General features: G+C 40.3%; 1 protein-coding gene across 1 annotated transcript; it reads left to right on the top strand.

Annotated features, from left to right (window-relative positions):
- Nucleotides 1-1,854: 1,854 nt before the first annotated feature.
- Nucleotides 1,855-34,525, top strand: ankrd50 (ankyrin repeat domain 50). Its single transcript, XM_010747322.3, has 5 exons — nt 1,855-2,220; nt 3,485-4,643; nt 15,689-15,921; nt 30,218-33,762; nt 34,064-34,525. The coding sequence occupies exons 2-4, from the start codon at nt 4,138-4,140 to the stop codon at nt 33,757-33,759; spliced, it is 4,281 nt and encodes a 1,426-aa protein (XP_010745624.2). The 5' UTR covers nt 1,855-2,220; nt 3,485-4,137; the 3' UTR covers nt 33,760-33,762; nt 34,064-34,525.
- The last annotated feature ends 37,564 nt before the right edge of the window (nt 34,526-72,089 follow it).

Here is a 72,089-nt window from a genome sequence, read left to right on the forward strand (position 1 = left end):
TCTGGTGATTTGATTGACGTGGTGTTCAAAGGAGGAGTCAAAAAAAGACTCTGACGTTGGGACTGTGTGGGGAGGGAGATAGAAAGTAATTGAAGTTGTGAGTGGTTTTGGGGAGGGATTTCACTATTATCATCATATCTGATTTATCGTAGTTTTAGGATGTTGGCTCGCTTGTTTTGTACTTTCAAATCAAGTGTTGCATCACAGCCTCTTTCCACATCAATTTGTGTCTGTCTGTCTAAATCAAGCTTTAGCACTAACCCCAACCAATCATCTCTAGAACCCCAAACACGGAGCACAGCGCTATAAAGTGGAAACTGACTCCTGGGTTATCTTCATGCTTGAATAGACTGCATCAGCCTGTAACACTGTCAGTTATTACAACCTACTGCACATACACCTCAAAGAAAAAAGTCCCTGAAGTAATTCTTTGGGGAGTGATAAATAAGTTGTAAGATCAGCAGCCTCAAGATCAGAACACGCCAACCTGCAGGCCCCATGTGCACTCATGCTGGCGGGAAGAAGAACAAACTTGACAAAAATCTCACATTTCTGCTCTGACTTGCTCGCTCGTACATTTCATTTCTAAAGTGTGTCATGTAACAAATATGATTTTTTTGAGCTGCTGAAACCCAGCAAACCACAAGTGTTTTCACTTCTAAATAAATCAGTGCCAATCTTCAAACGTTACTCAGCGATTGCCAAATAGAAACAAGATTACCAGCCTTCGTATTCAGGCTGCAAGATAGTGGAAAGCCTCCTCAAATTATAGTCAAAAGTAGAACCCAAAACACGCACCTGCCTGCTGCTCGCTAACAATGACAACATTTGGTGTATCAGCTGTGATGAAACATGTCACATTTAACAGCTGGAGCATGGAAGGAACAAACTGGGAATGTCTCATTTCCAAATAATGTTTCATTCATTATTTTCCATCACATCCACAAACATACATAGCCAAGTATAAACAATGTAATTGTAAAGTAATTAAGTGACAAATCAATAGTTAAACAACGTGGCAGAGCTTAAATGACAACTTCCTGTAAGCAATTCTGTCGAGTACACAGCATCTAGATTAAGAGTAGGGTCTTGCTCAGCTGTTAAGTGTTGTTGTCTGAACCCATTCATCAACAGCCTTTGGCAGATGCTACAAATACGCAGGATCTCCTAAAATGAAAAGCCCTGAGCTGAATGAAAACAGAGCCAATAACTTTTACAACTTGTTTTAAAAGACCAAACTAGACATATTCCAGTGTACTGACAATCAACCCGGGAGTGTTTCTTCTGACAGATGATGAAGGTTTTCAAAACACAACTTCAACATTTCTTCAACTTCAACAACTACTTTAATGCTTTATTAATGTACAGTAGCCCAGAACAGAAAAACTAAACATGTTTTTGTGTTTTTCTTTTTTATTAATAAAAGACTAAAACAAAAATGTTTCATATTACTACATTCTTGAAAACTGCAAGTCAAACCTGAATGTTCCTTTTTGATATAAAATGTAACAGTTAAGGGGGAAAAAATGTATAGCATATATTGTATATGTTATATGTTTATACATGTGTTTAGTACTTAACCTGCTTCTATGGTGGCTTCATTTTACATATACAACTGGATTTTTGATTATTTCACTGATAAACCTTTAAATATTTTAATTAATTATGAGAAGAGAGTATTAGTTTAGTATAATATTAAAATATGTGACATAAGTTATATATGCATGAATGTATCCTAAAGTCAAGAGTTGTGGTGTGTTTCTGTTTTCTGTGTGTTTCTATCGGCAATTATCTTCACACTTTCTTACTGGACAGCCTCATTAAATTTCACTAATGGCGACGAGAGGGTAGAACTCAAAGTCCCAGAAGGCCCTGCGCCGCTCCTCGGCGTGTGTGCTCTGCATGCAGTGGAGAGAAATGTAGAGTGTTTGGAGGCGGAGAGAGTCAGTCGGCTCACTGTGTGGAGCTGTGTCGGGCAGCAGGAGGAGCCGACACCGACACCGACAGAAAAAGAGACCGATTCAAAGAAAAGATAGGAGCGTTGTTCAAATGCACGGATTCGGGCTTTGAATTGCGGGCGGAGGAGGAAACGGTCTTATGGTTTAAAGTGGAGGTTTTTAACGCGGACTGAAAGGGGGGTGTTGACTCTACGGACACAGCAGCAACCCCCATCCTAAAAAAAAAAAAAAAAAAAAAAACACTAAGAGGAATCGGCAAGAGGTGAGGAGATGAGGGGGGAGAGCGTTTGGGAGATGTGAGGCGTTTGAAACTGTAGCGAAAATAGTGAAAGCCTGTGCTAAAGGCTAAATATAAGTTTTAGGAACAGTTTTTGGTACAGTGCGATAACACGACAGGTTTCTCCTAATGTCTGTTTAAATTGTTTTATTTTGGAGGGGGCAAAGCATGCAACTGTTAGCTAGTCTGAACGGCTTTTCTTTTTTTTTTTTTTACAGTCCCCCCTCCTCTCTCTCTTCATAGGTGTAAATTGTATCCCATCTGAAATGGGTGAGGTTTGTCTGCTCATACAAAAGACTTGTGCTGCCCTTTTTTTTTCAGTCACTGGAGTGAATAAGCGTCGTTTGCTCTGAATATTTTTGTCGCTTTCCGCCTCCAAAACACACCAGACCCTTTTTTTGGATAATATTTCACGTGAATTTGTTCAGGCTTTGTCCTAGAGGCGCCTCAGGGAAACAGAAAGGTGGAAATGTATCACAACCCGGGTAAAAGCTTGTTATCTGGCAGGGTTACAAAGTAACCACCAAGACTGTGTTTGACTGTGTGTGTGTGTGTGTGTGTGTGTGTGTTTTCATGGGTGTAGAGGCTGGGTAATATTTGCATTTGCTCCAGTATAGTAGGCATTGATGAAAGGCTCAATAAAAACGAGAGAGAAGCTGACATTAGATGCTGTTTTTAAACCTCCACCATCATCATCATCACCATCATCATCATGGGCACTTTCCTAATCAGACACTCTGGATTAAACTCTTTATGAAAAAGCTGCTAATCCCTTAAAGGTGAGGTTACCTTGCATATTCACCTCTGCAAGTGCAGGAAAAAGGGGGGGTCCTTACATTTGGACCTACCCCACCCCTCCACAGTTGAGTACGGATGTGGACTGTTTGCGATTTAAAGCCACATAGGAAGGAAGGAGGGGAGAGGGGGGGGGGATCAGGGACTAGAAGAGAAACTGGACGAACCCCTGCCAAGAATTTAGTTGCAGGGCAGGCAGGCAGTGATGTGGGTTGTGCAGGATAAAAGCACCTAAAAAGCCACCCTTTGTAGCTGCGGGAATAGAGTTAAACCTTCGGTGTAGGCTGGAGCATATGTAACAGTAATGTGCATCATGAGTAGATCCGGTAGTTGGCCCACTTCTCTCTCTCTTAGACAAACATCTCCGTGTGCAGCATGGTTAACTGTGCATAAGCATGAAGTTGTATTTTAAAGTGTCCTAATTTAGCCTTTTATTTCTGTGTCTGTTTTCCAGAGAAAGAGCCAGGCTTAGTATGTTATTGGAGAAACTGACTCGGCACTGGCAGCCTCCATCGTGTTAATGTAATGGAAACACGCCTTGGTCACCCCCGGTAGCATCTGAAATGCATCAGCGGAAATATATCTGCAACTCCCATGGCTAATTGTATGAAGCGGTGGTGGTGGCTCGAGTTTGCCAGTGGATGCACTCAAGAGCCGGGTGCCCTGTCATGCCCAGCGCCATGCTAAAGCAACACACTCATAATAACAAGGAGCACTCAGTTCAACCAGTGGGAAAGCTGTGGAAAAAGTTGGTGGAAAATCTATGGTTTGAGCCTCAAATTTGATTTCCTTTTTTTTTTTTTTTTTTTTTTTTTTTTTTTTTGACCTAGTTATTCTGTAACGCACCACAGCTCTGCTGCTTTTTCCTGCAGCTCTGCTTTTTTTTCTCTACTTTCACTCAACTTGCATTCACTCTGGCTTCTTCATAACATCAACACCAAGGACGGGGGCAAGACTGCAAACTGCTTTCTGAGAGGCACGTTTTCAGCCGACGGAATGGATGTTCGAATTTACTGCCGGCCTTTGTTGGAGTTGAAAATGTGAGGGTCAGAATGAAGAGACTCCTATGAAGAGGAGGAATAGGTGGAACAGCAGCACTATATCAAAATGGCCCAAACCAGTTTGCTGCAGGGGAAGCGCTTTTATTGCCGGGAGTGGGTCTTTCATAAGATCCAGCATTGCCTCCAGGAGAAAACCAACAACCTCAGTGGAGTGACCAGCACTCCCAGTAAACAGCCCCCGTTGGCGCCCAGCGGAGTTGCGTCCAACCCTGGCACCCTGACATCAGGATCCGGAAAGTCGGGTAGCTCCTGGGGGGTTTTGCTGGTGGGCGGACCAGGAAGCGGGAAAACTGCAGTGTGCACGGAGCTGTTATGGCCCACATCTGCCCAGGGAACGCACCGGGGTCTGCACCAGCAGAGCCTGGCTTTCCACTTCTGCCGGGCGGACGACTCAGACACGCTGTGCGTCGGTGGCTTCATCCGAAGTCTGGTGGCTCAGATCTGCCGTAGCGGGCTGGTGCCAGGATACGAGGAGAAGGTGCGCGACCCAGCTGTGCAGAGCACTTTGCAGCCTGGAGAGTGTGAGAGGAACCCCACCGAGGCTTTCAAGAGGTAAGGATGAACACACACAAAAACATGCTCCCTCCCTCCTCCTTTTTTTTTTTTTCTTTCTTGCTCTTACTGTCAGTGTAGATTATTTCACCGATTATCACACCTTCAGACAGAAGAGGAACTAATGCAAGTTAGTGCTGACTGTGTCACAAGTAATTAATAACTATTCTGGCAATCCATTGTTTAAGTCTAATGAAGCATAATTGCCAAAATTGTTTCCCAAATATGATTTGCTGTAGTTTTATATCACAATTAACTGAATATATTTGAGTTTTAGTCACTTGGTTGGACAAAACAAGCTTTTTGCAGACACTATCTGATATTTCACTGATGATTAATTCCAAAAATAATGAGTGGGCTCATTTCTAATAAAGACAACAAAATATTGCAGCCCTGCATGAAACCACCTGCACTCCAGCGACTCTTGTCTCGTGATTCCAGATCGTGTTTGAAATCTAGGAATTTGCTTTGCCTAGAAATGTAAAATGCAAAGCCAAACCCTTCCCCCGCCCTTCCCTCTCCACCTCCTGACCCCGATGCACCCCTCCCCCCTCCTTTTTTTTTTTTTTTTTTTTTTTTTTTTTGACTGCTCACACTCATCGCATAGCTCCGCCTCAGCAGCCCCTCTACTTATTTGATGTCATGGTTTTGTTGGTTTTCCCCCCTGGTGTGGCATGTTGGGTGGGACTGTCCCTGCTTGGCTTCTGATTCAAGAAGAGGTCAGATATTTTTAAGTCTGCTGTCGAGCTCAGGTGGCCAGAAGACTGTTGAGAGAGAAGCTTTGAACTGTGACTGACTCACTGACTGACTGACTGACCTGAGTGACTGCGCTGCAGAAAGATGAAGTGCACATGTGAAACAGAAGTACAGTAAGCTTGTGGACTTCCGGCGCCCTGCCCGGGCATGTAACACGATCAAGATGGACTGTTATTGTAGACAGAGGCTTTAAAAGGAGCTGCACGTGAGCGTGTGTGTATGTCGGTTACTTGCGCGACTTGTCTACACAGTATAGGTCAGGCACACTAAGCAACACAGGCTGGAATGCAGCACTGAACACACACACTCACGTTTCTTGTCTGGCCATCTGGTGATGCTTATTGCACCATCTCAACATCACACACACATGGGGGGGAAAAGTAGGTCAAACGTTCAGCAAGGTAAATCATTTTTAAAACGCTCACCAGAGTCAACATTTCCACCCACACTCTTTTTTTTTTTTTTTTTTTAAACATTCCCAAGGAAGTGAACGCTCCTCTTGTCATCTGCTCGTAATCATGCGGCCTCTACCGATGACTCTGACTTCAGTTTGACCCTCTCAGATTAAAGGCAGGTTATCGTGGGGACATAAACAGAGACCGTACCCAGCAGGGACGGACTTCTCACTTCAGCTCTGCTCTGTGTCATGCTGGGATGCCTTTTTTTTATTTTTTAAACAAGACACTCACATTCGCTCAGCTTTCGTCTCTTGAAGCAAATATCGTGTAGCACTTTAAACCTCAGGCCTTTAAATTTGTGGAAAACAAAGGCACAAAGGCTTATCACCAGCTCCCTGTTTTGTTTGTGAGCCAAATAAGCACTTCGGTGACTGCCTTATCGCCATCTCAGGTGTAAAAGCGTTCCAGGCACCGTTGTACACAAATAATGTGAGCGGCTCCCCTGGTGTTCTAGATCCTATCTGGTTTCAGGAAGCCAAGATTGTCGGCTGTGTTTGGCAGTGACATAAAGCGAGAAATGGAAGGGTGTAAAACTTTATTATTAGCCCAACATTATGACCACTAATTCACATCAGGGATAAAAATTCACAGAGGGGTGCGTGCCTGGTTTTAAATGATTCGAGCCACTGCCACCAACCCCCCCGCCCAGCTGTGATTTTAAATGTTAGCCAGCCGGTGAATGCAAGAGGCCCTGTCAAATTCTTTAGGCCGGTCAAAGACAAACAAACCTGTTTGTTGATAGTAATCACCAGCCTCGTGTTAATACATTGAAACTGGTTCAGACACAGGTTTTACGTCCACTCTGCGCAACCTGATCATTGCTCGTCCCATCTGTGCATCCGCAACCACAGACAAGCATGAGAAAGTTTTCACAACACTTTTTCCAACTTAGTTACTATTTTTGTTAGTTACTAGAAAAATATGAGATTCTTATGCTTACCTGATACAATACTGGTCTGATTCAAGTGCTTATTACACATATGAGCAGTTAGTAACAGGGTTGGCGAGCGGATGAATGCCCTTTTTTGTGTGATTTTTAAACACACCTGTATGATATTATATAGAATATATTGGCAATTGGCAGTTGTTGTCAGTGGCCAGTGGGAAAATTTCAACATATTACCTCAAACCTAGTATGAAACACAATTTTATAGACATACTAGTGAGACATACTTCAATTAATATGTGACCATAACGTTACATGTTACGTTTCCTGCTTGCAGCAAATAAGGATATTTCTTTTTGTGGTCGTCTATGATAGTATTGTGAATTTATATTAGTCTGGAATTGTATATTGATTTCAGTATTATTACAGAGCCTCACTAGAATGCATTTTTATGTAGTGCTTTACTAGAAGTAATGCGATGCAGCAGGGCAGATGCCTGCAAGCAAAGGTCATGAGCTGCAGTCCTCCAAACAAAAGGCAGTTTCACCTTTCAGTTTGGCTTTCTTCTCCTTCAGGTCTCCCAGTACAAGCCGATGACTTGTTCAGACAATAAACTTGATACTTGTGGCACATCGACTGCCTGTGTGGGTCAAATTCATTCCCATTAGTACTATCTAAAGGGTTTGACACTTGGGTTGTAGTGTGTCATCAAGGGTTTTATTTGTAGACGGAGCCAAAGCACATTCCTCTGTCTAATCAGTCTTTGTCTTTGCTTTATCAAAGGCCACTGCCATGTTTTGACTGGAGTCCTCCAGTTTGAATGAATCTGAATCAGCCTCCTGCCATCCAACATGCCTCACTTTCTCCCTTCTGGACAAAAGAGCTGGCTTCAAATAGGTGGAGTTAACCCAGTCATGTGGGTCAAACTAAAGGCAGCAGGGTTTTTTGTGCTGATGGGACAAAGCTGCCTTTTAGTTTAGGTGTGACCTTATGTGGAACTGTTGTCGGGCTGTTCTCCACCAAACATGAGTTTGACTTGAATTGTAGCTGGACAAGTTTCTATTTCTTTGTAAAGGGCACACACTTCAGAAATGATGAATGACCATGACTTCAATTTGTGAACAAGAAGTTTCTTGGCAGTGTTTTATTCCCTCAGCGTGTCCACAGAAGAAATTGATGCTGCAGTTCAGATATTTTCTACAAGACATTTAGAAATTTTGATTTCCTGGCAGCTACTTGAAACATTTTCTTTGTAAAACACCGCATGTTGCTTTGTTCCAAATAACTGTTCAGATAAGTGGCGACAATCAGAACAGAAGCATGATTAGATCTCGTCTGGTGGCCTCCAGTGAACATGAATATTGTTTGGAGCTTTTTTAAGTTGTCATTTTACAAGACAGCATGGTATTACCGGCTCACAGCAAACTCTTTTTTTGGTACATTGTGACAAGTGAATTCCAGTTATTGGCTCTTGGAAATGTAGAAAATTAAAAGGGTGCAAAGCCAGAGATATAAATAAATGGGTAGAGATGTTTGTCTTGTCTTGTCATCTAACTGTTACGTAAATGACCCTCAAATGTGTCTGTAGCGTCTCTTTGGCTGATTTTGAACATAGTTCAACTTGTGGCACATTTCAGTTTCAAGCTAAACCGACCAAGACATTTTTTTTATGAAGTCAGTGAGGGAGCTTTTGTGGTTTTTCTTCTTCTTTTGTGTTGACTTTTTGACTGTTGCACATTGGGCGGCCCTGCTTATTAGGGTTAAGGGACGCTAAATGAAAACGGCCCCGTGGCTTTCATGTGGTGCATGGCTGTGGAAAACTCTCTGCAGATTAGGGCCACGTTTTAGAACCACCCCCCCCCCCCCCCCCTCAAAAAAAAAAGGCTCCCAGTGTGACGCATCAACTCCAGTTGAGCAGATGAGGAGAAACAGCAGCACTGGTGCGGCTGCAATGATGACTCAGCAATCTGAGGCCAGCCTCTGTCTCCACACCACCGGCGGATGGTGTGTGTTTATGTGTGGGTTTTATTTGTGTGTGTGTGTGTGTGTGTGTGTGTGTGCCTACGTGCTTGTGTGGGCATACATAACTCATTCAGATTATTGTCATCCCACTCAATAAATAAAGCTCATATACTGTGGTGCTCAAGCTTGTATAATAGCTCATAGAGAAAGAGTTGAAGCAAGTTAAGACTCATTCATGAGGCCAAAAGAGGGCTGTAACCTTAGTCTGTAACTAAGTGTAACAATAGTTTAGTCTATAAGATATGAGGAAGGAAAGAACACCCATCATATGTTCCTAGGAGCCAAGGTTAAGTCTTTTAAATTGCTTGTCTGGTCTGACCAATAGTCAGTAAATTAGAAAGGATTCAGTCGTATGATGAAAGTCTTGAAAGGTGAGGTTGGGAATATGTTTTAATCAATATAATTCAGATATACTCCTTGAAAAATTCTAGATTTTCAGAGCTTTTATTTTCACATAATCATTCACAATAAACTGTTTTAATTTTTGAAATGAATCCGGCCGTCGTATTTGTTTGTCGTCTCCTGGTGCGTTCACTCGTCGTTCAAAGCTGGATAACTCCTCCGTTGATCGCTTAGTCTGGAAATTAGTGAGCATTAATCATGATCAAAACATGCCGGTAAAATAAACAAAGTCACAGTATACGTTGATGCTGTGTGTACAAAGGAATGACATTTATAGTAACAGTGTAGACGTGATGCTAAAAGCTTCAATAGTCTGGAAATGTTTGGTTTTCTGTTACGTTAAATGTTCACTAAATAACAGTTAGAGCTTAAAAAACCTCCTCAGGTGTTATTTGTTCAGAGTTTAATATCTTTTTAAAATCCAGCTAATCTGCTTCACCAAGACCGCGTAGGTGTGGTCTGATCTCATTAGATTGACAAGTGGTTTGGCAGCGTGAGCAAGCAGTGGCACAGCTGTCGTCACATCACTCTGATCGGTGGGCGTAAATGTGTGATAGAGGGGGGAAAGCAGAAATTCAGAAATTCCTGCGACGCATCCAGACTGTTGTAACTTTGGCAGAATTGTTTGTGTATGTTGGATCCCTCAAAGCTCATAGTAAGAAGCTGATTGAGAAAAGATGTTTTCCAGGCTTTCAGTCAAATATCAAAGATTGTTTTCCGAGTTTTGAGTCGTTTCAGTGTGTTCATCTCCGTCCATGCCAGACAGCTCGCTCTGCTGCCCTGTGTTACCACACAGCTGTGGAGTTGAGGTAAAGCTGTGTTACCTGTCTTGGTTGGCACTGGACGGCGTATAGGTTTACATGTCCTTTTGAAATCCAGGTGAACTGTGTGTATTCATGATCAGACAGTTGTGTTTCCATGTGTGAGGAGAGCAGAGAGTGTTTTGGAGGCAAACCGTGGCAGGAGTGTTGGCGGGGGGAAGAAGGGAGGGGGTTGAAAAGGATGAAATTTCAGATTCCTTTGACAGTATTGGATAGCTGGCCAGGAATGCACACCTCGTCTGGGTTGGGAAGAGCTCGGGGATTTGAAATAGTTATCTGAGGTATGTGTGCTGGCCAGAAAAAAAAAAAACGTGTGCAGCCTGTTTACTTTTGCAAATCATTAATAGGCTGTGCTATAGGGGTTAAAGGAGTTTGACTAATGATTGAAGAGGCTGAATTGAAATGTTTTTAATTACAAAAAAAAATTCTGCAGTCTTTTTTTTTGTGTGTTTTGATTATTCCCAAAACATCCCGGGGTGACGTAGTTAAAGGGTGGGGAATGAGTTAGATTTCACTCCCAGATGCAGTCCACGCCATCACAAAACCAATGTGATCACTGTGTGTGACCAGTCCCATGACAATGTGTTTGGAATCAAAAACATCATAAGATCTTTGTCTCAAAGATCACCAGATATCAGCTTAAGTCATTTGAAAGACCATAGTAAGGGTTGATTATGGGGAAACAATTTTGGGCTCATTTTTTAAAAGAATCAGTTGTTTCTGCATGTGTAAGTTTGGCTCTCGTGGTCCTCATTTCACCCCCGACTGAACAGTCTCCAGGACATTGTTTCTCAGGCAGCTGGAGGCATTTGTCTGCTCGGAATCCAGCACAGAATTGATTGTGTGAATGCATTAAACCGAGATCAAATTCACACATTGTCCAGCATGTCTAAAGAACAGCAGATACAAGCAGTTTTTAAATACTTACAGAAGCATTTATTGTATGAGGTCATCTGCTGACAGTTTATGGAAACACCTGCTTTGACATCACTGAGTGTTTCAGCTTTCAGGGTGGTGCTGGATATATTTTTCCTTTATGATATTCAAGTTTTTCTTGGAAATTGCATTCTTTCTTATTCAACACAATAAGACTTATTAAGTGCATCAGTTTTTATGTTTTCCTCATACACGCAGCAGTACAAGAATAAATAAATATCTATAATTATCTGAAATTGGCAAAGTCAGGAAATCTGTTTTCAGAGAATAAAGAAACAAGACTGATCAAGATCTGACAATGCCAAGCTTTGGTATGTGATCTGGCACTTTGGTACTTGTCTTTGTTGGGTGGTACTCAAAAAGTATTTAAGTATATAAGTTGGTGTTGGAAAACATCGTATTAAATTTGAATCCTTATTAAGTTTGTTGGCTATCCGTTAGCTTCATTGCAATCCATTCAGTAGTTGTTGAGATATTTAACTATATCAAATATTTAACCCAGAGATATGAAATGTGGGTAGAGTAGCTTCGTGTTAGGGGAGATGTTGTGCACTTTATTTGTCCTGATAGGATACAGGCGTTTGAGCTTAATAAGAAGGTCGTACAATTCTTCACTCAGCAGTTTTGAACAAATATTATAATGGCCATTTCTGTATTTTTGAAAAATAACTAATTTACTGCCCCAAGGTCTACATCCTCAGTCTAATATCAGTCTAATAAAAGGCTCGCAGCACATAATAATGTAAATCTGCAGCTCTGCTTCAGTCTGTATCAAACCCCTGATTTGTTAAAAGCTTAAAAAAAAACAAGCTCTTCAGTGCATATATAAAAGAAGTGTAATGAAGCCTTACATTTGGAATTTATATCCAATCAGATTAAACTGGAGTGAGATGATAACAGATGGAGGAGGAAACAAGGGCATATGGCCTACGTAACGGGAAGAATCCAGCTGAAGTGTCTGAGCCTGGCTGTTGAGAACATTTGCTCTCACTGCCAGTCACTCTTATTGTTCTCATCAGTGTGATTACTTTGAACACGATGATTGCAGTAACGTTATGCATAATGTAAGAATCGCATAAGAAAGCACGAGGGAAGAATCTGCAAGATGGTTGTCTCTTTTACTTTGCATGAGCCGGTGCATGAGTCAGCTGTTGTTGTTAGGCTCGGTGGCACTATGCTCTCCTGACTTTGCAAAGATGCTGAGCAGGCTTCCTCCAAATTGACTCGATAGTAAATGAAGAGACGGGGGGGATCTTCCAATGAAAAGGCAACTCTGGTTTTCTACTGATCACGGTGGAAAGCATTGTCAGTATCTCTCTGCGTGGCGATCTGTCTGAAGCTGAGAGCTCCACTCACCAGTTGTCCTTTCATCCATTAATAGAACAGTGTCAAGGCTGGACATGGACGGTATATATTACCCAGTGTTTTCTTGAGCATTTGCTCAGTCCTGGTCAGTGTTTATGTGTGTGAGTGTGTGGGTGTTTGGATATGTGGCATGGATTTCAGGCTCTGCGCCTGCCCTATAAAATGAGCTGTGTAAATTTGTAAGGCGTTGGCTCGGTGCCCGGTGCTGCCTCGGTCGGCCCAGACATCTTCACTAAACATCACACTGAAAGCTTCACTTTACACATTGTGGTGGGAGCGACGGTCGCTGGAGTCGCGAACACAAGGCAACAGATGGTGAGTGCATTAGATGCATTTTACATCCCTACTTTCCCCCCCTTTTTTTTGTAGTCTTAAATAGCAATTGGCATCAACCTGGACATATGTTGAGGACTTGAGCGAGAACCAAAATAGTTGGTACAAATGTCCAAGACCATGGTGTGTGGGCTGAATTACTTTGAAATTTCTTGGCTCAGGTATGCTGCAGGTTTGTCTGGCAAACTAAATGAGATTTTCCTGAGCTTATTTTCTCTCTATCCCCAGTGTCCTGTGGAGTTTTCTTTGTCTGCAGCCTCCGTCTTTTGACTCTTTGACAGGTCAAAAGTAGCTGAATTGTGAGAGAATGACTCTTTGTTTTGCCCACTTGCTGTCACTGTGGATTTGATTGTCTCAGTAGGCAACATGGCCTCACACACAACCATTCACTCACAGTCACCCCTGTGGATGGACATTCCTTTTGGCAAGGCTCCCAGATGGCACTGCAGGTTCTCTGTGGGCTGCAGCCATCAGAAGGAGTGATTGACTGTGTTTCTGAAAGGCTGAGCAGCATGACGACAAAGAGCAAAAGTTGTAGGCCATTTGCACATTTTCTTTCCTGTTGAGAGTTCAAACTGTTGGGAAAAATGTTTTAAATACAAGCTAAAGTTTGTAAGAGCTTTGCAAAAACAGTTTTAACTGTCCAGTGTCCACCATGTTTAAGGACATCAATCAGCAACTTTAACTTCAGTGATGTTTGCTACAACTGAGAACAAAAGGATTTCTGATTTGAAATGGGACAACGTAATTATTATTTTTTTTAACTCATATGAAATGTATAATTAAAAGCGTCTAGAATTTGTTGCTTTTCTCAATTTAAAGTGAATATTCTTGGGTTTTTCATTGTACATTACTTTGGGCTATTGGTATATTTACCGTTTTATTTCAAATGTGTTTTAATTTAGGTCATTTCCAGTGTTGCATGTTTGTATGATGTGGAAGGCACTGGTCATAGTAAAGTGTTATTTCAGTAAACCTAAAAGTGAGCTGTACTCCTGCAATATGCATGTAAAGAAGCAGTATAAAGTACAAACTGTCAGCACCAACCTTTTCCAATTCACTCGGACATATTTTACATTGTTGCAATGAGGTGCTTTCACTTTTCTGTAGGGAAGTATCCTGAGGTTATTGTAAAAATGGCATCTTCTGGACTTCCCAGTTCTTTGGAATGAAAACACACAGACCTTCACCCCAGTCATCTCTGCTCCCATGTGTTTAAGGATAATGAACTTGGGCTAAAATGGTAGATGCTTAAAAGGAAATGACTTCGGAGCCACAGGCTTAGTGACAGGCTGTCGAGCATTCAGAGGAAGTCTCATTAAAACAGTATTTTAACGTTTTATGACGAAGCTTACAACCGATGTCAGTTCCATTAAAGAGGAGTGGCACTTGAAGAGTCCCATCATGTGCAAGGTGACCGATTTTTATCTGCGAGACAGCTACCCATGAAAAAGCCTCAGAAGCCCTGAAGCCATCTCTGCTCTGGAATCAAGCTTTCACATTGATTAATTGATTTGTCCAACCCTCTTTTTAAATGTTTAATTAGACTCCGATTAAAATGTCACTAATATGAAATCCTCGCATTGTTTATCACAGCCAGTCGAGCTGGAAGTCATTTTATGAGTTTTAGGGAATGACATTTTCCCAAACGAACGTCTTATTGCCGACATTGAACTGTTGGTAGCGGTCGCAGTGGAACAAAGGTGTTGCCAACACAAATATAACACGGAACAAAAAAATGCATTTGTTTGGTCATCTCGCTCCAGTGTGTGAAATTACACAATAGCGCTGGAGCAAGTGCATTCAATGTCTGGTGTTCAGTTAAACAAAAGGTTAATGTAGCATTCGGCATGTGCGTTGATCTGATTCTAGCTTCCAGAATGTTACACATCACGTTTGTTTTATCGCTGGATGCCACAGGGCTTATTTAATGGGTGTTCTTATCGAAACATCAATATTTAAGTTGCAGGGAGATTTGTTGAAGTTTGCCTTGTGAAAAATCCTGCACATTTAGAGTTGTCATGATAGTTGCCGAACACTTTTCTCTCCTCGTCTTTGATATAATCTCAAGGCTGAACATGTAGCTCTTGGGCAAAGTTTTTTTTTTTTTTGGACAAACAAAAAGCCTCACTGAATTATAAATGACTGCTCTGGATGTTTCTGTGAGCTCAAATCATCCGCAGTGGGCCTGTTAATGGATGCAATTTGGTTTGGATGGAGACATATTTAAACGCCTACACTCTCAACCAATTGAGACTGATGAACTGAGAATTATGATGATCAAGAAAATCACTCTCTCGTTTGCCATGACTGTGCATGTTGTGTTGCGTCATGGATAGAACAAATGTGATTGAATCAACAGTGAAATGTTCTCAGGCATAAGTGTTGAATCTATAAAGATGCCTCAATCATGACTGACACAGAAACAGCACTAATTCACCCATATTTAAGTTGAGTTTGCTATATTGAACGCTCATGAAAATGTTTGCTTTCATTAGGAAATAAAAAAGAGTTTAACACATAGAAATGATATTGCACTACTGAAGTAAACCCAACAAACTCAAAGGCAGAATATAACATTGATGGATTGTTTCATCCTCTAATTATATATGAACTAAGATGATCTGTTATACGTCATCATCCGCCTGTTTCCATTTTCAAGGTTTTGTTTGGAGTGACTAAGGGAGTGGACAGAAAGTAACATCTGCTCAATATGTAATGCATTTAGGTTGCATTTATTGTAATGCACACTATGTTTATGGATAAAAAACACTGTAACTCAGGCAGACTAGTGCTTTCCCAGAAGTACACTTCATATAAAGAAGAACTGATTATTTATATTTTATTTTAACTGCAGTTTACTGCTCGCTAGTTAAGTAATAAGTTTTTCTGAAATATTTTTTTTTTACCATCAATATGGAATTTATCTCAGCCAGTGCAATTATGTTCTGCCTCTCAGAAATGTTTGTACAACAAAAACTGAAATCTCATTTCTTGTTTTATGAGTCAAACTCAATCAAACAGATGAAAGCCTAACAGTTCTCTCTCTCCTCCTTCTGTCCTCAGATGTGTCCTCCTGCCTCTCCTCAGTGTTAAGCCTCCTCAGCAGTCTCTCTTCCTGCTGGTGGACTCCATCGACGAAGGCTGTCAGCTGGGCGAAGGGGAGCAGAGGTCCTCCCCCGGGTCCCCCAGGACCATCGCAGAGCTCCTGGCCAGTCACCACGAGTTCCTGCCTCCCTGGCTGCTTCTCATCTGCTCGGCGCGGCGACAGAACAAGGCCATCACTAAACTGTTCACAGGTATGCATGATTGAATTACACGGTGTGAAGGTTATATCCAAAATGATTTAAGGTTTCATATGTGGCATGATTATCATAACGGTGATACCTCAATCACAGCTGAACTGAGCTGATGTGAAAACAGAGTTTGATAGATGAGACAATATTTGCGCCTGTCAGTACTGCTCCCCGCTTATTTCCTTTCAATGGCAGCTATTTTTGTGATACATTTCACCTGATAATGCGATTTACAAACAAAGCCTACAGCGTGTCCCCTTTTCTGTTCAACTAGCACAGATGCAAAAGGCTTTCTAACATCACGACATGCCCAAAGTGATTAGGGTCAGCGTTGCAGACCTCTGTAAGAGTTGCAGCACTTCCTTGATGTCCTGTGACACTGTACAATACCAGCTGCTATTATCGCCCTGTCAGTCCATCAGCCTACTCTGTGGTGATGAGCTGGCATAACATTAATCAAGAGCTTGACTGTGTGGGAGGAAGTCTCCTCCGCAGACTCGCACTGCTGTGTGTACTCTCTCTACCTTTCCAAAACCACTGAATGTGGGAGCTTCTCAAGCCCTCGGCTCACCTCTTTAAACCATTATGTAATATCCCAGAAGTCTAGGCAATCGTTGCAGAGCTACTCCCCACTCAGGAGATGCATGAAGTCAGGGTCAAGGCCAAATGAGCTACATGATGTTGTTTTTTTTCCACTTCTTTCACTGGATAAAATAACAGCACGCAGTGTCTATTGGTCTATAATTGGACTATAATTCGGCACTGAGCATATTTCCAGTGTTATGTCAGAATGTGACATACAGACAGGAGTCGTGTCTTTGTTTCTGTGTTGTTGTCTTGGTGCAGTTGCTCGTGTGTGTCATCATGTAGGAATGATGCAAAGTTTCTAGAAAGTTGGAAGCTGCTGTGCTGAATGCAGCAGCACAACAGGCAGCCAATCAGGCACCTGTGTGATACAGGTATGACTAGAGTTGCACGATACCCACGTTACCCACACTTCATGGCGGTGGCAGATCGTAACGGTTCGTACTATACTAGAAATTCTACACGGTGGTACTACCGTGGATTACTATACCACTGGTGTAGTACCAGTTTCCGCTACATAGTGGCCGCCTCTGCGCTGCACCCGGCTTCTCACTGCATGCTACTCCCTTGTAAACAAACCAACATGGCGACTACTGCAACCGAACTACACAGCTGCTGAATTATTGGCTGTTTGCCTGTTACTGGTGACGTCCGGGGATATGATAGGCTGGTTCCACATGCTGGGTCCTCCCGTCTGTTAGCTGATTGGCTGTTCGTGTGTTTCTGCCGGCAAGAACGAACTCCATGAAGACAGCTCTGCTTCGATAGAAATTCACTTCAAAACAAACAACAAGCTAAAGTCATGTTATGATGATTTCCTTTATATCATCTTAAAATGGTTTGACAAATATCTATCTTTCAGTGGGTAATGAATTCAGTCTCAGCTGTATAATCAGAAGAATGCCATGACTGCTACGCTAAATGAGTGAAGGTGTGTGGGTGTATTTTAAACCAGCTGGCTTTCAACAAGTGCTACAACAAAGTATACTCCGTATATAATACACATATAATCAGCAACTATTTTGATAAGATAAGATTTAAAACATGTTCAACACTCAGCTCCTCTCAATGACTGCTGTTTTTCTCTGTGAGTATCTTTTTCATCTGTCCTTAAAGAATTTGAAGGCACCATCTTGGATCTTTCAAATTATTTAGTGCATTTTAACTATTTTACCTAAAAAACGATTAAACAAGATGATTATAGTCGTCAAATGTAACTGCAGACCTGTTTGACATTGAGATTATTCCAAAAGATGGTTTGAGTTTAATTACATTTTGTATTTTTATACTGTTTCTTATATCTGAGCTCTGTGTCATGTATACAGCGGTAAGGAAGGCAGCGTCGATCAGTCCAGAGCAGAAGAGCCACGTGGATCTTGGAGGTCACTTGCAGGGCTTTTCAGACTCAAGCTTTCTGTCATTTGTGTATTGATTGGGTATAATTTCATGATGCAGTTCAGTGTCACCATTATCAGAGCACCCATCTCTCATTAGAATGGTTGTCATGTGTTGTTTACACCTTAACTCAACATTGTAGTTTTGAAAGTAGGTTGTAAATGATTGGGTGTAGTGTTGGGGATTAAGTGAAATCTTAAGTGTAGACGTCAGACGGGCGTAAGTGTAGTTTAGACGAGTGTACATCTGATCGGTGTTGACAATGGCAGCGAGAGGTTTGGTGTGTGCGAAGTTGCGTTTTAGGACACCAGAACTTGCTTTGAGCCTTTTGTGGGTGCTGTGCATCCAATTCAACAAACCAACTGTGATGCAAGCTGCCCACTTCGTAATTTCAAAGACATGCCCACCCACGCTTTCCTTCAACATCAAAGCCTTTACGTAGGTGCCCGTGTTAGATTAGATTCTGGATTGGTATCACTGTGTAGTATAAAGCTTCCTCACAGCATTTTCCTAAACTTTGAGCCCACAGACAACGGAGAGGGAGAATAAGTTTTTTATATTTGATTTCCTTTCAGCAGCAATTTGCATTAAATCGTATTTTCTGGTTTATCCTGTGTGCACACGCATGCTGTGTCTGTGCCGAACCATCGATTTTAAATCGTCTGGGTTTATTTGCAGCTGCACATAAAGTTGACAGTGGAATATATATATATCCGTATAAACCACAGATGTAAATGCTAATGAGAAATTTTTATCTGTAACTTTCTTCAGAGTATCTCAGGGAGTTCTGTGATTGCCTGTTTGCTCCTGCTGTTATGTTGCTGTAGCTGATGAACTGTCTGTTCTTTTTGTTTTTGATATGGTTTAAAGAGAATTTCATCTTGGAACAATCTGATAAACAGCAGTTATCTTCTCCTCTTTCTTTCCTTTCCTTTCCTTTTTTTTCATCTCTTTTCCTTTTGACTGCCTCTTTGATGATGGCCAAGCTTTTATAAAGCTTTTATTCCAATTGCCCAGCAATCAATTTAAAAAAAAGAAAGAAAGAAAAAACAAGACCTCTTTTTGAACTGAGCTAAACTCACACATCACATTTCATGCACCCATCTGAGAGACATTTTTACTGTCACTGTGTTTATGTGAACGTGCTGTACTAGATTTAATACTTTCATTATCTCAGCATTTCATTGCATCCTATTGAGTTTGTGCATTGAGATGCTCCCGCAGGCCGACAATGAGCCTTGGCCTCTCTCCTTTGCTTTTAGCAGCGTCTTTGTTTTGTCTAGATTCAGTCTTCCGCTTTTAGTTCAACACTGGAAATTCTTCTGCTAGACTGACTCTTTTTTCTGTTATATACACAGATGTAGACACAAACAACCACTCACCTCGTCCTCCATTAGCGTGCGCGCCTTAATATGAAAACAGCAGCGTGAATACTTCTTATTCATGCAGCACCGGACTAAAATAGACCAAAGGCCTTGAGAGTATCAAATTGAGGCCAAGTGTCCCCTAAAAATATCCTCTATATTGTTTACAAGTCAGAGATGGCAGTGACCTGCCAAAAGACTCCACTTTCATGCTCTGTGCAAAGCCAACTCCTTTTTTTATACGAGCGGCCCATTTCGTCTGGGGTGGAGGTTGTGTGGGTTTCCCAGTATACTCTGTTCTGCGGTGATGGGAACTTTGTGGTTGTGTGAATATAGTGTGGATAAAGTTTGAGGAATGACCTTTAACCAGAAGGTCATTTTACAGAAAGGTTGCCGGACTTGGAAGTCTTCGCCGATGCTTTCAACATTTCTAAAAGAATTTATGATCCTCTTGTTAAAGACCAGACAGAGTTTCAGTTGTCTTTGATTTGTTTAATTCACCTGATTCTGACACATACTATCTGCATCAGCTGAAGTGTTTATTACTAAAAGAGAAGACTTTTTTTTCCCCCCAGGAGCAAAACTTTTGAATTCCCCTTGCCGTGCTCAACTGTTATTCCTTGGGTCTGTCTCAGAGAGGAATGTGCTTTGGGAAGTTTTCAACACCTCTGAGACCGAGCAGGAAGAAGGAGGCATTCTGACTTCTGCAGCAGAATGCCTCACTCGCATCCGCTCTGCTAAAGCCCTGCAAACAAAGACTGTTCTGTTTGCGTGAGGAGGAGTACAAGAATTTTGCAGAGTGTCCCTCTGGCTGACTCACATATGATCACTCAGTTTTGGTTAAGCCGTAGTCTTCATGTGTTCTTGAGATGTAAAAACAATGTAAAAACTGGAGTCAGTGCTGCTTCTTTATGTCCAAAGTGACAGCAGACCTATGGAGAAAAGCTTCTGCTGTGTATACCCCCTCTGTGTGCTGTGCTACCGTAAGGCCATGATAGGGGTAGCGGAGTGGAAACACTTAGGCAGCGATTTTGGTTGGGAGTCGGGTAGAATCTGTGCCAATTTAACAAGGCCTCCGGCAGAAGGGAGAGAGCAAGGGAAAGGGGAAAGAGAGGGCGGGGTGGAGGTGGCAGACAGGGGGTTGGGCTTTTAAATAGAAACAGCCTCTCAGACATGTATTTTTTTTTTCTCTCATCATTTTCTTACTCCTACGTGACTGATCACGCAGTGATGATGTTTCAAAAATTGCACACAACTTTTTGTGCTGACTCAGAAATGCCTCATAACTTTTCAAATGCCAAATGAGCCATATTCAATATATCCTGAAGCAGAAATGTAATTTATTTGCAGTTTCTGCTTTTGTTTAAAAAAACTAAACAAAAAAATGTCTTTGCTTATGGCCTCTTTAAAAAAATTACAGACTAATTTTAATCCTGATCCCCTCATAGTGTTTGATCCAGCCTAGTGTGTGATCTTTTTATCGTGTGGAGGCATCACTGAACTGTAATGGCTACCATCTGCCCAATATTGTTTATGGTGCATGCTTGTCAAAGTCACTGTTTCTCAAGTAGTAAGTATGTGAAGGCACTCTCCTAGGGGAAACGCGGCGTACTGCACACAGCACAGAAGGGTACATCCCAAAAGTGCTGCGAGTTTCAGCAGACATTCATGAATAATTCTTTGATAAGATGGATAAGATAGGTGTGGATGCTTGTTGAAGCACAGAAAATAGACTTGCTGGCTGGTGCACAGATTGTAGCACATGACTGATCTCACACTGACAAACCTCAACTCTCATATTAATATGATATTGATACGGGCAAACATATACCTGTGGATTTCTTGTGCTATCTTTTATGTGATGCTTGTAACAACTTAAGATGAGCACAGAGGTAGAAACAACCTGCTGTCCAACATTGTAACATCCAGCTAAGATGTCATGTAAGGTCACTGCCCCAGACTACATCACTGTGGCAGAAGTACTAGAAATATATAAAAATATGTTAAATAGTGATGTAGAGTATGAATCAGCGACCTTTAAATATATTAATTAATTTAGCTTTTAAAATAATTAATAAAAGATCCAAGTAACTTTATGTTTAAGAACTAAACCAAACCTCAAGGACTGCCATAAAAAAAACACAAAATGTCCCTCCACAGTATCAAATAAAGACATTAAATGCCTCTTAAATATTTACATATATATATTTTTTTAAAGATCACATGTAGTAGCTAAATATCTACCTAAAAACAGGAGATTTTCAGAATGCAGCCATATAGAGGTAAAGATTATGTGTAATAACCTTGGATATATAACACTCAAAGTACTGGAAGCATGTCGTGGCTAATCTGTGAATACAGGAGGAGGTAGATGACAATCATACAGAGCAGTTCAGAGGAAACGCGTAACAAAACCTGCAAACGGTATTTTTGAGATTTTGAGAGAAAAGCCGACATGAGCGAGGAATGAGGAAAGATGGAGAATGCATGGATTTGTCAACTGCAGTGCCAGTGGTTATAATAATATAGTATCGCCGTGCTGTTGGAGCCGTGAAAGATAATAGCTCCCCTTAAACAACCACATTCCTGCTCTGCAGTGTTACAGCAACTTCAATTAGATTGATTTCCACTATTATAAAATACAATATTATTTTCATCCTTTACTAATTTTGCTCTTAGTCCTTCCAGTTGGTCTCAGAGGGCACTTGGCAGGCGTTGTGCCGGCAAGAAAATTGGAAAAAAGCCACACAAAACCGCACATAAAAGCCCCTCTTAGTTATGAATCACAGCTGTAATTAAGACGGTTATATTCCTGGCTCAGTCTGAGGAATGTTACAGGAGCATGTGGCCACTTTCTGAAGACACTCATCCTGTGAGGTATCCTGATGGAAGGTTTACTCATTTCCTTCCTTAAATGACACATTTGCTCATGCTCTGAGGTTATTTTTTTTGTCTTACCCCAAAATAATCAGCAGGTCTTCTTCTATATGGTGCAGTGTATATATATTAGTCATTACAATTCCACAGCTACTTTCATGAAATTCAGGACTCTGGAGTGTTTTTATTTCCTGTATTTGCCTCTCTTTGGAGAGAGGGTAGCCCACCCTGGCAAGTACTTGAACCACATCTTCCACCTCAACTCTGCCCCGCTGTGAATGGAGCTTTCTTTACCCACCAAGAGACAGAACTGATTTACCACCAGTGATCACAAATGAAAAGAGCAGCCCTGTTTAAAGTATGCACCCTCGTCCACCTCTCTGAGCAGCCCTTTGTCCGGAGGCTCGTGGGTGAATCTGACACAGGGCACGGCTGTTCCTCTACAAAAAAAAAAGGTCAACAAAACTTAACATCTCCCTGGATGTGCGTGCGTGTGTTTCTTCTGCGTGTATAGTTTCTATTTGGTCAAATGTGAGATCTCACTGGAGGGACCACGAGATCTTCTGGCCGGCTGACAACACAAACACAGTCGTAAAGCAGTGAGGATGGTTTATTTCTTTTGGGCTGTGGAATGCTCCCCGAAGAGAGTCAAAGATGGCTCTGCTTACTGACTCTCCAGTAAATGACATTTTGCGGCATCATTTAGATGATTGGATGTGTGTTTGTACAAATGCAACACATGAATTTGAAACTTGACTATGAAATGAAATTGTAAGTTTTACGAGAGATCAGATGCCAAGAACAATTTTTAGTACAGAAGGGTGAAGCAGCTCCAAGGAACTCTTTGAGTTAAAAATGAAAAAGTCTTTATTTAATTCGTAAAAGAACTTTATAACCAATTCCAACACGCTTTGGCCTGAGACTAAATTCCACAACACTAAACCAAAGAGCACATTCAACAAATGTCTCATGCTACCAAAACTTAATAAAAGCCCTCTCTGTCCTCTGTTCTTGGAGTTTTCTATATTGATTGTCTCTTGCCTCGATGCCTGGGTTACAAGAGCAAGGACGACATATTTAATTAGCTTACCTCCTCCTTTCTTGAAATTGGCTTACACAGACAAGCTGATTTATGTCCGTAGTCATGTATAAGTTGTCGTCTGTGAGGCTGCATGTTGAGCCTCACTTTGGATGAGCTGAAGACCATAATCCTTGCTGAATACTGTAATTTACCACCACACAGTCTGACAGCCGGGTAAATTACAGGTCTACCGTGTCTGTATCTATAACACCTTGGGTGCTGCACTGCAGTAACATGACTCTGAACATGGCGGACGAACCTGCTGCCCTCTTTCCACCTGAGGTGATGCCCTTTGGTATGTGGCATGCCCCTGCCAAATTTTTATAGACTTGAGATTTTTTTTTTTTTAATCTTTTCAAGGCTCTAGTACAGAGCACGACTTGTCAGCTTTCGCTTTAATTGAAGGGCATTTAAATTAAGTCTTAATTTAACTTTAGTTTGAATAAATGCAGTGGAATTCCTGGCACGTTTTTTGGCTGGTTTTTGCTGCAGGGGTAAATGCTTCTAAAATAAAGATGGGGGATTTTTATACCGCCTCTTGACCTGCATGCCAAGGATGACTTTGCAAGTACCTGATTCCACAGCAAGCTGCCACAGCTTTCCTTGTGCTTGAACTGTTGTCTGGACATTTCCCTGCGAAATCTTTCTCAAATGGTTCCAGACCTTCCTGGCACTGCATGCTGATAGCAGATAATGGCTTGTTTGACTTGATGGCCAATAAAATGCGACTGACATGCTAGACTGAGTCATTTCTTGTGCATGTGAATGGAAACATGTGCCAGTAGGGCTAAATGAGGTCACCAGGAGGTCAGCCAATGTAATGATGAACAAAAACACAGGCAGTGATTGAGGAAATTTGATCCTGCGTGGGGCAGAGAACTCCCAGCAATATACAAGAGCTTACTGCCACCAAGAAGACTGAAAACTTTCTTTGGAAAGAAATTAATTATTTTATTTTGAGAAGCAGGCAGTCTTTTGGAGTTTTATGGTAGAATAATTTAACCTATTTAGATGAATAACCTTTTAGACTTTAGAGCAAAGAATGAAAAGGGCCATGTGGCATAGAAAGAGACATTATTGGCTGTAGAAGGAAGCCCTACTTTTCCCTTATTACAGAAATTGGTAAATGTACAGTTTGAATGAAGTTCATACTATTTATATACTGTTGGCTCTGTTTGATCTGTGTATTTCTGGTTTAACACTCTGTTATTTCAGTTCTCTTTTGGAATTTCTTCACTTGGATGAGATTCAGTCATCTGTGCAGCTGCAAGAAGCTTCATGATATATAGTGGCAACTCAAGTAGATATCCATTATAGGACGCAGTGAGTGAAAGCATATACATGTGACCAGGTGCACAGCGTTATGACTTGGTCTCTTGTCACTATCTTAATGAGCCGTCATTCAAAATAGTGCTGGAACCTTTTCTTTTTGTTCTGCATATAGCCTCACAGGACTGATGTATTATTATGTGTGCAGGTGGTGTGATGGCCCCTTTCAGGGCTGCACCCTTGTACTAACCTGTTGGCAATTGAACATGTCAGTCTTGTCTGATTAAGCGCCCTGGTTACATTTAGTCTCAGCATTGGTAACTAGCTGTGGGAATCAAGAACCAGTTCCAGCCTACAAGCTTATATCTTCCTTTTACCAACGTGACTTCATGCTTGCAACAAAGAGTCATTGTGTAGAGGAAGAAATGGTCAACGCGTGACTTCACTTCATGAGAAAAGACAGCAGCGCTAATTGAAGTGTATGTGAAATCATAATTTAGCGTGGAAACACTAGCAATGCATGGGCTTAAATTTCAGAAACACCATGTACTTGACTTTCTATGCACGAGCGCTGCTGCCTCTCAACCGAGCAGTGCGTCTATTACCAAGGAAACCGACATCCTGGGTTAACACTAATGCTGGAAACCTGTGGAGGTTTACTTTACAATAAAAATCAAGTATAATCACAATTAGTAACCTTTCTGTATCACTGAAGCAAGTTTGAGTTGAATGCTCAATCTTTGCGTGGGTGAGCGTCCTCCACGCTCACACTTATTAATAAAGGCCTCAATGGCAAATCAATCTTTAAGTCGTGCAGCAGGTGAGAGAACATAAAAGACTCCAATTCATTATTTTTTATTTATTTATTAGAACCAAATGATGTGTGAAGTATTCCATGTTTGAAAGAAGCTTCAGTGTGTTATATGTATTCCTGCTTGCCCCACCCCTCGCCTGGTTCAGTCCCACCACAACAGGTTTGACTGGAAACCGTTTCACATCCCGTTTGAAAATTCAGCAAGAGGCTTGTTTGGGCAGGACTGTTTTCATGTGCTGTGCCTCCAGCGTAACATGAATTAATTGTTAAAGTGTAATCATTTCAGTGTCTCGCCTGGTGGTCGTTTAGCATGGCAGGAAACATACAGTGCACATAAAATGTAGCTGCTAATCTAAAATGATTTTCTCCTGCAACAGCTATCTTTGCACAGTTGAATTAGTGCCCCATTAAACTCAGAGCTTCTCAGCGCCGGGCTTTGTCTTTTCTCACTTTCTCACTCACTAAGCCACATTTATCCAAGATAAAGTAGAAAGCGTTATCTTTATTTGTCTGTTAGAATAGAAATAAGAGTGTGTATAATCGAACGTGGGACCTAACAGTATATTTCAAAGATTAAATAGCAGCACTCTTTTCAAAGGACTGTTGTTTGCAGACCGTTGGAGCTGACTCTCATCCACATACTTGTGTTTAGGAGGTTGGCGCTCTCGTGTTTTTTGGAGCCGGGAACGCTGCAGCTGTCGAACAGACGTTTGTCGAGCGCGGGTTTACTGGAGAGCCTGAGGAGAGGGCAGCGAGGCTTGGGTTTCTGTTTTCTTTATGGATCAGATGACCTAAGATGGTGTCTTTGCAAAGAACGTGCCATATCAAAGACGCTGCCATTCTAAAAAATCCTGGTTGATGAGCAACGGACCTCTCATTTCTCAACACGCATGCACACACGCTGCCTCGTTTGTCATCTGAAAAATTAATCTAGAAGGCAAACAGTCCCTCTTTTGTACATAGGGCTCTGTCTCCTGTGGCTGGTATCCAGTTCTGTAACGAGCAGCAGCTGGCTCAGAGGCCTGTACTCGGGAGCTGCATCCCTCAGCCTGATGAATGTGTCATTTGTTGCTTGTTTAGCACTCGCTTTTGTTCAGACTCTGAACCATCCTCTCTTACACACACATAAAAAGCCTGAGCACACACAATGCTCAGCTACAGTTTATGTAGCCCACTTAATATCAGTGCAAAACCTAGGCCTTCATGATTGCTTTTGGAAAGAAAGAAAATGGTTTTTGGAAGGCATTTGAACATTTGTAGCCAATGAAAGTTCTTGCATTCTTTTGTAGTACTTAATAGTAGTTCCTGTTACACCACAGTCATCAAATACAGGTTGGACAACTTTCCCCCTGTGGTTGTTTTTAGTGCTTTATCTGCAGGAGTAGGGCAGTAATAATGCCATGACTTCACAGTTGACATCCAAGCCTTATGAAGTGATGTCTGCTGATGACTAAAGTGGAAATTGTAGCTCATCTCCCTCCAACTGAACGATTTTTAGCCTGTTCTGATTTGAATGTTATTTCTTTGTCTGTTCTTTTGTTTGTTGCATATAGAAAAAGATTTTTTTTTTTTTTATCCAGTCAAGTGCTTTATTTCATGGTGGCTGCAGTCAAATTTCTGTCTCCTCCTCCCTCCTCCAGCTTTCCTAGTCACTGTATCTTCATAATTGGTGTGTCAGCGACCGTGGAATGTAGGAGAAACTGTTTATCATAAACTACAGCGCAGAAGCATTTTTCTTTTGTTCCCCTGAGAAAATATTCATGATAGAGTAGCATCTCCAGAATTGGGTTGTAATGCACACTCAATGTTTTTCTTAGTCTGTGAATAGAACAAGAGAAACATCAAGTCATGTCTACATCAAGACAAAATATTAGATGTCACATTTTGCTGACGTCACTGACTGGTTGAAAAATAGTTCTTTTTGGTCCACTGAAGTCTCTTTTTTAAAAAAAATTTTATTGTCCCTGTTTTTACCCCTTCAATGGCCTCTTCCCCCTCTCAGCTTGTGGGTTTCCTGTCCCAACTGGAGCAAACCCAGAATGTCCAAAGAAGGATTGGGTCCAGTAGAAGTAGGAGGACCTGTTCGTGACGTCAGAGCATCAGAGAGTCACACACACACACATAGCAGGGAGCTCTCACCAGACGTCAGATTGACATTATATAGCCTGTGTCAACTGAAGCACTTGTGATTGTGCATTAGTTTGAAAAGCAGAGTTAAAAAAATACCAATATAAGTAGACTGAAGCATGTACAGCAGCTAGTTTGGCCTTCAAGCCAGACAAAAGAACATTAAGAAACTGACAGGAAACAAAAGGCTCGAGAAAGTAAATGGAGGAGGGGGGAGTGAGAAATTGCACGATGGGCTGAAATTTGATCTTTAATGCTTGAAGTTGGAGCCAGAGGACTATTGCGTACACTGAGAAGAGGAATGTACATTAGGATCATTAGGTGCCTTCAAGTATTTCTGCATCTTTTGAGATAAACTTGAAAGAATCAATGATTACATTACAGTTCTCCCCGTGGTTCTGCTGGAACAAGTAATCAGTCAGGTCTTTGGAGCAGAGGTTTAGAATATACACAAAATCTTTAATGGTTTTGAGAACTGAAAAGTACAAGTCCTCGAGTGGTTTTACTTACTTAAAGCTGCCATGCATGCTTACTGTGTATCTGTCTCTCTGCAGGACTGGTGTGGGAGGTGCAGGGGGAGAAAGGAGGGAGAAGGGAGGGTGGAACATGCACACAGTTACTGAAAACAATGACAGACTGAAAGTAGGTTAGGGTCACTGAGTTTTTGCAATGATTGAGCAATTATATGGTATAATGCTAGGGAGTCATAGCTTATAGCTTTATTATTTAATCTGCCACTCTAATATAAGTGTTTAAGTGTTAAATTGGGAGGTTTTGTTTTTACATATAACTAATGTTTTTAGATTGTAGAGAGCTAAACCTGTCTGTCCATATATTATAATGAAGTCACAAATCCAAACTCACCCCCTACTTATCTAGGGTGAGCAACTGTATCATAAAATATTTTATGGTTGGTAATTTGAGCCATCCCAAAAGTGTGATTTATAAGAAAATTGTTCTTCTCCCATAGTTATTATCTGCCATTTATCAAAGACTTATGTTTTCAGAGGTGTGAATGCCTTAATTCCATCAGTTTTATCACAGTTGAAACATAACAAAGGCCTCAAGGACAAAGCGAAAGAAGATTAGTGTGCGGTACGGACGGTGGAGGTCTGCTTATCTTAAACAAACTCAGAAGCAGATGATAAAGAAAACCCATCGCTCCTTCTGTTTACCAGGATCTGTTGTCCAAACTGTCAGTACCTGCTTGGGAACTCTCGTTAAACTAATCAGGTTTGTTATCTGGCTCCCAGGTGCAGTGAGCACCGGCCCTGCGTGGAGTAAGATTTCACAGCCTTTTTATACCCACACAATAGCAGTCAAATGAACAGAGCACTGCCTCAGGCTTGGTGACAGGGTCTGATTCATATTATGTACAGGGAAAAGTTGTGTTATATAATCAAAGCAATCACTGTTAACTGTTCAAGATGAAAGGACTTGTGCTAAATTTTGTTGCTGATTCTTTTCAAGCAAACCTCTTTAAGAGCAGTACATAAAATGTTCAGTCAATAATGAGATGCCTAAAATTAAAACTTTAATTGTCTTGCTTTAAAAAGGTCAATGTTAATTAGTCCATGTACAGCCTGGTATAAAAGCCTGGTGTAACCATTAGGGAGAAGAATGCAGCTGCTTTTCCCATAGTTGGAGGCCTGTTAGCCATTGTAAAATAATGTATGTCAGTAACACTGAAAGAGACTCTAGTGATATATTTTTCCTGCCCCAGTAACCCCAGAGAACCATGGGAAGTGTAAATATAAGCATGCAGAAATGCTCTCCTTGTCCCCGTACTCGTCCCCACACAGACCACGAACAGATTGTTTTAACATGGAGGAAAGTTCACTTAATGCCCATTAGCCGAGGCCATTATGGAGCCATTTTTCCACGTCTCGGAGAGGAATTCCCATTAAAGATCATTCATTAAGACCCACTGTGATAATGTCTCTCTTTTTTTTAGAAGGATTTCTAAAGGTCTGTGCTGGGAGCATGTAGTAGGATAATAAGTGAGGCACTGGAGAGACGTTTTTACAGACCACTGATGTGCTACAGGCATGGAAATTATGTCTTTCTTGCTCTCCTCCATCTCAATCCTTGTACATCTTTAGTCCCAACCACAGATTGGCTCCTGCTGATTAAGACATTTTAGACATTGTTACAATCTTGTGTCTTATTTCTTGAAGGCTCTCTGCGGAGACTGGTGCTTTCTCTTTTTACGGTTTCTTTTGATGAGCGTTTATGCATTTGGATGTTGCAGTACATGAATAAGCAACAGGATGGGTATATTTTAATATAATGTGTTCATAATTTCAGTTTAGTGAAATTGTTGTTTGTATCCTCACACAGCCACACTTCAAATTATTACAGCTGAAATTGATGCAGTTATGTTTTCCTTAGTTCTTTATGCTCTAAAATGTTCATGAACTCCTGCTGTTTATGTCTGCTTCCAGCAGCCAGAGGGTTTATTATCCTCTCGATTTCTCTGAAAAGATTTTTTTTGTCGTGGCTGGCTGTTAATTATTCAGTACCTTAGGAAATTAAAGGTTGACTTAACCTAATTATCCAAAGGTACAAGGTCAGTGGATAAATACTGGTTATGATGTCAAGGTCAGACTTAAGATAATAATTCAAGTTGTACTGCAGGAACACCACTCACCATCAAGTATGACCTCTACGACCACTGCCAATTATGGATACATTTATCTTTTATATCTTTTAATATTCTTCATATAGTGCTCTATATATTTCCCAATTGTCATCCGACACCACTAATGTCCATTTCTTTTCTTTCAGGATTCCGTAAAATCAGCCTTGATGATCTGCGCAAGGCTTACATTGTCAAGGATGTGCAACAGTACATCCTTCACAGGCTGGACCAGGAGGAGGCTCTGAGGCAGCACCTGACCAAGGAGACAGCTGAGATGCTCAACCAACTCCACATCAAAAGCAGTGGATGCTTCCTCTACCTGGAGCGTGTGCTGGATGGTGTGGTGGAGAACTTTATCATGCTTCGCGAGATTCGTGACATCCCTGGAACTCTCAATGGCCTCTACCTATGGCTCTGCCAGAGACTATTTGTCAGAAAACAGTTTGCCAAAGTCCAGCCTATCCTTAATGTAATCCTGGCCACTTGTAGGCCACTCACAGTCAAGGAACTGTACCATGCAGTCTGGACCAAAAATATGACACTGACTATGGAGGAATTTCAGAAGAAGATGGACATTCTCTCGAAGTTGTTGGTTGATGGCCTTGGTAGTACTAAAATCCTTTTTCACTACAGTTTTGCAGAGTGGCTACTGGATGTTAAGCACTGCACCCAAAAGTACTTGTGCAATGCAGCAGAGGGACATAGAATGTTAGCAATGAGTTATACTTGCAGGGCAAAGCAGCTCAAACCACTCGAAGTGCAGGAATTTGCACTGCACCTTGTCAATTCCAATCTACAGATTGAGCCATTTAATCTGGCTCTTTGGATGGTTTGGAATGGAACTCCTGCTAAAGACTCTTTGACAACCTCGATACCAAGAGAACAGGAGGTCCTGCAACTTCTGGTCAAAGCTGGAGCACATGTAAACAATGAGGATGACCATGCGTCATGTATTGTACAGCAGGCCCTTGAAAGAGAGGACTCAATACGGACATTACTTGACAATGGTGCATCTGTGAACCAATGTGACTCCAGTGGGAGAACTCTGCTGGCCAATGCCGCATATAGTGGAAACCTTGATGTGGTCAACTTGCTCATATCTAGAGGGGCAAACATGGAGCTAGAAGACAACCATGGACAAACAGCACTTACGCTTGCTGCAAGGCAGGGCCATACTAAAGTGGTTAACTGCCTAATTGGTTGTGAGGCCAACATAAACCACACAGATCATGATGGATGGACAGCCCTGCGTTCAGCAGCTTGGGGTGGACATTCAGAGGTTGTATCTGCTCTGCTTTATGCTGGTGCCAAAGTGGACTGTGCTGATGCTGATGGTAGAACTGCTTTGAGAGCTGCTGCTTGGGGAGGCCATGAAGACATAGTGTTGAACCTTCTTCAGCATGGGGCTGAGATCAACAAGGCAGACAATGAAGGAAGAACAGCTCTCATTGCTGCAGCATACATGGGACACAGAGAAATTGTTGAGCACCTCTTGGACCATGGAGCTGAAGTTAATCATGAAGATGTGGATGGGAGGACTGCCCTCTCAGTCGCTGCTCTCTGTGTTCCTGCAAGTAAAGGCCATGCTTCCGTTGTGAGCCTTCTGATTGACAGGGGAGCAGAGGTTGACCACTGTGATAAAGACTGCATGACTCCCCTCCTCGTGGCTGGCTATGAAGGACATGTCGATGTAGTTGATCTGCTTTTGGAAGGTGGGGCTGATGTGGATCACACAGACAACAATGGTCGCACTCCTCTTCTTGCTGCTGCATCAATGGGCCATGCCTCTGTTGTCAACACATTACTTTTCTGGGGGGCTGCTGTTGATAGCATCGATGGTGAGGGAAGGACTGTGCTGAGCATTGCATCTGCTCAGGGTAATGTGGAGGTGGTCAGAACTCTGCTGGACAGAGGACTGGACGAGAATCACAGGGATGATGCAGGCTGGACCCCGCTACACATGGCTTCATTTGAGGGCCACCGCCAAGTGTGCGATGCCCTCATTGAGCAAGGTGCTCGTTGTACAGAGGTTGATAATGATGGTAGAATACCGCTGATATTAGCTGCACAAGAAGGACATTATGACTGTGTGCACATTCTTCTGGAAAACAAGTCGTGCATTGACGAGAGGGGATACGATGGGAGGAATGCTCTCAGGGTGGCTGCACTAGAAGGCCACAGGGACATTGTTGAACTGCTGCTGAGCCACGGTGCTGATATAGATCACAAAGACGCAGATGGACGCCCCACACTTTACATATTGGCACTTGAAAATCAGCTGGGCATGGCAGAATATTTCCTTGAGAATGGAGCAAATGTGGAAGCTTGTGACACTGAGGGCAGGACCGCCCTCCACGTGTCCTGCTGGCAAGGGCATGTTGAAATGGTGAGGCTGCTGATTAACTATCATGCTGATGTAAATGCCTGTGACAATGAGAAGCGATCTGCCCTCCAGTCTGCTGCATGGCAAGGACATACAAAAGTAGTGCAGTTTTTGATAGAGAATGGCACACATGTGGATCACACATGCAACCAGGGAGCAACAGCACTAGGCATAGCAGCACAAGAGGGTCACATTGATGTTGTGCAAATACTTCTTGAAAATGGTGCTGATCCCAACCACGCTGATCAGTTTGGACGCACAGCAATGAGAGTGGCAGCAAAAGGTGGCCATTCAACGATCATAAAACTTCTGGAAAAGTATGGGGCCACAACTCTAAACGGCTGCAATCCTTCCCCAGTACACACCATGGAAGAAAAAACCTCATTGGCCGTGACTGGTAAAATGCAGTCCCTCACAATTAAATCAAGTAGCTCTGGCAGCACCGGGGCAGGAGATATGCAGTCGTCTGGACGTGGTCTACCCAATGGACCTGTCCATGCTTTCAGTTCACCATCAGAATCTCCTGATTCTACAGTAGACAGACAGAAATCCTCCCTATCAAATAATTCTCTCAAGAGTTCAAAGAACTCCTCCCTGAGAACCACATCATCCACAGCCACAGCACAGACTGTGCCAATCGACAGTTTTCATGGACTTACCTTCACGGAACAAATCCAACAGCACTCACTGCCTCGCAGTCGGAGCAGGCAGTCTATTGTGTCCCCTTCCTCTACAACTAAGTCCATTGGTCAGCAGCCATCATCTCCATCGAATGACTTTGACTGGTCTCAGTTAAAACCTAGTCTCAAATCAACAAAGGGAAGTAAGACCGGAAATGGGACATCTAATAGTAAAGGTGCACTGGGAGACAAGAAAAAAGTCAAGAACAGCGGATCAACCCAAGGACAGGTTCTGGAGTATGAGATGACACAGTTTGACAAAAGGATTGCCCTCAACAAATCAGTAGCGAACATTGCAGTGAAGGATCCTCATTGCAAGATCATGATTGGTGGTTCGGTTCGGCAGGAAAGGGGGCAAAGTCAAGATCAATTCTTAATCCAGCAGCAGAGCTGTTCTGAGAAAAAGAGGAATGGCATCATGACCAACCCCAACTATCATCTACAGGGTAATCAGGTTTTCCTGAGTAGGGTATCAGTTCCTCGGACTGTACAGAACAGAGGCCACCAGGATGTTCTAGAGAACTATCCCATAGGGGAAACCGAGCTAAGCCTTAAACAAGCCCTGAAACTGCAGATTGAAGGATCAGACCCTGGGTTTAACTACAAAAAGGAGACTCCATTATAGCTGGTAAGAGATACTTTTCAAAATAATCCTCTAGTATGTGCTCTTGTTGAAATACATCAAGCATTTGTCTCAAAGTTGAAATTGAGGTCAGGGTGATGGTACATAGGCAAGACTGTGGCTTGTCTCTTCATTTACAGTGGCTAATATATAGGCTGATAACTGACTTTTAGTTGATACTGGATTGCATTCAACACAACCACCATTAGTTGAATCAAACTTGCATGGAGAATGCCTCAGTCTCGATAAGCAGACTTGTTTCCTCCCAAACAAAACATTAACCTAAGCCATTCCTATATTGTTTCAGATGTCTTGAATGCCATTCGTCATGCAGACATTGGAGGGAATGTGCCAAAGCAACTGTTTTCATCTGCATATGAAAATACTCGTTTTTGTTTTTTTTTCATCAGTGGGAGACCTCAAAATAATACCTAGGGATGATTGTTGAATGCTGCCTAAGGCTTACGTGAACTGATACATCGATGTGCCTACATCTGTTACAGCCTTCTTCATGTATTCATGCAAACTATCATTTTAATTTAATGTTATGCTATTTAATAAACAGTGTATGCACTTTTAAAAGAGTAAAATGACAGACATGCATTTGTTCTATTTACTTTGTATCCCATCCATGTTTTATCAAAGTAATTGTTTGAGAGAAACATACCAATGCTTTTTTTTATTATTTTATATTTTGTTTGTTCTGTCTACTTTTTCACACTGACAGCAATGTACCACTGAGTACATTGTCACAAACTACAGGACATAACAGTAGCTGATGCCATGGTATGAATTTAAGCGCATTGATAGTCTGCCTTTCTAGAGACCCCAAATAATCTGTGTTAACCTTGTTCAGTGTGCTAAGCCTATGTTGTGTGTAATATGTTAATAGCTATGGCAATTTACTTCATGAGTATATACAAGCATATTTATTTTTTTGGAAAAAAGCCACTTTTGCTGCATTTTGTGTTGCATTACGCTCTGTCATGGTGCTGTGTTCAGAAGTTGCCTGCAGTTATTTTGGACTCCCAATTTTGTTGGCTTCATGCGTTTGTGTATTATTACAAATAACTGAGAAAGAGAGGTTCATTGGAAATGTTAAAAAAAAGAAAAGAAAAAAAAAACAGTCATTTTGTCCCTATGGGATTTTTCAGTTGCTTGTGTGTTTATAATTTTGTGTGTGCAAAAGAATATTTAAATAACCCATTGTGTACCGTTGACAAAAGTTTGGTGCTAAATGCAGTGATTTCAAGTGAAAGCAGCGATTTAAAGAAATGCATTTGTCTGCTGAGTGACATGTATAACCTACTGCAATGCAAGAAACAGAATTCAAGCTTTGTTTCCTTCTTGTCATGTGGTTATTTTTCCAGTAATTTCTGCTGGATCTTTCAGGGGCATGACTCAAAAGGGTTCAGCCATTCAGACAACTCATAGCTGTGAATGATAATGTTTGAAATACAGAGTTGTAAAGCCAAAGTTGAAACAACACAACTCTGTCCCACCTTCTCCCTGTGAGAAGCGGACTATCAGTTCAACAGGACTTAACCCCCGCGGGAGATGGAGAAGAGGAGGTGCTCGACTGTGACGCTGAGGGAACTAAAACATCTGTTTCTCATGAACTGTGTGGCGCTGTGTTAGCGTTTGCAGGCTGTGTCATATTTTTGCAGGCTTTTCATATTGTCAACAGTGAGCTATTTTTTGCCCAGAACCGGGATCGGGGGGAGTAGAAGCCTATCGCATGCACAAACACTTATCAGCCCTAGTGAAAGCTCTCAGCTCTTCAATACTACAGTAGCTCAAACATATGCCATGAAGGGTCAATAGAAGGATTCAAGGCAGGCTCGGGTCTAGAAACAGTGTTGGGAAAACATACTGTATAGTCTTATTAAGCAGTTATCTTGTTTGTCTTGACTGTGTTTTGTCTGTCATCTTTGATTTGACTGTCAGTGATTGGATTGTAAATAGCTTACCATGTACATTCAACTTTCATTTAAAAAGAATTCCTGTATTATATGAAGTGGAATTTTCTGATGTATATTAAAGTGCTTAATAAACATATTTGCTTTACTGCTGAAAAAACAAATCTTTCTAATTTCTTCACACACATTCATGGCTGCATATCAACAAAATGCACTGAACCGACAAATGCAATAAAATGACAGCCCGGAGGACATTTAAATTAATATATCTGAATTATACAGAAGGCAATTTTTCACTGCTTCATCTTACTTGTCTAAATTCAAGTCAGACTGATCGATATGTCTGCGGCAGAAAAGCTTGTGTTAGCACTGATGCTTCATTGACTTTTTTGGCATTTTTTTGAAGATGGCTAATAAAACAGCCAAAAGCAAGATAAGTGGGTGAGAGAGGAATGGCAACTATCAGAAACAGATAAATCTGCAGTGACTGTTTGTTTCCTTTGAATCCAGAGGCCTTTTTTTTTTTATTCACCCCTCTATTGGGGATTCAAAACCACAGGCTATGCTGGTAATATCTACCTCACTGTTGGTCATTTAATGGTGGAGGGCCAAACCAGGACACTGCAGGCATCACAACACATGGATCAAGCTGAAGTGGAACAGACAAGTGTGCCAAGTACTATGACCGCCCCCCTTTCCTTTCAGTTCACTCAGTTCATGTCAGACAAACAGGAGCTACAAAAAGAGATCAGATACAGAGATGGCTCAATGATTTGAGGATTTTAGTTTAAGTTTAAGATATGTTTTATGAAATCTTACAAAATTGCATATTTTATATATTAGGCACTGTAACTTGATTCCTTGACTGTCATGATGAATCATGTCTTATGTCAGTTCAATCCAAAAGGGACGCATAGCAGTTTAGAAACTAGCTTCAGCTGTATTTTAAATGTATTTAACTGAATGAGCAGCATTTTTAGCTTTTGGGCTGAGGATATGAGTTGTTATACTGACTAATTAGGCTTAACTGCCATCAGCCAACATTTCATGAAAAAATGTGCCAGAGCAGCTAAAGTGGTATTAAGATTTTTGGACTATCAGCACAGCCTTTTTCTGTATGTTTTGAGAGGGTGGGTGTTAATGAGGAAACCATCTGGTACTGATGTCATGTAATATGTACTGTCCAAGCTTGGAGGATCTCCTCATGAACCATGTGCCAATGGCAACATCTGGTTCTTCTCCACCCATGCCCTTGTTTTGGATACAGTGCTAACAAGCTCCCACGCAATATACACAACATGGCGACAGTTGTGGCCGACTCATTCCAGACGAAACTTTAAACCCAATGGCCTTCATCTATGTGCCATCAAGAGCTTAATGCATGAGTGTTTTCATTCCAGAAAAACACTTTAGCAAAAGTGTTTTCTGTTTAGCACTTTTTGAAGTGAAATCATGCTGCTCTGTTGTTTGTTTGCACAGAAAGCTGCCATCACATGGCTCTATACTGGCTGAAGGTAATTATCAGAACAAAAAATGCTGTTGATGCTTGGGTCCTTGTGTGGAACATTCTTTTCCAGCTTGCCTTTGGAAGAAGAAACTTCACAAGAATGCAACATTGAAAATATATCTTTGCAGTTTGGCAGGATGTCTTGTTTCAAACTCCCCGTGATCACATATGTTGTGCTTTAGCTCATCATCACAGAATACAGATTGTTGTCACAAGACAGTGATACATTGGCCTTTTCGACTTTTTGGCTGTGTACTACAACTACAGAGTGAGGTCTGGAAAAATCAGTGAGGGTTTTCAAGAAACTGGAAAATACAAGGCCAAAACTAACAAAAAAAATACACATTCAAGTGTATTCTTTGCCATAATACTGTGGAATGAACAACAATGCTGAGAAAGAGGTTTTCAGGTTTTTTGACACGTTTTTAGGACATACTTATCAGCTGTGGATAAAATGCTTGAATATGTACATTTGCAAAACTGACATTTTGCAACTCACACAGCATACAGTAAGTGCATTAGTGAGACTGTTCAAGAGTACATCTTATCAGACCATTTTTATTTCCTAAATGTTAATTGCTGTTCTGGGAAACTGGCATCCTTACAAGCATCAATAGTCAAATTCTGCAGATCAATGCCAGCAGTAATTTGGTAAAAAGGCAGCCAAGTGTCCTGTCCTGTGACTGATGGAGAAGTTTCATAAAAGGGTATTTAAATCTGCCCATCTATTTTTATAATGACACAAGTGTAGCCATGCCCTTCATCATACCAGGTTTTGAAATTAGATTGACTGCATTTGCCAGTGTTGGGAGCGTTCAAAATGTGAGCTGAAAAAGGTGATTTTCTTTTTCCCTTCAAACTCGCAGCAATTACTTGACAATTCAGAGAAGGAAACAACTGCAATTTAAATATTTGGAATGGAAATTCATGTTGTAGTTAGAGGTCCAACTAACCTGAGAGAGGCTTTAAATACATTCACAGCTACATTTACTAAATTACTTAGTCATTATTACATACTGTTTCTCAGAAAGACTTTGACCACACTGCACTGATTGTTTCAGAAATAAATTTTACTTAATAAAAACACATCCTCTTTTAAGCACATACAACCTTCTGTACATACTGTGGTATAGGATGATCATTATCTTATGATGCCTCATGTTACCAAACATTTAGCTAGACATGTTAGTTAGGTGTTGCCTTGATCACTAATAATACTTCAATAAGGAATTTAAAAGGAGATTTAGGGGGCTCTACAGAATATGGCAGAAATGGAATATAATATGCTTAACTATACACCGCCATGTTCCTACAGTCCCCAGAACAGACAAACTAAACACTAGCTCTAGACATGGTTTCACAGCATGGTCTCACCTTCACGATAGCAAGGAGGGGATGAGGCAACAGGGTTCCAATAAGCAACTACACAGCTAGATGCCACTAAATCCAACACACTCAATCAATCAATGTGGTGAACAGAAAAAAAAGTTACTTTTTTGCAACATATTGCATCATAATAAGGCATTTCATGGCCTTCATGGCTAAAAAGTCCAGTGATGCTAATATGGTTTTAGTTAACAGAAGCTTATGTAGTCAGTGAGTTAGCCAGAGATAGTGATATCTTTGTTCCACCAGTTGCATGTTTGGTTGATTGCCCACATTTTTGCCCTGGCAACAAACCGTATGTGAATACCATGACATTACATTCCACCACATCTCTGGCTTTAGGAAGCACGCTTGATTTGGGTAACACAGATGGCCAAATAAGCTTCATCTTAGCCTCAGTTGAACTATTCCTAATGAAACTAGGACTCCCCCATCAACATGCACATGTCACATGAGTATTGCAAGACAGACTTGAAAAAGCCTGAACATACCCTGTAATACCAGTTGCTGGTAACCCTATAACCCTTCATCCGAATATCCCAATATTCAGTCCATGCAAGGATGTGTGAGGCTCCTATAAAAAACAATTGATGCTCGCGATACCAGCCATTATTCAGAGAACCGCAGTTGCAATTGCAACTTTTGATTTAGTTCCAACAACCACTTATGTAGGTTTAAAAGAGAGAAATCTTTCACCCTTCTCAAGTAGTCATCTAGTCATTTATATTGATCAAAAAACCCATCATCCCCCTGCAGTTACATTATGATCGCTTTGTGCTGTGGGGCAGTATAAATCTTAGTTATAGCTACTATAAACTTTTGGACTCCCACAATGCCAACAAGTAGTAATCACAAAGCTGGTTTCAGAAGCTGTTGTGACAGCCAGCTTTCTGTATTGTATAGTTTTCACTGGCAACAGTAACACAGTGTGAGTGTTTGAGTTGAACAAGACTATTCAAGTCTGAATTTGTGTCAGTGTAGTACAGCAGGTGCGGATTCATGAGCTCTTTAGTTACCAAGCATTTATAAGACGGTCTAAGAAACCAGCCTGCGCTCACATATGAAAAGAACTGAATGCAGTCGTATGAATACAGATTTTACAGAAGATTTTTTCAAACCATACCTTCCCTCCTATCTGTTGCAGTGCAGCAGGAGTTTAATTCAGAATTTGGATAAAGAAAACAGTGCCTAAAAACAGACAGCTATGAAAGCAGCCTCCGCTCGACAACAATGCAGTAACTCATGGCCAACAAAGCTGGAGAATGAGAGATTAAGCATACAGTATTCCTCTTTGTTGCCTGTTTACATAATCCCTACAGTCTCTCATCAAGAAGCGTGGATGAAAAGCTTTCATCTACTCTCTTTGGAAAACCTGTTTTCTTCTTTGAAGCTTGACACAGTGGCCCAACGTACACACAGGTGTTCCACTTTCACTGAACAGGATAAACACCTGATACGAAAATCAAAAGTCAAAGTGTGTGTCTCTGGTGTGACAAAACACTGGAACGCCGGTCTTTTGAGCGTGGGGGAGTTGGCTATAGTGCACCGTCATACTATGCATCATTAATCATTACAGCTGAAGCCAAGGACAATAAATGGACTAGAGCTCTACACAATGAAAGGACTGTGGCTCCAAAGACGGAGATATTCTGGTGCAAGACAAAAGCAGCTGCCTGTAAACCAGAGAGCTCAGTATTTCATAGCTCAATGCTTCCTTTCCATTGCGGTTGCATTCAGATGCAAACCTTGTATCTCCAAAATGTCTGCTTTTGAGTAACTTAGAAAAACTGCTCTGTAGACAGCTTGGACACAAGCCAGTTTTGAAGCCATTCAGTGTCTCTGAAAAGGTTTTATTAGCCTAAGAGGAGAAGAGAATTTTCCCAACCCATGAATTATATATTCTTCTAATTCACCCTGTTGGAGTTACAAGGTTTGCATCCAACAGTGATGATACGTAGGGGAGTGGAATCTGCAAAAGAGTGATTTGAAAGCTTTAAAAATGTACAGGGGAAACAAGAGAGCAAGCTGTGTCCTGTTTACTGGGTTGTACAAAATACTAATCGTTAAAACAAGATGCAGTGACAAGATAAAAAATAGCATCGCAAACTAAATGTTGTACTCAATGTAAAAAAGTTAAAGGATGAAGAGTTCACAAGTGAGAAGTCACATTTAGCTTGTGGCAATGTTTCAATGACAGAGGAAAATTGTGAGTAATCAAATGTGCCAAGTCCAATAGTATTCTGATTATTATTCCATTGCTGAAGTACAAACTTACTCAAAGCTGATTTTCCAAGGTTTGTCTTAATCCTTGGAACTTAGAAAAGAATGCTGTCCACACTATGGGTGAGTCACAATGAAATTTGGAAAGTCTGGCAATGCACGCTCAATGAAAATATAAACTTAACACTTGTTTTTGCTCTCATTTTTCATGAGTTAAAGGAAAAGGTCTAAGACTCTAAGAAGGCTTATTTCTTTCAGATTTAGTTCACAAGTCTGTTCAAATCTTTGTTAGTGAAAACTTCTTTACTTTACCTTTAAGTTAACCCTTCTACCTGACAGGTGTGGCATGTCTTAAGATGCAACATGATTATGACACAGGTGTTGCTTGAACTGGTAACAATAAAAGGTCACTCTAAAATGTGCATTTTTCCTTGCAAAAAGACATTTAAACTGAACTATGGATATTTCACACAGGGCTGCAGATATCATTTTTTCCCCAAAGTCATGACCCACACTACCACTGATTGGCTAGCACTTGGCACTTTGTTGGAATATTAGGGAAATATTAGGGAGAAGAAGGAAGTCTTACATATATTCCTTAAACTAAAAATAAACTGTTTATATTTTTGTTTAAACAGTCAAACAGAATATGTCGCAGACAGTAGGCGTAGACAAATTAGAACTCAACCGTCTTCTTTCATTAATGTAAAACAAAGTGTGTTGAATGTGAATATCTGCATAGAACAGGAGAAAGTTGACCATGGTTTGCTCAAACATCATTGGAAATGGGGCAAAATGCAAAAAGGGGCAGGACTTGGGACGGCTAAATTATCAGCATTCAGTCATAATTACTAATGTAAGACGGCTAAATTATCAGCATTCAGTCATAATTACTAATGTAAATAATAATAAACAAAGCCAGGACTTAGTATCCCAATGAAGTCTTTAAGAAACTCATCCACAACATACTGAAATCTACTTAACAGGTCATGTCTGGACCACCTACAGGCAGGTTGAATTCCATGTTTTGTCCTACGGTATCAAATGTCACGACAGATCAATAAACCACAATGTTCATTTTTTATCTTAGCTGGATTGAACATTGACACACTGTGAAAGCCCCTGCAGCCCCTTCCTTCCTGGTTTTACTGGAGCTGCAGCATTATGAGTACAGCACAAACAGAACAATGAGAAGCAGATTTGCTTGAAACACTGTTTGCCCATCAAGCTGAGAAAAGTAAGCACCACCTGGGTGTTTTATTGGTACTGAACTGCTAAATCGGCTTATTATGCAGAGCTATTATCGCCGGGAGTTGAGGAAATTTCACACTGTTGGCAAAGGTTTGTTCTCTCTCTCACTCCCTCTCACTACCTGGCTCTGTCTCTTGTTTTGGCTCTGTTTCATATATTTTTCTTCTTTCACGTCATTTTTTTTCTTCTCTTTAGTCTTTTTCTGTTTTCTTGCTGCTACTCTCGCTCTCTTTGTTTCTCTCTCTCTCTTGTCTTTTTTTCCTCCTCACCCTCACTATCTCTGTATTTTGATTTATTTCTCTTTCCTGGTCTCTGTCATTTCCTTTTCCATACCCCCATCCATTTTGCATGTTTTCTTGGCTTTGTCGTTCTCCCTTTGACCCCTTTCTTCCATATTTTCCGCATTTTTCCTGTCTTTGTCTGTTTGCTGTTTTCCTGTTGCTCTGCTTCTTCGTGGCTCATTCTGCCTCTTCATATTACTCACTCTTGTGCTGTTTATTCTGTTATTGTGGGGTTTCCTCGTTGTCTTTTCATTTTTCTCTCTGTCCCGTTTAGACTTTTCTTCTTACTCTTATTTGTTATGTCCGCCTTCTCTGTTGCTCTTTGTCTGTTTTTATGCCCTCCCTTGCCTTTTGCTCTCGCTGCCTCTCTTTCTTCCCTCTGTCAGCAGTGAGCAGTCCTCGCCGCGGCTGTTGCAGAGTTCATCTCAGGACAAAACCCCACTCTGCTGCTGGTTCTGTTGCACACACACCGTTTGTCGACCGAATCAAAGTCTTGGGTGTAACGGGGCCCGGGGACAGATGGAGAACAGTGAAGACGAAACAAAGACATTCTCTGAGGTTAACTGATGCGCAGAAGCAGTGCAGGGGGAAAAAATGACAAGAAAAGCCAAGGCTAGGATGCCACATGATATCCCAAATTTATGCAGTTCAACTGTGTTCTGCACATGAACGTGAAAAAAAAATCTGGCACAGCTCTGCTCTCTTGGCTTCAATTTTGCGATCTGTTTGCTCCGTCTTGCTCCTGCCAGTATTTAAATTTGTTTTGTGAAGAGTGCTTAACAGATTTGACCTGATTTGACTTTTGGAGCAGATGTTAATCAGCAGTCTTAAGACCTTACTGGATATCAGTTTTCACAATGTATACACAACAGCAGAGTTAGAATTAAAAGGAATCAGATTCTAGGTGGCAGCTTTGGGACAAATATATCAATATTCAATTTGTTTGTCTCAACACGACAATGATGCAATAAGATGAAAGAGAATCACACTGAAGGAAATTCAGCAGGAACACTGTTGTTCTTTGGCTCCAAATGTTGAAATCCAACCCAACCACTGAGATTAGCAATGCTAACAGTGTTTCTCTGGAAATGGTAATGCTGGCACTGCATCGTATTTCCACTTAACTATAATTTAGCTCAAGAACTATTGAATGTATTTATCAAATTCCAAGGAAAAATTACGAGTTTTGAAGCCAATTTGACATGGTGGCCAAATCAAATCCCATCAGCTTACATTGCAAAAACAGCAGCTGTGAAACGTTGTATAGATTTTTTTATTTCAGCGTCACAACCCCCGCGAAATGAATCATTCCACTATCAAAATGAACTATTTGGTGTGATAACAGTTGGAAGGTCAAGAGGAACCTCAAAATTAAATCATTTTATCCCCATTTAAGTTAGCAGATGGCTAAACAGCGGCCAGCGGAACACTCTTGCTTTCCCTCACAATGTGGAAGTATGAGGATTTAAGTAATTTTATGCCCAGATATCTTTTTTGGCTTTATGTGCCACTGAACAGCTTCAGTAAGAATGAACAGAGGCTTGCCTCCAGTGGTGTATCCAATTCTCTTTATACATCCATGATATTCACATGAAATATGGTCCATATAGTGATGGTCCCCAGAGGATGATTCCTAATGACTTTGCACCAAGGAAAGGTCAAAATTATTTGGATTTTACGGCTCATAACTAACCCTCAGTGCTTTCATCATCCTTGTTTCCAGCCACAGCAGGCAAATCTAGTGACTAGCTGGCGTTTGCATAGCTGTTACTATATGTTAGTATGATGAGCTCAAGTGCTGTGTCTGCATGCAGCCTCACAAAGTCACTAGCATGGCCAAGTGGGTCTAAGGATCTGAGAATACCAATGTTTTTTTCTATATTTTTTAGGATTTTATTTTTCCAGCATGGTTATAGGCTTTTACTCTTGTGTTAACCTCAGGGTTACATTTGCATAACTGAAACTCCATGTTGCTACACAGTTGCTACAGTCTTAATAATGGTTGCTGGCTGGAGAGTCTATTGTTCCTGTAGACATTCACTTACCACTATTCAAAACTGTGGCCAAGCTTTTGTGTGTGATACCAAACCCTGAAACGAGCTGCTATTCAGCACAACCAGTGCATGGCTTTTTGAATCTGGACTCCCCTAAATGTGAATTAGGCCTGACCTGGCAACCCTGCACTTCCCTTTACATTTCACTCTTTCCCTCTCCTCATTAGCACCAACCCTATTCCAGGTCAGTACCTATGGCACAGAAAGAACATCCACTACACACACACACATACTCTCTTAAACACTTCTTCTTTTTCTAGTCACACACTCTCTCACCCTGTCTTTGTCTTGCTTGCTTGCTTTCTTTATCCCCATCTCTGCCATGCACACACACAGGATGACACACATATTGCTGATCAGGGCAGTCGAGCAGGCAGGAGTCTGACCTCATTAGGAACGATGGCAGCCAGCCAGGGGAGGGCCTGACGATGAATGACCAAGAAAAACTGGTGAGGGAGCAGGATGGACTGATCTGCAGAGCACCAGGAGGAGATCTGAGATCTTTCATGTGCATGACAGATTTTATAAATACTACTCCCCTAAATATGTGGGGTTGAACTTTATGGATTAATTTATCAATGTCCCCCTCAGATTCACAAGGCTTCTTATTTTTCTTGGACTAAATACAAGCAAGAGACTTATATGTGTGCCACAGCTGTTTTCATCAGGATGGAGGACAATTCATTCATTCATTCAACACCAACCTTGACAATGACACATTGATTGATTGACACGCATACAGAGAGGTCGTTGTTGAATTCAGACACACTGTTTATGTTTTTACATTGGTTTAGGTAACAAAATGTAGGGCAAATATGACAACAATATAGTATAATATCATTTGATTTGTGAGGAATAGCAGCAGAGTTTGGAAGTGAATGCTGAAGACAAACTGGGGCATCTTGTCACCGAACATCAAATGTTTGCATTTTAACGTACTAAAATAATGAATATGAGAAACATCAGCATGTTAACATTAGCTCTGTGAGCACTTGAGTACAGCCACACAGAGATACTCGCATAGTTGTAGACTGTATGTAGAATATGAAGAGGAAGATCAAACATAAAAACCAAACCATTTTTACTGCAGCATACAGATAAAGCTATAAAAACAATAAAAGCTATGAAGAGCAATACAAAGCTAATGCAAAATCTATTGGCATAAGGATATATTTAGTACTGACATTTAAGTATTATGTGCTGGATTATCGTACTTTATTGACATACAGATATAAGAAGCCATTGCTGTTTTTGTCATATATGCAATATTTTCAAAGCAGCCAACAGTTCATTGCAATACAGTTCCTCCTTTTCTGCTAGACAATAGCTTCTATCCATCTTGCCACTCTTTCCATGGCTTTCAACAGGCACGTGTTTGCATTAGCAGCCTGTGAAAAATCTTGTTTCTTTCCCACATTTGCCATTCAGACTTTGGAAGTAACTGCATGGAAAGAGAGTATAGTCAATCACACGCAGGCAAATTCTTACTTTGTCTTCTGGATTTATGACAAAAGTTAACCTCAGCTGTGCGGCTGCTCTATATTCAACAGATATTTTACAGGTAGTCTACTAAATAAATGGAACAGTTATGGAGTCTGGAGGGCCGACATGCTGCCAAACCTCACAAATGATAGATTACGTCTAGGCTACAAGGATGTATAGGCTTTCCATTGCTGTCAGAATATGTCCAGTTGAATGCATTACCAAACCCTATGCTGGAATCACTCAAATCCTAACCAAGGTCCACAGACATATTAACATATAAATGAAACTACAGGCAAGATCCTGCCCTTCATTTCCTATCTGTTTACATCAGTGATGTGTGGTCAAAGAAGTTTGGAGGAGGAGACACTAAAGTGTTTTGTGGAATGGATATCAAGTCTCTGGATCATTGATAGTGGAGAAAAGCGCCGTAAATTTGAAGGATGCTCCAAATGAATAGCTTGGAAATGTCCTTATTGCAGGAGCAGGCACTCATATAGCATTTTAAACTGCAATGCAAATCAGTAACAGAGACCAATTTGTTTCTTAATTGTTATTTCTTGTTCTCCCAAGTCAAGAAGAAGAGTATGTCGATTTTACTGAGCTACTAAAAATACCTATGAGCTTCTTTCTTGAGAAAACAAACCTATAATTAATACACCACATAGCTTTGTCAAATAGCTTGAGGATTCATTCCTCAATAAACTTTTCAAGCTGAAGTTGTTGGCGGTGTTCATTTTATTAGACTGAGTTTTGGCATTCAAGATATTATGTAAGTGAGGGAGATGAATGCACACAGTCCCCAAAACAGTCCCCCAAAGTCGTTTAATCAGTTGTTAAATATTAAAATCTAAATCACTTCTTTTAAAAGAAATACTACTTTCCAAATAGATTTTCTGTAAGCAAAGAGAAATAACTTCTCCTTACAGGTACATATTACTGTCATAGAGCATTAATATAAGCCTTATTTATTTAACAACAGAGTTTATGCTTTCATAATCACTGAAATAAATGGATGAGATGGACACACTTCACAGTACAAATCGACTCTAATTAGTTTGCCTCGACAACAGTTTCTAAACTCACAAACTTTTTATTCCTCAACCATAGATGATTAGCTGGTGCTCTGCAAAGCCACGCTAAACCCTGTGTTTGTTGTAGCCTTCAAACATGCAGCGCAGTAAACAACCAGCGTATCCAAGAAATCGCTGTATAATTGCACGTTACACTAAAAGAGCTGTTGCTATTTTCATCAGTACACTTGTGTAAGTAAGTAACGTTTACTAGAACAATGGTTATATGATAAGTATATAGGGACTATTTGATGGATTGTGTTCTAATTCAAAATGAGGAACAACTTATTTTCACAGCTGTTATGAATATACATCTGTCTGGTTCCAGAATGTGATGTAGTTGCAGGACGGTGTGAGCTCACAAGAAAACTGTGAAGCACACATGACAAAAACTTTATGAAAGTATGGAAGTTGAAGTGATCATCAGCACTCAAAACACGGACAAGTACAAACAATCATAATATTTAATGTTAGCACGAGTTGTTGCATGTGAGTCACAGTTTAAGCACCTGAAGCAGTTGGAAGTCTCAGCTCACACTGAGGCGATGAAAGGTGAAAGTGTAACAGACAAAATAAAATGAAGTGCAAGCAGTTGAAATGTCAGTTAGAATTAAATGATTGAAAGAGTTTGAGCATTTCTAAATGTGTAAGAATACAAAACAGTTAAAGTGTTGATTGCTAAACATTTGAAACATTACTTTCAAGTTCCAGCCCTGCAGACGATTGAACTGTCTGGTTGTATGTAAGTGCTAAAAGTAGTTGAACTGACATTTATACTGTCAGTTGATGTCTAAGCCATGAAAGCAGTAGAAATGTCAGTTGAGTGGTAAGCCCTGAAGCAGCTTTTTTTTTTTACTGGTGAAATGACCTTTGTTTATGTTTCCTGACAAGCTGCCTCTTCTGGTGCTGCAAATAATGACGCTACTCCAGACGTAGCACAGGCAGCAAAGGAGTGTGACATACTTTTCACTGATTCAAAAGAAGTCTTGCAGAGTTTGGGGTGGATGAATGGGTTTGCAAAGTGTGTCACTTTGACACTGAAGACCACAGTTTACACCCTGTCTTCTACCAAACAGAGTTAGATTTTTTTTCTAACCACAAAGGTTTTCCAAACCCTAACCGTGACCACTGTGCTTCCCTAATCTTAACTCACATATTTGTTGTTGTTTTTTTACTATTGTTGTTTTTCTTATTGTCACAAAAATCCTATGGATACACCAATCCCAAACAACTATTGTCTGTGCATCCAAAACCTATAAGATGATATGTTCTTTAATTACACTGAATGTGGGGACTACAATTTATTTTAAACCAATCCAATAACACATAACCTGACCTGACATAACCGGAGTCATCGTTGGAAAAAGCACTTGGTTGGTGATTGGATGAACCATGTGTCTATTACCATCTAACCAATCAGATCAATGACTCATAAAACATAGGCAAACTCTTGAGTCACCAGTCTGAAGAAGAGTGAAAACTCTTGGTGTCTTGATGGAAAAATATTTTCCATCAAGACAAACCCGCAGTGTCATTCTTTGCTCTTCTTTCAACAAAGAAATATTCATCAGGTTAGATATAACTGTCTATGCTAACCTATTTGGCAATGGTCATTGTTGTTTTTGGAATTATACTAATATGTATGGGAATTTGGAAAGTATGGACAGCCACATGAGCGCATTGTTGGTTTTGGTCATTGTATACAATCTGCTGACAATGCAGAATAATGCAATAAACTTAAACTCATAGTGTATGAACTGTTTCTGGAACAGTCACATGGGTCATCATGGAAGACAGACAAACAACCTTGTCCTGACATGTACAATGTGTTATATTCAGACCGTTGGTTTGGCTACAAGCTCTATCATACTCAACATACAAGTAAACAGCACCTGGACAGAACTGGCAACAAAATTCAAGGGTATGGTTAGAAATTGGAATAATTTACTCAGGGCATGACAAGATAAGATGTCTTCTTCACACCATTAGCCTCTTTAGTGAATAGCATCCCAGTTTCAGACTCCACTAGCTCTCATATTAATGACCATAATAAAAAGTCTTCCCCAAAAATCAGGTGTAATTTCGCCAAAAAGCTACAAAACATCTCCAGACAGTCGTAATCTTCCTGGCTGATCATCATTAATGACTTTTCAGCTCATGATAAAAGCCAGAGATATGAGACTAAAAGCCTATTTTGGCAATTTCGCATCATGTTAAAACACCATGCAAAAACCAGCATAGAGCAGGCTGACTAAGCTGAATTGAATGAGTCATTACACCAGAGCAAGGGGCTGCAGAAGACCCACACAGAACAGACCACCCACTCATGTCCCCCATTAAGACGTCCGGCTCTTCTTGCACATCAACGCCCCTGCAGCAATTTACTGCTCAGCCTGCATGGAGGGCGAATGAATGGTAAATGACAGAGAATTCTTAATGAGACATGGGTCAATGAAATGTCAGAACTGGCCAATGAATAGAGGAAAATTGCAATTGCAAATCCAGTCTTTGTACCTTTAGCAGGGAAATGTGAACTAATTGAAACTACTCTATATTCTGTTCATTTCTTGATTAATACTAAAACTCCAATATAACTCATTTGTTTTTGGCTGTTAAGGGATGTACTGTAGATGCTTCTGCAACCTCTACTCTACCTTGATATTTTATTTTATTCTATATTCATAAAATCTTTTGTGTGGACATTTTGATCGCTACAGTGTTATTTTTTAAAATGTGGAGTAACTTGTGGATAGAGGAAGTGTCTCACTCACATATTCATTCATTCATTCATTACCCATGCTAGTAGAGTCTGTTAGGAGGCACTGTGCAGTGCATAGAAAACCCACTGGACCACGATCACTCACTCACCTCATTCATTCATTTCAATGACCTGTGTAGGAGCTTCATGTCTGACACTCAATGTGTACTTTGATGCATTGCACCTCCACCATTGTGTTTCCTGGCATGAGCAAACTTGGCAGTAGCAGGTGCATGAGAATATAGGTCATGCAGAGCAACAAGATGAGCAGGTTATGCTCCATCCTTGGAGACATCAAGGACATTCAACTGGCCTTATACTACCACAGGAAGTCATTAAAGGACGTAACAATGCTGTGCTCACATTAAGTAGGTTTCTATCTATCTGTTTTTAGAACCCTAGTTCCAAAAAAAGTTGGGATGCTTTGTAAAATGTAAATTAGAAATTTGTTATCCTCGACAACTGTACACTTTTCCAATTTCAGTCAGTCCATCTCACATGAGTTCAGGTTCAAAGAAGTCAACGTTTCTGGATGTTGATGGCAGAGTCCTAAACTGCATTTGTAGATGTGGTGACAGTGTTTACAGCAAATGGCTTTTCAAAGTGTTCTTGAGCCTGTGTAGTAATATCCTTTATTCAAAACCAACATAAGTGTATACAGTGCTGCACGATGGGTCGAGGGTCAAGGGTATTCAAGTTGGTTTTTGGCCATGCCCATTATATGCAAAGATTTCTCCAAATTCTCTCAATCTGTTAATGATATTCGAGATTGCAGGTGTTGAAATCCCTGAATTTTGCAATTGTATGTTAAGAAACATTTCTTCCTTAAACTGTTGGACTACAGTAGTTGCCAACTATTTGAATAACTGAGCCTGTCAAGGATGGCCCTTTCATATCCAGTCATAACACTATCAATGGTTACTAATAAACTTAACTTGTTAACCTGTGAAATGTTCAAACGGATGTTTTTTGAGCACTTTCACAGTCTTTTGTTGACCCTGTCCCAACTTTTTTCCAAACATGTTGCAGCCATCAAATTCAGAATGAGCGCATATTTAAAAAAAAAAAAAAAAAACAACCTAGGTTTTACACAGTGAATGTTATTTTGGACTCAGGGATGTAGATGCAATGCCAAAAAAAAAGAAGAAGAAAAAAAAATAATTCCTTAAGCTCATTGATATTATATTACTATGGCTAGGCTACATGTCCCAGGTATGTATAGCCAAAACTTTCTTTAAGTAACTGATCTCTAATAACTTCACAACATTTGTCATTGCACAGTCACAATTTGTATGCAGGCATCATACGTTTAATACATTTTATTTCACGGCTGAGAAACTGAAATGAGAGAAATGGATGCATCCAGAGATGGCCTTTAATCTCCAGAATACTAATAAACAAAAAGAGAGCAATCTAAAGCCTGTAATCATTTTGCAATCAGACAGGACTATGAAGTATGCAGCAACATCTGAAAGCCACACTCAGAAAATCAGATCACTTTGCTCACCACACGGCTTTATGTCAGTTGGAGCTAAAACAGAGACGAGCATATTGATTGATGTTGTAATTGATTCAGTAAGTGGGAGATCGGATGGGTCAAATATGTATTTCTGTGAAGGGCTCTGCAGGAAAATCGCAAATCTTCTAACAACCACAGTGGGCACTTCTGAGAACAGTATGGAGCCCAGCAGGTATCATAGCTGGCTGGCCAACAAAGAGCAAACAAAGAGTGCTGAAACAACTGCACTATATGAGAAGCAAAAGAAGAGTACCAAGCCCCAACAATGGTTACAACAGCTAAATTGCTTAACACTATTTTGTGTTCAAATACCAATTACACAGTATGTGGTCATTCACTAAATATGGTTGTAGGTGAGTTTATGGGAAAGAATTGTGACGTGGTTAAGATTGACACAGGTTTACAAGTTGTTAAAATTAAATTTCCATACTTCTATAATATAATTTATATATATATATATACACTGTATATGAATTAGATTAAACTTGGCATCTGTAACGGCATGCAATAGAATACAAAAATGCATTTAATAGCATGTGAAATGTCCTTAAAAGTAGCATGGTATTTATATGAAATCCCATGATATGACATGTTAACTTTAAAGAAATAAAATGCATAAATAATGTTAACAAGACAGTGATTACAGGTGCTAAGCTGGATCGAGATGTCTGAATTTCATGTTGAGAAAACTAAACTTGTCACGTTTCTGAGGGGAACCCAGAAACAGATTGGGACAGGAGATTTGATTTGAGTTTAACTGTTTATTTAACACAGAGTGAATTCGCGAAACAAAGGGTCGGCTGGCAAGCTTGGAGGGTGGAGGTCCACGCACTGGCAACACGAGGCACACACTGAGTGGACTGAGTCCTGAGGCAGAGAGAGACAGTTAGTGGCGGACCAAAAACAGACGGCAAGAGACAGGCAGACAGGCAATTACTGGCTACAATGTAGGATCTTGAGCTAGAAGGCTGTAGCATACCATTTCACAACGATCCGGCGGGGACTGAATGTGTGGCTGCTCCTTAAATACTGCAGACAGTTGATGAGGAACAGGTGAGGTGATGACCTCAGCCAGGTACAGGCACGCCCCCTCAAGCACTGCCAGGAGACAGACAACAGACAACACAACAAACATAGACACACAGTCATCTCGCCTGGGGTTTTGTGACAAAACTGGTGACTGCATGATAGTTTGCCATTCAGTTAATGAATGAATCTCTTCTTCAAAGCACGTTGGTGTTAATGTTAATATATGAAAACAGGTACTTTTGTGACCAGCTACATTGTTGTTAAATAATCACAACAAAGATGTGTGGGCTGTGTACCTGTGTTACTTTTTTCTTTATTGGATCACTTCTGGGTTAATAACTAATTTGCAATGTTAAAATTTGCATGTTAAAAACCAGGATGTAATAGCATCCAAATAAATGGTTATAAATTGGATGAGATTAGATTTCCTAAAATGGAAAAATGCTCCAGTCAGGATAGGGGCTTGGAAGAGTTGATGAATATTTACCACAGAATGTATCCATGTATGATCAGTTTCTTTGCAAATAAACTCCAAATCCACAAGTCAGAGTTGTTGCTTCTTTCTTGAGCATCTTCAAGATTTCCCACACAAATATTTGATAAAACCGTTCTTCACATTAGTTATTAATGGAATGAGCTCTAAAACCGAGTCTTGCAGCACAGCAATGGCCTCTTTCTAAACCAATCAATATCCTCTTAGAGGCTGTTGAAACGTGTTGCACAGGTTTCTTTAGTGACCATCCCCCACTAGTCCCCTACTCACACACTCACTCAAGGTAACAACTGGATTGACAAGCTACAATGATGTGCAGCAGACAGACACAAGAAATCACTACATTGTGGTGAATAGAGGATAATTCATCCCTTGTGCCCAGTTTTCATGAAGGAAGGGAACAGGGTTTATTTTGAACTGGTCCTATTGGTGATTTTCTGAAGCTGGTTTGATAGTGATCAAAGGAATAGATTAGAAAAATCCAGTTCATTTGTTGATCTATCAGACTGTATATGATAACTCTTGATATTTTATCTTTTATTATATTGTAGTATTGTATAGATTGTCCAACACATTGTTGTTTGTTCTTTTAAGGGAATTTCATCTAGTTTGTGTCTTTATGTATCAGCATCAGATCAGACTGAAATATGAAATTTAAGATGAAAGTTAGAAGTATGATCAGCTGACAAAACTGTGTGGAGCTCTAAACTTAATCAGGAACACTTTTGAGAGTACAACGTTAAACTTTACATGGTAATTTGGAGGGAAACACACTCATGTGGCTGATTAGTGCAGTGTCATTTGGGCTGAAAGATATTGAACACTCTCCATCACTAGTAATGCAGTGATAGCAGGAATACTTCAACCTTGAACACTTTTAATGGGATGTGTTGTCTGGTGTCCACTGTAGTCCACTGTTTTGTTTGATGGGAACCATTTTCTCTACTGGCCCTGCAAATTGAATTTCCCTTGGGACAATAACTGGTATTGCATCTTGTATCTGATGAGCACGCAGGCTGACTCTGAAAGGAAGAACTGATCTGTGCACTCCAGCAATCATTGATTTCTATTTTGCTGAGTCTTTCCTGAGATGCACAGGACTGTTCTGTTTTGTGCAGCAAGATTGTCGAAGTCGTCTCACTGGCCGCAGTGAAATAATCTATAACTTAACATTTAAATAACAATAATGTATGTCAAAACATGGATTGTTCATTAGTTAAGCAACATTTAGCATTCAAGCTTTTTATTGGTCTTTACAGCTTTTATTACTTTATCTATATTTTTTTGCTGTAGCAAAGACTTCAGATTCCACAGTCTTTTTAAATACATACCTCTAACTGTCCATCAACAGCCAGCATGTCCATAAATATCAACTTGTCCTGATGAAGTGGCCTTTAGCAAAAGGCACCGAAGCACTTCCATCTCAGCGTTTGTGCAGGAAGTCGCTCTGCGGTTATAAATGTCAGCTAATCACCTAGATGTAAACGAAATGAAACTGTGCCACATGGCTCTTTTCCAGCATCATTTCCTCACAGAGTGTGACTAAGGTTACTGATCACAGGTTAGCTGAAAGGGTGTTTAAACAGCAGTCCATCCAGAAAGAAAAGTGAGGTGGCAGAGGTAGAGTGACAGTTTAATTTTTGCAATATTGATTGTGTTGTCACAAACACGATCGCATACTTAATATTTACTCTACTGCAAATATTTGTGAAAGTCGAGCCTGACTGCATGAAAGCAACCCAACAATATGCTAACGCTGACAGAAAATGATTACTTTGGCTGTGACTGAGCTTCTGGGCGTGTCTCGCTCATTAATCTCGCTCTTTTTGTCTGTCTGTCTGATTGTCATAGCTCGTTAAAGTCGGGGGTGGGGATGGTGGATCAGGATGGGGGTGGGGTTCACAGGTGCAGCCGAACGGGGCTGTGCCATGGTTAATGGTGTCTTCTGATCAATTATGGCCCGGCTGAGGCACAGTGGCTATACATATTTCATGACTATCAGCGGATGCGGGCCCGTCTGCCTAAACCTCTCAACCTCCACCCACACACACTCTCCCCCCAAATTCAAAAGCACTCAGCCCCTCAGCCCCTCACCCCCAAGGCCCAGATGAAAGGGAAGCTTGACTTGTTAGCACCCTGCGTCAGTTAGCACCGGACAGGAAGGTGGGGCGCCACAGCAGGGGAGCCTGGCTAGCTTCACCCCGAGCTGTGAGAGGCTTCTGGTTCCTATTTGCCTTTGTCTGCCAGAACATGCAGTGTCTGCAGTGGATGTACATACAGTATGTTTGGATGATATAGGCATGGTTTAGACTAGTCTGTTGCAGTTGTGTAAAGGCTATACTTCTATCATTTATCTAACTTAGTATCCATTATTCTATCCATCCATCATCTATCTATCTCCTTGTTATGTATAAGTATATGTATTCTGATCCATCTCGAAGGAGATTATGGTTGCTTGTTCCCCTTTCTTCCTCTTGTTGCTTGGTACTTCCATGATTACACAACTGATCCCTCTCATGTAATCAAACAGCATCACTGTGGATGGAAGCCATTTTGGTTGAAGGATGCAAGGGCCCTGCAATTATGGCGGTGGGGGATGGGAGAGAGAAGTGGGTGCTGGAGGCTGTTGGCCAGAAGCCGGTTTGTAATGCTTTGTAGTCTGTTCCCACCCAGTTACTCACTGCTCCGAAGACTATGCTCTGAAGTAAAAGACAGACACTGCAGAAAATATCCCATTAAATTAAACCTTTTTTTAGTTGTTCAGTATTATAACCATGTATTACCAAACTCAAGTTTCCAATGCAGCTTTGGTTTTCCAATAAATTTCTTGACATTATCCACATGACAGAAGTTATCTGCCCCATTCATGAAATGTTCATTTTGTCAATGGAAATTGGTAAAACAGATTCAGTTGCATTTCAGTTATCAAACCTAATGGCCAGATGTTTTTTTAATTTTGTAGTACTGCATGAGAAGAATGAAATAAAACCACATATGGCCGTGGTAGACACAAGGGACACACTGGACTTGTCATTATTATGGTGCTGATGTTATTTGAGGAGACTCGCAGCACTGCTCTTTATCTTGTAGCAGACTTTAAATTGGTACACTCACAAAAGGTTCTCTTGCCCGAAAATGCTAAGCTGTGTCCTCATCAAACAGATCAAAGTCTTCTCTCAACCTGTAAGGAGGCTGCATAAACCCCCCCATAAATCCTCCTTCTGGTCTTGATAAGAAAGTTTGATAGAAGAATTAATTTATTCTTAAACTTGAAATGTCATCCTTTAAAGGAAGTGAGGGTGGACTGATGACTGCTTTTCTTTTCCTTGATATGAAAAATGTTTAAAGGGGTACAATATCATGGTGTTTGTTTTGGACAAGGAGATTTATAACCTGACTACTAGACACATTTTGCATTGTCCAGTACAGAAGACAATGAAATAGTACATTTTTCAAACAGCTCAAAACTAAGAAAGAGTGGTAGTCTTCAACAAGTATTTCCCTAACTCGAACCAAGTGGATTTAGTTACCTTAACTATTAATTCATCTTTTCAGAGTCAAAAGGGTGCAGTGAAACAACCTGTAGCTATGTTATATGTTAGCCAACATTTACATATCCAGCAGACATGGAGCAACATCAGCATTCATTGGAAGTCATGTCTATGGCCACCAAATGTATGTCCAGTGTTCATACTACATGCTCTGTTTTACTCTCCACAAAATCCTCAAGAAAATATCTGTAGTTGCTAAACCCATCTCAACTAAGCAGTTCATAACATTGTTTTGCGTTTGTCAAAAGTTGTGGATGGTACCAATAGAACCACTCTATTTTGTCCAGCATTTCCATCACTCTTTTGTCCAAGTACCTAGCACACTGGATTAAAGAAACACTGCTGACCAGAGTCATCTAATCGTCTGCTCTCAGATGAAGGATTTCCCTCACTCTCCAGTTTTTTTAACAGTTGTCTTCCTGCCTATAGCCTTTTCTCACACACAGCTTGGGTTCTTGTTGGAGGCTAATGAACAACCATATAGAGTACCATCTCTACAGCAAGTGAGAGAGAAAGAGACAGAGTGGCATAAAGGTACCACAAATGCAAGCAGAGCAGAGGAAAGGGTTAGCAGTAAGTTATCAACCTGGCAGTAAATGTACAGTGTAGGTTACAGTGTGTCAGTTAATAATGCTGCAGCTTCTCAAAACCAAGCAAGTGTCATCTCTTTCCCAACTGCTAGAAAAGTGAAAGGTTAGCCCCAAAAGGCCCAGTAACATCCCCAACTACATCAGTCTGCAGTAGAAACACAAAACAGATCTACAGTAGGGTTTAGGTACATGCAGATAGAGGTTATGTAAAGGTTTCAAGGGTATTATCCTGAAAGTGTTTGATAGAAATATGTCTCATGCTCACTAACTTACTAATTATGTATGTCTGCAGTTTGGTGCTGTGTACGTAGAGCACAGTGAGTTTTTAGATGCCTTTCGCTTATAACAGCTGCTGTTGAATGATTGGATTGATGAACAGGCAGAGTGAAACACCCAAAACAGTAAAGTTGTAGGCCATGAAACCAAAACAACGAGCTGAAAGACACTCAAATTCTTGGTAGAGCAGAAAGGGATTGCAAAGTTGAACGATAGTTCTCTGTAGCTTTGTTATTATGAATGACACTTTTCATTTTATGCATTGTCATTTAACCTATCTCAAAATATTGAATAGTGTAGCTTTAATTACAACTGAGCCACAGATGTCAGATCAAAAACATTCAAATGTAGAAACATCCCATTTTGTCTTCCATGACTAAAAGTGCTTGTTTGATTCTGCACCAGAGGTGGTCAAAAAACATTTCACACCTTGTTAATTACCACCATAATTAACTTTTTAAATAGGATTTTGAAGCTATTAATTTTATTTCCCATGGTGCGCATTAAGCCAGCAGACATCAGAGAGTTTTGGGTCAAATCATAAAGCAGAGTACTGGATCCATTGTGGTCTGTTTACAGGGTGTTTACTGGTGGTTACAGGGGATAGGCGACCATGTTGGAGACAGAGAGAAAGTTTACAACATTATCAACTGCTCCCTAAAGAAAGCTTTCCTCTTTGTTGTAACTCCTCCAACATGGTGTCACGTCCCTTGTAACCTTTGATAACTGCTCCCCAGTTAGTGAGCACTCTCATCATTGCTCAGGAATGATCTCACCCCTCTGATACATGTTTGGCTGTCTGAAATCATGCAAAACAACTGATTGCTATGACATTAGTCACTACAAAACACTGGCCACAACATTCCACATTGCAAATGTCAAAAATTCTTCAAATAGCTTTCTTTGAAATATGAAATTCAACATCAGAATATCATAGTGCTCCATTCACTGCCCACAGCAAGACTTAGAAATGGCAATATATTGTTATCTGTGTGTAGAAATGTTTAACCTTACTTAGGGACATGCATCTGGAAAATATGTACAGGCTAACCCCAAATTTTCTGACAAAGACACTGACAAAGGTTTTTTTTTTTTTAGCAATGTTTGTCAAATGTTCTCCACAGAGTTCTCCACAGAGGCTAACACAGATGCAGTGTACAAGAATATATGTGTGTTTCCCTTCTCTTGCCACTGTCTCCAAGTGCTTGCTCATGGTGGGAATTGTTAGGTCTCTGTAAATAATATTATGAAGAGCACGGTCTAGACCTGCTCTCTATATAAAGCTTTATGAGATAACTCCTATTATGATTTGGAGCTATATAAATAAAATGGAATTGAACTGAAAGACATGCACACCATGTCCTCATCCATCTCCTCTGATTTAGGGTTTTACTTTCATTTGATTTTTTTAATGATACATAAAACTGTAATAGTTTGGAGACAACAAATGAAACCTTTCTTTTAAACATTTTGATCAAAAATATTTGTTTTTTATTGAAGACATTTTTAGACTTTTGGTCATTCTGTTTTATAGTTGTTATTAAAATTATATTTTTTATTATTTAATTCTGATTTAAAATAATGTTTAAAATACTGAGTGTTTAAATATTTCTGGAAACATATTGGTACACAGTCCACATTTACTGGTTTTTGACAACAGGCAACTGAATATTGCAATAAGTTCTAAAATAAAACAAATGAATATTTTATTTATGCACCACATCTGTTTCAACATATTGCTGTGTATTTTTGATCAGAAACCAGTGAACATTCTTGGTTTGAGCCACTAAAAAAAAAAACCTTCCAGACAGCTGCAGTTATTCTGCAACAGAGCATCTTTTTTTTTTCCATCTTTGATGCTATACATTCCCTGCTGTGATGTTCCTGCACAATACCCAGAGATAACCATTGGATCAAAACAGCCGTTATGGAGGCCTAATATATTTTTCAATGTTCAAAAACTTTATTGTCATGAATGCAGGAAATAAGAACAAAAATATCAATTAAAATGATAATTTCTATTTGTAGAATTTTTATACGTAAAGGACATCCACATCCTGCAATCAACTATATTTACTTCAATTCCATAATTCATTAAAAACATTCTAAACTCACTTGTCAAATATGACACCTGTGTCATATTTCAAGTGCTGCAACGAACAGAGTACATTTTTTTTTCCCGAGACACTGTCGTGATGTTGATGAGTCTAAAGCACAAGAGGTCAAAAGTTCATTCTGTCATTTAAAACTGTTTTACAAAGACATTTCTGATTTGATCTATAGCTCTGTTTATGAACAAATGAAAGGCCTTTCTTTCATGGCGGTAGAAAATAGCTTTTTCCAGTCTCGAATCCCATAGATAGATGGATAAACTGAAAAGTCACCTAATAGGATGTGTTCAGCATGGTGTTTTTTTTTGTTTTGTTTTTTGCATTTATGAGTGTAAGATACCCATATACAGTTTGATCTAATGGAAGTAAGAATATAATTTCTACATTTCCAGCTTAAACAAGCTAACAAACAAACAAATGAAACCAAGAGTCTAACGGTGTATAGAAAAAAAAGCTACAAAGTGAGACATGTGGCATTTAACACTCAATGCTCTTTAGTTGAGTGGTTCTGGTTCTCTCTGGGCATTATTTTTCCAATGCGGAATTTAATCTAAGGACATATCTAATCTAAAGTTAACTGCTGAGAGAGAACATATGAAGACACATGTACAGCTGTTAGCATACCACTCATGTTTGTGTGACTATGTGTGTGTGTGAATCCAGGCTATGTGAGGGGGTTTAGTTGTATGCTGGCAAGGCTGAGAAAACGGTTCATGGGAAAAGATTGTCTTTATTCTGATTCAGATAAAAAATAAATGTGCCAACAGCTGTTGCAATGGGCATTCTCCACGGAGGCTAACACAGATGTAGTGTACAAGAATATGTGTGGTGTGTGTGTGTGTGTGTGCATATGTTGTAAAACTAGCTTCTGTCATATCCATTTGCAGTTAGAGCTTCAACAGAGCCTAATAATAAAACCACTAATTTGCATTAGGCTAATCAAATTATTCAGAAGGTAAATGAAGAAACATTCACTGAGAGTGCGAGGAAACCTGTTAGATCTACACAAAGCAATTTAGATCGGTTGCAGCAAATCCTGTTAGCATTGATTCACAGGGTAGAACATAACCACAACATAACTGTTCAACTCACCAGACACAAACAAATCTGATTTTATTAATTTCAGGAGCTGACAAATCACATGCTCCTGCACTGAGATGACAGTGTTTTACATCAGGATCAGTGCCAGGAGGGAGAGCAGTGCAACAATGAAACTGTATCATAGTTAATGCTCCATTAGCAGTCATAACAATCCTGTGTGTTAACTACTCTGCTGCGTAGTTCCATACACCTCACTCAAATTAAACTAAATTACATAATGTTATCATTAAATAAAACTTTGAATTTCACCTCTGGCTTCCTGTTCATGCACCCTTCCTCCCTTGCTTGCCAACATGTGGACACTTACCAATACTCCCTCTTTCTTTTTAGAGAGTTAATTGAATTATGTTTGAAAGTCAATATGATTAAATCAAAGTCCGTAACAGAGATGTCCAGTCACTAAAGCCAGTCAGCGTCCAACCAGCCTTAAACCAACATTGGAAGCAGGGTCTGGATGGGTGACAAGACTTTATTGTAAAATACCTACTCTCATAGAAACCTTAGAGATAATGACCAAAAATATGAATAAAGGTGATCTTTAGCCAATTCAGACAAAGAAAAAGAACTAGGAGAGAAGCAACATAAACACACATCAACTCAACACTTTTAATGTTTTTAAATCAAATGCACTGCAAGAGAAGTGCCACAAGCCGCAGCTCCTCAAAGAACAACGACATGTTGGGCCTGAGAAAACAAAAATGTTCTAAAATCAGTAAAAATATCCACCATTGAGGCCTAAAAAGACTGTTTGAAAACATGGCCAGATCTATTCCATTGTGCCGTTAGCAGACACACCATTATCCACATTCCTATACCAATGCTCCAAAAAACGAGGACAATACATGCAAAGCAGCAAATTACAGCAGCCAAAAGCATCAATATCAAGCTGAAACATTTTCAAAGGTAAGTACTGTGTAGGCTTACAAAATGTGTTAGCTAGCCACCAGGCTATCAGTTTTCAGGACTGAATGCAAAACTGTTCTCATCACTGTGTGTTTAGTTCATGACATCTGAAAGCTGATCACACACCACAGTGCCGGGTGATTAAAAGATCATTGTCACTGTAAGGTCACTCTCTTCTTTCTCTGACATTGGAAGCTGTTGGTGCACTCTTGGCAGAGCTCGGATGACTAAAAAAAACCCCCAAAATAATCAGCCAATTAACTTAATAGAGTCAAGCTTTCCACAAGTAGTCTCAATAATCAATTTCACCAAATTTAATCTGTGGCTTGGTGGCCACAAAACTATAGAACGGAAACCCAGAAACCTCATTTAGCCGGAATGACCCATACATCAGCTAAATAAGGAGGCCTACTTCTTTTGCTTGCTTGAAGAAGTGGCTTTTTAATTGACAGATGGTGGACTTGGATTTTATCCTGAGTTTCCAAACATTTCCAAACAATCAGGTTGAATCTGGAAGGGTGTGTGTGTGTGTCGGGACCAGGGGTGATTCTTCCCCCAGAAAAAATAACTCTTTGTATAAGATGTGTTCTGATCTATAAAACCCTTAAGCTAATGAGTTGATAATGGTGGGGTTTTTCAGGATTGTTATGGGGTCTCCTGGGTGGCAGAATATAGAGTTTCCATTAAGCTTGCTCTCTTGGCCTGCACTCTTTGTCTCCTCACCCTCCACCTCTCCAGGGACGCACTCCATACATTCCCAAGTGGCTTATTTGCTTGTAACCCAGTGCAATGTCCCCACAGCGGCCCTCCAGCCAGAGCTGACAGTTGATTGGCTTGTGGCATTGCATTCACTTCCTCTTAATGTGCTTAAGTGAAGCTGCCCAGTAAGATACACTTCCAGTGTCGAGCCATAGAAAGATGTGGAGGTGAAAGGAGGGCCGAAAGAGAGATTAAATTCTCTGAAGTGAGATGAAGACAGATGGAAAAAATGAAGATGAAAACAGGGGAATGGAAGGAGAGAGACAAAGGGGAATGGGACACCGTTTTAATAGAGGTGCAAGTAGTGTGAATGTGCATAGAGAGGTGTGTGTGCTGTGAGTGTTTGATGGATTAGGAAAGAGATGACCTTTGCTTTCACAGACTCGAAGCACCATACCATTGAGCTACAACTACTTTCAAGTATGACTTGAAAAACCAATAGAGATTTTTTGTTCAAGAAAGTCTAAGAACATCTTAAAAGTTAGGATATCCTATGTGGCTTTGAGTTATTGCTATGATGGAAGCAGGTGCAGTATCAAATGGGTGTATGGTATACAGAAAAATTGAAAACAATGATCCATAAATATGTATTTTTATGTATATAAGCACGTATGTGGATCCACTGTATTCTTTGAAATCTGCAGCCTCCCTACAGAAGATGATTTATAGGCAGCCGTCACAGGCGTGTCATAGGAGAAGATTAGAGTCTTCTCTGGTCCTACCATCAATACTCTGAATGGGGACTGGAGTGTCCTGCCTCCAGATAAACAGGAGGATGCCAGCCTGGAATTGATTGCTAAAGTGCCACATCTGTCATAAAGCTAACCAGAAGGTGATCACACAGGACACTGGGGGAGAATGTCATTTTGTTTTGTTCTGGCTTAGAGTCAAAAGATCCATGCGGATATTTATTCATCAATCTCTTCATGCATCCGTTAGATGCTTACTCCTCTATGAAAGTTTTGCCTTGTCCACATGCTGGTTCAAGCAGCACTCTGCTTCTCATTCAATGAATTGCATATATTCACACCCAGGAGCTTTGCAGTACAATTAGTTTGTGTCCTATTGGCTACTGAACAGCTGCACTAGAGCAGGTGGTGGGTAAGTGCTTTTCTAAAGCACACTCCAAGGGTCTTTTTTCCAGGAAATTGTAAATGTCTACCTTCCCTATCCAGATTTTATCCTATAGATCCAAATTCAAAACTTTGTTTAACACCACAAAGTTAGCAGTTTGTATAGTACTGGTGTGTGTAATTAACTGTGTTTCTGGGTGATGTGAATGGTTTTGAGGTTGCCAGGCTGTGAACAATCTATTTTGCTGCTGTTCATCCTCTTTCAGCAACACACTTGCTTTGTCTTTCAGCTCTTTAGTTCATCAGGAATACTAATTGGACCATTTGACCTCTACCCTTCTGAGTCCTTTTGAGAACAGGCTGCAGAGCATCTGAACCAAAACAATTTAATGACTAATAATGACTACTAATTTAATGATTCTTTGCAGACTTTGATTATTATAAGAACTCTTTGTTAATGTCTTATTAGCATTCATAATTACAGATGACTAGCTGATTTTTTTGCACAACGTGGGAACCCACAAACCATTAACAAAGCTATTAGCCAACTTATAAACCTTCTGTACGTATAGGAAAGCAGTACCTTGTGTATTAATCTCTATAAACAGATTTCTGCATGTGAATTAAGAATCTGTAGGTAGAGTAGTAGTATTAGGTTTTCACACTTGATCAGGCTTTTACTGGCCATTGCCACTTGAGGCTTTATTGAGGCTTTATTGTCATCAGATGATAGCCGATGGATTCCAAGATAACTCTAGCCTTAGTACTAATATGATTATTTTGCTGGCTCTTGCTTCTTTGCTTCTATTCCTGCATTGTAGACTAAAAATACAGAACTCTTTTAACAAGTCAGCACCCGTGTCAATCAGTGCCACCTGTATCTGTACATCCTTATGTGTCATAACAAGCCAGTCATTAACAATCCCCATCCCCATGCTGTTTCATCTAGGCCGAGGTGAAAGTAACATCATAATTTATGTTGTTTTGATTGATTGATTAGACTGCCATGTTAATAGCAAGTTAATGATTGATTGATTAGTCTGCCAAGTTAATGGCCTTGTTCAACCAAGTAATGTCACAAAATTGACTCCAGCACTGACAATGTGATGTATGCACTTTCATACCAGCCCAGTTAAGTATTGTACCTGCAAGGAAATATCAGGCAAAAAAATACAAAAATAACAACAGGACAACCTATTCTGAATTCTGAAACAAATGACAACACTAAAGAACACCAATGTAGATGATGAACGATGCCATTGTGCTGGTTCCTTGAGGCTTTACAATAGCACGCTAGCATTGTAAAGATTTTCTCATCAATAAAAGTAAAGTCAGTGTGAGCAGAGAAACAATAACACCCTTGAGGCACTTAGCTAAACACCTATAGAGAAAAACTTAATAACTGAACAAGTAAGAGTTTAATGTTTTACTCTAGGACTCTGGATTCAAACCTGTAACCTTTCGCAAACCAACTTTTCACCCCATTTTCAAGCACTATAGATTGCTTTCCCAGAAGTCACAGAATTAACATTCATATGAGATAACCACCAGAGAGTAGTCAGTGATGTCAACAGCCCTCAAATGGCCAATAAGTGGCAGGAAGTATACCTGATGCGAAACAACAAAAGGATCAATGCACTTTATGATGTTTTATGTCATATTTTTAGATGTAGCATTACGTCATTGACATTTTTTTAAATGGCAATTTGGACAAATGCTTTTGAGCAGACGACATAAATAACACTAAAAAAGCTACAAAAAGAGGAAAGAGTTGTTTTGATTCACCTGTGCTGTCAGCGTCCTCTAAAGCAAAAGGTTCCCAGCATTTTGTCCTTTCCAGCTGAGTTATGCTACTATTGTTGACAGATAATTAAGAACTCTTGGCAGTTTGTTCCTGTTGGTAATTGCTGTACCAACAGCAAGTTGTGACAAATTATAAAGGACAAAACATAAATGGGCTGTGCAGCTGAATTCAGGTGAAAGCTGATTATTGACTTTGTAGAACAAATGAATCGACCTTTCTGTCTCCTGATAAAGAGAGTAAAGTGAGAAGCCAAATTTAAGTATTAAGGTAATAAGTGTTGCTCTGTCTTGGGTCTGTTGGGGGTGCATAAAAAAGCAATGCCTGCTCGTCTAACAATATGGGGTAAAACTGTTTCCTCTTTGGTTGTATCACTAAAGGGCTGCAATAAGATGTTTGATGTTTTATACATGATGATGGTTACACAAAACTAAGAACATATGAATAGAATAAATAAAAGCCACATAACCAAATCCAATGCAACCGCAGTAGCACTGTTCTCTTTCTTCCGCTATTGCAGTTTTATGGTTCAGAGGTCAATGCTTCATACACTATAGGTCAATACTACATCCCCAGAGAAAGATATGTTTCTCTCTATTCCAGAGGTTACAAAAAGTTGCTCTAGTCACTGCAGGCTTAGAAGCAAAATGTTTCCCCAACAGAACATTTTGACTTTAACAAGCACACCTCCATGTTCAGAAACCATATTGACCTCCATTATTCTCCACCTTTTGGATTTGTACTCTGCCAAAGCATTCAGTTTTTGTTCTTCCTGCTTTCAATACCACTAACTGTAAAACGGGTTTTATGGCTTTGGTGATCTCCTGATGATTCCTCTAGTGCCATTCTCTGGTCAAAATTTAACACAACAGCATACCACAAAAATTAATGACAGAGGTTACCTCAGCCTCAGACAATCTTAATGCTAACATGCAAAATGCATTATTATTACATCTTATGCTAAAACTAAACTTTTACTGCAATTAACGACATGTCATAATGTTGACTGTAGTTTATTTTAATTTTTTTACAGTAACCTTAAAGCACAACTGAACGTAACATAAAGGCAGGCCTGTTTTCTGACTTTGACTTTGTAAAATGTAACTGCCTTACAAAATTGTGCACCAACAAAGATGGAACTAATGTCAGTTCAATGCCTTAACATGGTTTAGGATTAGGCTACATGGGTTGCATTTAAACAATTGTATATATATATATATATACAGTATATCACATTGTAAACTTACATCTGATTTGATCTAAATGCTAACATTAGAATTCAGAGTTTAGCATGTGCTGTTTGGTTTGAGAGATTATAAATGATCTATGAAAGTAAAGGTAAGCCAAGCTTGACAATGTAAAGCTGGGCTTAACAATCTGAAATGACCTAAACTGGCCACTGTACAGATAATTTACCAATGGAGTTAGGTCATTTTCTTATTTAAGAAAGCAAGAACAGCAAACTCTCAATTTTTCATCCATGCAACAATTTTATTTTGGGTAATAGCCTACAGCCTCACAGGGCTGGTAGCTTGTTATACCTTTCTGCTTTGTGACACTGCTAATTGCTCCTTCCAGTAGTGATTTAACCTAAAGCAAGTTCCTGAACTTTTACACCAGGGTCTTGTGACGCACATAGAGTGATGTATGTTATATCACCAGGAACTGCAGCACTACTGTACATCACAATAAATAAGCTATGGTACATTGTATGATTGGAGGAGGAGGAAAAAAACTAAGAAAAAACATAAAGTATCAAAAAACGTTAACCTCTAGGCTTTATCCCCATTTACATTGCACCACATCACAAAAAATAAGCTATGGTACATTGTATGATTGACAGATGATGTTTAGAAAGGGCAGTGTGGAAACACCACAGCAACATTGAGAAGGGAAAAAAAAACTAAGAAAAAATTGCAGCAGAGAAAAAAACAAACAAACAACATTAACAAAAGTATCAAAAAAACGTCAACCTCTAGACTTTATCCCCATTTACATTGCAATTGTCCAGTTGGAGATTCTCATATTACCTCTGTGGCAAGAGAGAGAGAAGCATTAGGTATAATGCAATGGAATGCTTGTGCAACACATTTGGCTCTGCTGGAGCACAGCAATGAAGTCATGATCACAGTTCAAGGTTGTGTTGAAACACCACAGCTGGATTGTATTTCATATTTCTTTAGAGGACAACGAGGATGTGACGGCTGATGTCATTTGAGAGGAGAAAGGGGGGGGTTGTATACGAAAGATGAAGTGAACTGAGGCATAAGTAGGTGATATAACCAAACAGGGGGTGCAAAGACTGGATAATTGCATGATGGGATGTGAGAAAACTTCCTGACACGGGGGAAAAAGGAGAGCATAAGAGCACATATGGAAAATAGATTAACGTTATATGAGAATCCTCGCCTTGAACTTTCGTCGTTAACTTCAGATACATCCTTTTGAACTTGAATCAGGGCTAGACAGAGTCGAACAGAAAACACAGGCAAAGATTTCTTTAATGATCCACATTAACATAACATTTTGCTGTTAACGTTTAAAAAAGTTCCTCCTTCAGTCGTGGTTAGATTCATTTTTTTCATTTGAATTGAAGGATCATAGGAGGTTTCTTGTTTTTAGGCTGAGCTAATTCAACCTTCAACCTTTAAAGCCCTTTCTAGATAAAATTTAAAATACATGTTGCTGAAGGTTGTTTTTTTTTTTGTACTTTTGAAAAGCTAACGTTTTCAAGACAGGATCTTTGTTCAAGGATAGGTTTTTCACATTTAAAAGAACAATTTTATTATTTTTATTTTTCCAAACTGTTTACATGGACAGTTATGTGTTCAGTGTTTTTGATTCCTCTTGGACCCCTGAAACCAAATACAAGGGCATCATATCTTGCCCTAAAATTAGTTTTGTAGATACTTTTTTTTCTCCACCTGGCAGCAGTGGCATGTTGTGTCTTAGTTAGAGTGCTTTTAGTCACTCTAACTTGGGTCTTTACTCTTCCAAGGTTTTGCCTTGTCCTTTTGATGGGATGTGATGAAAAGCCTACAGGGGGTAACCTAACAAAGTCGAGTGAGCCGGGCTTTGATCAAACTCTGGCTCAAAATCTTGATACACATACTCATAAAATGGCTAATGATTCCTTGTTTGGACCAGTGTTTAGCCGATGGCAATTCCAGATGTATCCTGGGTGTCCCACAGAGTGAGAAAGTGGTTTGACACCAGCAATGTGACCCCGGGGGACTTTGTAAATCCGGGCGAACAGTGAATACATGTATCACAGCATGTGAATCAGCCTTGTAAGCTGTTGCCCTCCTGACACAAAGTTCCACTCATTTGGAAAATATCAAAGCAAGTCCTTCCTGTAGTAGTGGAGTTGGATGATGGGGTTGTTGCACGTGCTGACTGATTGCAACACCATATCATGTGGAAAGATCACTAAATCACATCTGTGTGCATTGACCAGAAGCACTCCTCCTCTCCCCTACTGTGACTTGACAAAGAAAGCCTATCAAGCGTTTTCAGGCTTTTTCAAGCCATGCAGCAGAGCAAGGACCCTGCAATGATTATAAGTCAGAGGAAAATTAAATGTGATGACATGCTAAAACAATGACAAAGTGTGAACATAAAACAATTCATCCCAGAGGTATTTGTGAGGACTTTCATGATAGTAACACCAACCAAACAATAATTCACTTTGATTCAATGGTAATATAATAGAAAATATTATTACATTCTGTCATTGTTTAAAGTAGAAGTGGTGATGGCAATGTGAGATAATGAAAATGCATCTGAATAAAAATGAGCATGATGACATGCTGAGACAACGATCAAGGGATGTTCGAAGCTCTTCAACTAAAGGGAGTTATACTATATAATGTAATTAAAAAATCAGTTATTCTTAAACTAAATATTAAAGTTGAAATATGTAACTTCCTGCATGTTGCTGCTCGCTCCTGCTGTGATAGAAATTAAGATAAAGTTCCAACTGTATGGTGGTTATTTACAATGACAAAACTTAAGAAATGTGAAAGTTTGTCACTACCTTTACTAGAAATGTGTGAAAATACAAACTTGTATGAAACATCTGTATTGAACAGACTTGATTAGCATTATCAGCCAGGACAATACAAGTACAAGGACCCCATTTTTGCCCACCACCGAATTGGCAACACAATCTGATGGCAGGCCAATGAAGCAGTGGTCCCAAGTCATTCCTGGATGAGCGTGACTGGGATTCATGGGTGTAGGACCCGGTGGCCAGACCAAAAAAAAACCCACCCCCCCAAAAAAACGAAGCTCCCCTTCCAGCCCTGTTTTCCCTAATCTGGATATAGTAGCTTGCTCCTGAAGTTGAGTCCAACAGAGTGGAAGGTAGTTACACACAAGTGAAGTTCATTTATCTTGTTCATTAGAGAGTAGGAAAATTATGTCGACTTGGAGATCATTTCCACATGAAAACTGACGCAAGTGCTGTACCCAAGCGTCATGGTGAATGAGTTCTTAATTTTCCAGGCAATCTACATTTGGACCCTCACCTACGGTCATGTAATGATTGAAAGAATATGATCGCAGATTCACATGTCCAAAATGAGCTTCTTTGGCAGGAATCTGGACGCACCCTCAGACATCTGAAATAAATAATAAAATGAAGTCATTGCTTTTTTGTGTTGAAAGGAACTAGGTGGTTTGGGAATCTGATTAGGATGCTTTTCTGTGGAGGTTTTCTGGGCACATCAAACTGGAAAGAGACCCCTGGGAAGAGACCCAAGGGGCAGACCTAGAACACGCTAGAGGATAACATATTCATCTGAGACACCCCAGGATCCCCCGGGGAAAACTGGTGAATGCATGGAGGAAGATATATGGGATACCTTTCATAGTGTGTCTCCACTGACAGAAAATAGATGGATGGAACAAGGGCAAGTAGAATGACAAGTTGAGAATAGAGCTTGTCAGGGCAAAGGTGCTAGTTTCACAAGACTCAAATAGATAAATACAGTACATTCACATAATAATGGAAAAATTAAGTGTACAGACACTTGTCTTGAAACAGCAACAATAAGCATTCTTTTAAACTAATTTTAAACACCAAGTGAAGGATAGATAATGTATATACTTTATTTTTTACAGCATAATGTAATATCTGTGCATGATATGGGAAAACAAACATTAAGTCACATAGATCAAATTTATAGAAAATGAGGTGATGTTTACATTTGGAATATGTATTTCCTTAACAACAAGCCATTGTTGTGAAGGAGCTCTCATTAGCATCACCACCATCTCTGAACCTTCTCATTCGTCACTGTGACATTTGTGTCATCTGAGTGGCAGTTGCTCATTATTCCAGCATGCAACATGCCATTTAAAGATAAGAGACAATTATACAGTGCACACAACAGGTTATTGAGGATCTTTCTACGGCCCTGACAGAGCCATTTTTGTCTAATCTGTATCCCTTTTGAACAGCTATTAATATCTCATCACCTGCCAAATGATATGTTTACATTAATTAAAGGAGCTATTAACTCCAGGAGTGAACCGTATCATGTGAGGTAGATTTGTTGTCAACTTCACTGCCGTCGTAATGTTGTCTCCTTCAAGTGACAGGCCCAGATGGTGAGGTCTGTTACAGATAGCATAGCTTTTCACTATTTATCTCGCCCTCACTGAGCCCGGGGAGCATTGTTGTCTCTCTCAAAAACTCACAGCACAGAGGCTTCACTTCACACCTTTTGTGAAACAAGCCACCCTCAGTGCCTTTGGCTACAGGAGCTGTTCATTACAGAGGAGCGAGACTGCATGGCGAGAGAGCTCGCAACCTGTTTGACACATTTCTCTGTGGGTGTAATTGCATTTCCTGTTTCCCTGTTGTTTCATTTCGGAAAAATGCCAAAGCTCTCCCAATTAAACCCAGGGTGACGCTGTTTTGCAGTACATTTTCTCTCTGTCCTTCTCTCTTTCGAGCTTCCTCCCACCCCCTCTTTTCACCTCTGCTGTTGGCTCAAGTTGGTCAGTAATGCGTGGACAAGAGGGATCCAGACAAATTCCGTCACAGCTCACAGCCTCATGCATTCAAAAGGAAAGTGCCTCTTGTTTTTGATTTTTTATTTCCTCCTCAGCCCTTCCCCAGATGAGTGTGCCTGCAGCCTCTTCCACAAACTCAAATCAGGTGACTCAGGATGTGCATTTAATTGTTATTCTATCAGCTCTTTGATATAAATATGTTCCTTCTGGCTTTGGGAATTGAGTGAGTGCAGACCAGATTACGTTTTAATGAGCTGATTAAGATTCAAAATTTGAATGCAAATGCTGTAAAAGTATTCATTCATATTACACCATATGCGCGGCCTCCATCGCTGTGGTGGTTTGCAGTTCACGGCCCACAGATTACACAATCCAGTTCTTAAATGCATGTCTATAACAAATGTTGAGAGAAAGCCCATCTTCATTTGACCAAAAAAAAAAAAAAACATAGGTCTGCTGCATAAATATATATGTAGCACACCACAGCAATTATCCACTAGCAACATCCTTCAAATTCATTTGAAAAGGTTACTGTTTTCTTTACTGCAAAAAATTATGAGATTAGCAAGGGATTTGATCAGCAGTTTCTTTCTTTCTTATACTGTATTCCATTATATGGCACAGACCTTCGTTACAGCCAAGTGGCGGGGGAAAAAAACTCATTTAAATCAGCCATCTAGTTGTGAATTATAGGTGGTAAGTATATCAGAAATTTCAGAACTTGGTGAAAATGTTTAAATAAGTAGCAAAATAGCTACATTTAATGAGTAACGACTGGCATCAATGTAAGGTGAACACATTTTCATACCCTCAGTCTGGAAGTGTACTGTATGTCTCTGGTTATGTACGCACTATAGGCGTTTTCATCAGCCTACTGAGCGTGCCTTTCGACACTACTGATGCAATGAATGCAGTATTTTCTTTTCCGTTGACCTGACTATTAGCAGAGCGGTTTGCCCATGAGACTCTGTTAACTTGTTAACTTCCAGGCACTTCAATCTGCTGCTAGACGTGGCTGCATTTGCCCCAGAGTGGAGCGGAGGAGAGCCACCTCTAAAACAAACCACTCCCCTGGCCAAGACGCAGCCTGGTGTGATTTCAGGGGTAATCCTCTTGGAGCTCTTCGGAAAAGACTGACTTGTTTTCATCATGGCAGCTAACCATTAGCATTCTGA

The sequence above is a fragment of the Larimichthys crocea genome, chromosome I (genome assembly GCF_000972845.2).
Source record: "Larimichthys crocea isolate SSNF chromosome I, L_crocea_2.0, whole genome shotgun sequence".
Taxonomy (NCBI): Eukaryota; Metazoa; Chordata; class Actinopteri; family Sciaenidae; genus Larimichthys; species Larimichthys crocea.

Coding starts and splice junctions, on each gene's coding strand:
- ankrd50 (XM_010747322.3), top strand. CDS start 4,138: ATGGCCCAAACCAGTTTGCTGCAGGGGAAGCGCTTTTATTGCCGGGAG. Junction 4,644..15,688: donor CCCACCGAGGCTTTCAAGAG/GTAAGGATGAAC, acceptor TTCTGTCCTCAG/ATGTGTCCTCCTGCCTCTCC. Junction 15,922..30,217: donor CATCACTAAACTGTTCACAG/GTATGCATGATT, acceptor CTTTTCTTTCAG/GATTCCGTAAAATCAGCCTT.